Source organism: Arachis stenosperma, chromosome 8 (genome assembly GCF_014773155.1).
Source record: "Arachis stenosperma cultivar V10309 chromosome 8, arast.V10309.gnm1.PFL2, whole genome shotgun sequence".
NCBI lineage: Eukaryota > Viridiplantae > Streptophyta > Magnoliopsida > Fabales > Fabaceae > Arachis > Arachis stenosperma.
This window is the reverse complement of record NC_080384.1, coordinates 4,610,431-4,682,519: the sequence shown is the minus strand read 5'-3', so window position 1 is coordinate 4,682,519 and position 72,089 is coordinate 4,610,431. Positions and strand designations below refer to the sequence as shown.

The 72,089-nt window shown below is 34.7% G+C and overlaps 5 protein-coding genes and 1 non-coding gene across 6 annotated transcripts; 2 read left to right on the top strand and 4 right to left on the bottom strand.

Moving 5' to 3' along the window:
* Nucleotides 1-18,843: 18,843 nt before the first annotated feature.
* LOC130945266 (peroxiredoxin-2E, chloroplastic-like) lies at nucleotides 18,844-19,325 on the bottom strand. Its single transcript, XM_057873997.1, has 2 exons — nucleotides 19,313-19,325; nucleotides 18,844-19,199 (listed from the first exon to the last, which is right to left on the bottom strand). Exons 1-2 carry the CDS (start codon nucleotides 19,323-19,325, stop codon nucleotides 18,844-18,846), a joined length of 369 nt encoding a protein of 122 aa, XP_057729980.1.
* Nucleotides 19,326-21,303: 1,978 nt separating this feature from the next.
* On the top strand, nucleotides 21,304-22,108 carry LOC130946938 (plastocyanin-like). Its single transcript, XM_057875842.1, has one exon. It carries the CDS (start codon nucleotides 21,412-21,414, stop codon nucleotides 21,922-21,924), a length of 513 nt encoding a protein of 170 aa, XP_057731825.1. The 5' UTR covers nucleotides 21,304-21,411; the 3' UTR covers nucleotides 21,925-22,108.
* A 12,619-nt stretch (nucleotides 22,109-34,727) lies between these two features.
* LOC130945265 (uncharacterized) lies at nucleotides 34,728-35,542 on the bottom strand. Its single transcript, XM_057873996.1, has 2 exons — nucleotides 35,210-35,542; nucleotides 34,728-35,024 (listed from the first exon to the last, which is right to left on the bottom strand). Exons 1-2 carry the CDS (start codon nucleotides 35,540-35,542, stop codon nucleotides 34,728-34,730), a joined length of 630 nt encoding a protein of 209 aa, XP_057729979.1.
* Nucleotides 35,543-46,161: 10,619 nt separating this feature from the next.
* On the bottom strand, nucleotides 46,162-50,429 carry LOC130945263 (phospholipase D delta-like). Its single transcript, XM_057873995.1, has 9 exons — nucleotides 49,506-50,429; nucleotides 49,121-49,237; nucleotides 48,497-48,691; nucleotides 48,041-48,322; nucleotides 47,872-47,940; nucleotides 47,610-47,757; nucleotides 47,218-47,366; nucleotides 46,932-47,102; nucleotides 46,162-46,819 (listed from the first exon to the last, which is right to left on the bottom strand). The coding sequence occupies exons 1-9, from the start codon at nucleotides 50,427-50,429 to the stop codon at nucleotides 46,328-46,330; spliced, it is 2,547 nt and encodes an 848-aa protein (XP_057729978.1). The 3' UTR covers nucleotides 46,162-46,327.
* A 2,542-nt stretch (nucleotides 50,430-52,971) lies between these two features.
* On the bottom strand, nucleotides 52,972-60,778 carry LOC130943865 (uncharacterized). The gene is made up of 14 exons (XM_057871925.1): nucleotides 60,435-60,778; nucleotides 56,715-56,826; nucleotides 56,220-56,332; nucleotides 55,789-55,911; nucleotides 55,487-55,692; nucleotides 55,319-55,394; nucleotides 55,026-55,112; nucleotides 54,847-54,927; nucleotides 54,701-54,733; nucleotides 54,439-54,492; nucleotides 54,271-54,312; nucleotides 54,007-54,085; nucleotides 53,851-53,921; nucleotides 52,972-53,372 (listed from the first exon to the last, which is right to left on the bottom strand). The coding sequence occupies exons 1-14, from the start codon at nucleotides 60,603-60,605 to the stop codon at nucleotides 53,316-53,318; spliced, it is 1,305 nt and encodes a 434-aa protein (XP_057727908.1). The 5' UTR covers nucleotides 60,606-60,778; the 3' UTR covers nucleotides 52,972-53,315.
* A 10,921-nt stretch (nucleotides 60,779-71,699) lies between these two features.
* Nucleotides 71,700-71,807, top strand: LOC130947003 (small nucleolar RNA R71). The gene has a single exon (XR_009072418.1). It is a non-coding gene; the product is annotated as a small nucleolar RNA R71 (small nucleolar RNA).
* The last annotated feature ends 282 nt before the right edge of the window (nucleotides 71,808-72,089 follow it).

Sequence of the window (72,089 nt, the reverse complement as noted above, 5' to 3'; positions counted from 1 at the left end):
AATTAGAGTACACATATATTTATACACAAATAAATTAATAACTGATTTTAATGGCTGATTTTAGTTACAATTCACTCAAATAAAATTTTTAAAGACACTTTTTATCGGAATATAACATTGTAAAATTGAAGACGCAATTATAACTTTTACTACTCTATAAAAACCGTACTGACAACAACGGACGAATACACGTAAACTATTTACAGTAAGCTGCGGTTTACGTTGTTTAGCGTACAAGCAGAACCGCTAGAAACAATAACAATTTTTTAAAAAAAGGAGATAATACAAAAATTGCCTTTCTAAATGAAGAGAATAATGTAAAAACGACTATACGTAACAGCAATTTTTGAAAGAGGGAATAATAGTAATTTTTGTGAAATTTATACAAAGCTTTTATTAAATATCTATCATTTATCTAAAACCTATATCCATATGTTATGTTTTTTATATAATATGATATTTTTTATATATAGTCTTGACTTAAATTTTTTTGAATTTTTATATATATCTTGTCTTTTACTTTATCTTTTATATGAGACAAAATTAGCAATACTTGTAATGAGGTTGAATCAAATATATTATATAATTAGAATATTGAACAATTACATTGATAATGAATTTTGTGTTTTATATTTATTGTGATATTTTTTGTTTAAGACAAAAAAAATATTTTACTTCATTCAAAATAAAATATAAAACTTGGAATTTAAAATATAAAAAATAAAAAATTCTCAAATTTCACAATACAAGGGTACAAAAAATACGTATTTTTTTGGGATGCGAAAAAAATCTAAATAAAAATAAAATAAAAACTGATATTAGAAAATAAAAATAGTAAGTAAAGTAAGAATGTCCTGTTTTTTACTAATGTGAACTATTTTATTAAAAGCAAATTCATTGGACGTTTTGTAAAAAAAATTGTGGGTAGTATTTTTGGCAAAAACGTCTATAAATTCTTTTTTTAATCTTTAGTTGAGTTATTCAATCACAAACGTAGAATAAAATTAAAAAAAAAACTCAACAAAACAAAATAAATTGAGCTAACAAAATAATAACATCTAAACATATAAGAGATTTTTCAAAATCACATCCCGATACACACTAAACTAAATCAAAGTCATTCCCTCTAACCAAACAAAATAAAGCCAAAGCTCCAATTCACAGACAAAAAATAAAAAAAAATACCATATAAGATTATTACCAAAATACCATATAAGATTATTACCAAAATTCGATCTTACTAAGTAAGCTTACAGAAAAGATATGTTCTACATGTTCACATAAAATTCCTATTAAAGTCATTAGGCCAAAATAACCATAATAATCTAAACAATATGAAAATACCATAATAAAAGTGGAAAACTATACATCAAATGGTACAGTAACAAGCAAATAATATATTTTTTTTGAGAGAAAGGACCGTTAATTTTTGCCTGCATGAAAACAAGTATTAGCAACAATTGTAAATTTTCACGTTGATTAGATTATATACCAAATAAAGGAAGATGATCGAGATAGAGATTAGCATATCAGGCATATACAATGAAAAAAAAAGGAATATAACCACACATAACTGCTATCCAAGCCCAATCCTATAGAAACCACTGCTGCCTATAGTGGTTTCTGTTGCACACTGCTCCACGTAAACTGCGATTGCCAGTAGCAATTTATGTATTTTTCTAATCTGCTACTGCTTGTAGCGGTTTTTATAGATTTGTGAAAAGTTGTATTTGCTTCTTGCGGTTTAAAAAGTTATATTCTGGTAAAATTGATCTCTAAATATTTTATTTAAGTGAATTATCCTGATTTTAGTGTACAAATAATATTTTTGTTAATTTTTATGGGAATAAAATCTGAATAAAAAAAACCAATATACCCTTGCTAATCTAATTCTAACCTTCTCTTTTAGATCTTCTCTTTCTCATTTCACCTTAAAATCAAAACTCTAGTAGAGCCTTTTTTTTTCATATTCATGTAGGCTACACGGGCATCGGCGCCGTCTAACCATCAGTTTACGCGACTGAAAGGATTCTTGCTATAGTAGCTTTGATAGCAGAAAAGTAAAAAGAAAAAAGGGAAATAGAAAACTAAAGAATAGCAATATTGAATTGAGTTCAGAAAAACAATGAGTCACTAAAGAAACCTAAATATAATTTTACTTCTCTACTTATATAGCACACTTAAACCAAGACTAGTTCTCTACAATTGTCATAACTAATTGACTCTTTATAACTAAAGAGTTATACTTCTCGACACCCCCTCCTCAAATTCAAGCTTGGCCTTAGGACAATTCGCATTTTGAACCGCAATCTCTTAAATGTGGAGGCTATCAAAGGTTTAGTAAGAAGATCAGCAACTTGATCTGTTCTTGAAATATGCATAACATGTAACTGTTTCTGTTTATCTTGTCCCGATTGATTGTACTTCAAGCTAAAAATGTTTAGTCTTGTCATGTAACACAAGATTTGTCATTAACAAAACAGTACTTAAGTTGTCACAATATATAGTTAGAGCAATTTGAAGCTTGGCATCCAGTTCTATTAACAAATGCTTGAGCCATTGTACCTCAGTTCCACAAGCTGCTACACTCCTAAATTCTACTTCTGCAGAGGAATGACTTATAGTTGTTTATTTCCTACACATCCAAGAAATTAAGTTAGCTCCGAAATACACATAATACCCTGACACAGACTTTCTATCTTCTAGATCTGCAGCCCAATTCGAGTCTGCAAATCCATATAATCTAATATCATCGCTTTTGTGCAGGACTAAACCATGATGCTGTGTGCCACTCAAATATTTCAACACCCGCTTTACTGCCTTCCAATGAGCTAAGAGGAGAGAGTGCATAAACTGACTAATTTTTGCCACAACAAAAGAGATATCTGATCTTGTGATGCATAAATATTGTAGAAATCCTACAATAGTTTGATAAAGCTTTGGATCTTTAAAACTCTCTAAACCTGTAGAGAAAAATTGTAACGAAGAAATCATAGGGGTTGGCATAGAGCTAGCTTGAGCCATCCCCAATTTTGATAATAAATCTGTAATATATTTGGTTTGTAAGAGATGCAGTTTTCTATTTTCAGTTTTGTCAATCTCAATCTCCAAAAATAGCTTAAGTTACCAAAATCTTTTAGTGAAAAAACAGTGTCCAATTTCTTAATCATGTTGCCACACAATGTGAATTATTGCCAGTAATTATAATATTATCCATATAGCAAAGAATATAAATAATAGAACTGATATATTTCTTGATAAATAAAGAATTATTAGACTTGGCATTATTGAAAGTTTAAAATAGAAAGAATGCAAAGTAGTGCTTAACTTAATGAACTACTCTCTAGGAGCTTGTTTCAAGCTGTAAAGAAATTTGTTCAACTTACAAACATGTGTGTTAGACTTTTCTTCAAAGCCATTTGGCTATGACATATAGATTATTTGATGTAAATCCCATTCAAAAAGGCATTATTGAAATCAAATTGCTTTATCACCAAATTTCGAGAAAGAGCTAAGCTTAAGATTAGCCTAATTATTGTAGGTCTAATTACTAGACTAAAAACTTGTTCACAGTTAAAACCTTCTTCTTGGTAAAAATATTGAGCTACTAACCTAGCTTTATATTTGTGAATAGATCCATTAGAGTGTCTTTTAATGGTAAAAACCCATTTGCAACCTATAACTTTTGTTTTTTCTGGCTTAGGCACTACAAACTAAGTATTGGTTCTTTGTTGAGCTTTAAACTCTTCTATCATTGCCTCTTTCCAACAAGAAATACTGAGGGCAACATGAGCTGTTTTAGGAGGTTGTTCATCACTAGCTTTAGACAAGACAGAAGAAAAAAATACTTTTGGTTTACACGAACCTGTTTTAGACCTTGTCATCATAGCATGAGTATTGTGATGAGTAATGTGTTGTGAATGGTGTGATGTTGTAGAGGGTTGAGTGTTAGGAGATTCTATAGGTGGAAGAACCATGTCTATGCCAAAAGTGGATTGCATAGGGCCTTAGTGCTGTGTTGGAGTAGGATTGTGGCTAGGATCAGAAGCATCCTCTAATTGATGGCTTGGACAGTCATTTGTTGTGACAGAAGAAACACTCTTAATTATGTGTGAACTAACTAGAGTGTCTTGTTCATTTAAGGTGCATGAATTTTGATGAAGGCTGAAGTGACTTTTGGAACAAAAGTAGGAATAGGATACTTTGAAAAATAAAAAGAACTATCTGCATCCATCTTAGTTAAGTCAAGCTTGTTAGTAACAGATTTAGAGAGAAATAAATCAGAATGAGAAAACTGAGATTCATCAAATTTAACATTTCTAGTAATATATATTCGTCCATTAGGTGATAGACATTTATAGTCTTTGTAATTAGGGACATATCCAAGAAACACACACTTATGTGATCTATAATCTAATTTATTCTGATTATAAGGAGTAAGAAGAGGAAAATATGCACTGCCAAAGACTTTAAGAGATTGATAATCAGGTTTCTATTTAAATAAGACCTCAAAAGGTGATTTTTATGACAAAATAAGAGTTGGTAACCTATTTAATATTTATCAAATAAGTAGTTGTAATAACATCTTCATTCCAAAAAATCTTTGGCATTTGAGCAGTGGATAACATGGCTAAGCTCATTTCTATCAAGTGCATATGTTTCATTTTTGCTCTTCTGTTTTGTTGGGGGATATATGGACATAAAAAATGATGTTGAATACCTTCTTGTGCAAGATATATAAAGAAAGCTTTGGAAGTATACTGATTGCCATTATATGACTGTAAAGCCTTTAATTTGCAATCAGTTAGGTTCTCTATAAAATTTTTATATTGAATGAAATCTATAAAAACTTGAAATTTGTGAGAAAGTAAAAAAAAAATACATGTATGTCTTGAGAATGCATCAATAAATGTGACATAATACTTGTAATCAAGATGAGAAATAATGGGAGAGGGTCCCCAAACATCCGTAGAAAATAATTGCAATGGTGAATTGTAAACGGTTAAAGAATCACTATATGGAATAGAATGCATTTTGGCCTGAACACAATTTTCACAAAGACTAGACTTCTTATTATCAATACTATTATCAAAAGGAATGTTACATTGTGATAGAACAAGATGTATAGTTTTGATGGCAGTGTGTCTTAATCTCTTATGCCACAAATCAGAAGAAGGAAGAGAGATAGAGAAAGCTTTAAGACATGAATTTGTTTGTGAATGATAAAGGACAACAATGTTAAAACTGATATAAGCCTCCTTGCCTAAAACCTTGCAGTAGAACCTTCTTGGTGAACTAGCATTTAACAAGGCATGAAATTCAAAATAAACAAAGTTATCCTCAGCAAATTTAGATACCGAGATCAGATTCTTGGTTATATTAGGACAGTGAATTAACTTTAGTAGAGAGAATCATCTTTTAGAAGATAAAGAATACAAAAGAAGTGTCCAATATTAGATATAGAAATACATGTTCCATTACCAATCTGCACTTGTTCTAGCCCTATGTATTTAGATGATGCAATCAAGTTAGATTGAGAAGAGTTTACATAATGAGATGTACCTGTATCTGGATACCAAGTTGGGTCAGGGTCAGTAGATGGTGCAACAAGAAATGCAGCAGGATTGTGAAAGGTATTTGTAGGTAGAGGAGGAGTAGATGCAATAAAATTCACTTGTGATGAAGTGGAAGCAATCGATGAAAGAGAGTTGTAGTTGTTCATTCGAGTGTCTTGATTTTGTGATGGTGGAGAAATCTGTTGGTCAAATCTATGAAAATAGTGCCAAGCAATATGTCCAAATCAACCACAAACTTGGCATTGAGGTCTTAGTTGTTGATAAAAAGACCTGTCACCTCTAAAAGGCCGACCTCCACCTCTCCTCCTTCCTCTCATCGGACTGCCTCTCATAGTATTTGGCATAGAAGAAAAAGAACTTTGAGTAAAATTAGCTTGTATAAGAATATTATTTGGCTTTCTGAACTTATTCATCATGTCATCATGAGTCAATACCAGAGTTTGCACTTCACACAGACTATACATTTTAGGTTTCGCATTGATTGTGATTAAAAGACTTTGATAGTCTTCATTTAAACACTCAAGAATAGCTTCTACATGTTTGACCCTATACTTGATGGATTTCTTGAAATATTCTTCAATCTTTCCCCAAATTTTATAAGTAAACATGCACCAAACCATTTTACTCTTGAAATCAGAATCCATAGAGGCGAGCATCCATGAGCCGAGATTATAGTTGTCCTGCCTCCATTTTTTGAATTGTTGAGATTCAATCCCAGCTTGCTGATTTGCCGTGGAATCAAATTGAGGAGGAATTCATGTTGGATGGAGATGATCTTCAAGATATTGTCCTCGAATTGCAAAGAGAGCTTGTTGTTGCCAAGTCTTATGATTATTCTCACCAAGTTTGTCACTGATTAGGTGTAAGAGTTTCTGATTAAAGAAATTTGGGGGAAAATTGTTGATAACAGAAGAGGAGGGAGGAGTGTTGATGGAATTGGAATTGGCAGAATCTTCATTGGAGGAAGCCATGGATCAAACACCTGAATCTCGTGATAGCATGAAAGGATTCTTGCAGCAGTAACTTTGATAGTAGAAAAGTAAAAGGAAGAATGGGAAATAAAAACTAAATAGCAATATTGAATTGAGTTCAGAAAAATAATGAGTCACTAAAAAAACCTAAATAGAATTCTACTTCTCTACTTATATAGCACACTTAAACCAAGACTACTCCTCTACAATTGTCATAACTAATCACCCTGATTCTTGATTATCTTGACTCTTTATAACCAAAGAGTTACACTCCTTGAAAGCGACCACTGCACGCCTCATTCTAGAATGACGATTCACTTTAATTTCCTTTTTGTTCGCGTTTGTGTTCCATCATCTCTATTCTCATCACCACTTCACTACACCTCCGCAGCATCCATCACAACTCACCTCGATTCTCCGCCATTGCATGCTCATCACTGTTGCCGCGCCTCTGGCTGCCTCCTCCGTGTCATGTGCTCGCATCTGAGCTCGTGTCTCTCGCTTAAGTGTTTGCTCGAGCTGTGATTTCTACTCGTGTCGTCGCGGCCTTCCCCCTCTTTGCGTCTCAACAATAACCACTAAAGAGAGTTTAAATTGTCTTCTGTAACTTTGTTCATCTTTTTCGAACACAATATTTTTTTTTCAGGTAAGGATTTGGGTTTAGGATACCTCAGTATTTTAATGAAGTGTTTATACATCTATGATTGTTTGACATCTCCATTATAGAAATCTAGGTATTTGGGTTTATTTGGGTGAGTTTCTAAAAAGAATCTTTTTTCGAGTTTTTTTTAAAAGATCTTATAGAAAAATAAAAGTAATTTTATGTTTGGATATCTTATACAAAAAGATATTTTTCAATTATGTTTTGACATAACAATAAAAAATACTTATTTATTTATTTATTATGTATTTTTTTAATAAAAATAATCTTTTAAAAAAAATATAAATTATAGTTTCTCAAAAAAGATTTTTTTATGTTTTTAGTGCTTACTTTTATTACTAGAAATTTACTAAATATGCTAAAAAATAGAAAAATATTTTTTTATTGAAAAAGATATTTTTTATCAACTTAATGACATTCAAACAAATATTTTATGTATATTTTTTATATACTTTTTTTCCTTTTAAACTGTTAATGTTGTAATTGACTTTTTACTAGAATTTATGGTTTGTCAATGTTTACGTTTGAATTTTTATTTTTTATTTGTTATTTAATTTTTATTTTTGCCGAATTCTGGCTCTGTTGTGAGTTATTGGCATGAGGATTTGTGCTAAATTTAAAAAATTTTGTCAAATAGTTATGACATGAATTTTGTTGTTAGTGTGTTATTTGAATTGGATAGTTCCATATAAATCTCATGTGAAGAACAATGTAAGAATGTTGTGAGTGGCTAATTAATGTTTAGTGTTTGATTATTTTTTTCAACAAAGACTAAAGAGATTAAGCTTAAGTTTCAGATTTTTTATTTATTTATTGTTACTTTATTAATATTTTGGTCTAATGCATACATCTCATTCTTGTTTTCCATTTCTATTTCATTCGAAAAGTGATTCCTCTTTATCTTATTTTGTTTTTTCATCCTTTTTCGTTTGCAGCATTTTCTTTTTACCCGTGTTAAATCATTAGGCATTATATGAAAAACACACTCACACTATAAACTCACATACCTAACACTAAAATTTTTTTATTATTTAGTCTATACCAAATTTCGAATCCAAATGTAAGGTATCAAGAGGCACAAAGTTTTGTCACTCGAACAAACCCTCAGCAGCTATACATAATTGTATTTTGAAGTTTTTTTTTTTTTTGGACGTGAATTGTATTTTGATGTTATACTTTTTAAATTTGCATAATGGGTCAAAGAGAGAGTGTCAAGATGACAGTATTCGTTTCTTTTGTTTTTTTTTTTATATTTTTTATTATATAGTATTCAGCTCTTTGTTTTAATGGATACGGGCTTCGCTTATTTCATGTTATGGAGATTCCAAATGGGCCAGCTTGTTAAAAAAATGAACAAGATTAATTGATTCTCTTTATTTTCTTGTCCATATTTATATTCTTATGCTGCTAGACTTTAGTATTTTAGAAACATTATTTTTATATTGACTTTGGGTATTAATTTAGTTTGATCAATTGTTTTATTGCAGAAGTTTTTGAATTGTGAGGTTGAGCATAAATACTATATAATATTGGTCTATCTGTAATTCTGTATTGCTGCTTTAATTTGGTGGGTGTTTTTTTTCAATAATTGTTTGAAAGGATCTTATGCAGTCATATACATACTTGATTGATTGTTTTTCAGTATAACTAGTTAAAAAGTACTTCATTGAATTGGACAATGTTCCCTATTGCTTTTTGTTCAATGTTTCGCTTCTTAATCTGCCTGCTTGTGTGTTAATTACAGTTCTAATTCATTTTATTTCGGATGTTAATTATTGTTCTCACTGTTCACTCCTCTTTGTAACTTTATAATATGCTTTACCTTGTGGCAGACTAGAGAATACTTTAGTATCAACATTTTTATTTTGTGAGCTTTGAATGCAATAGTGCTTAGCATCATGGATCAAGTTTAGAAATGTTGATAAGATTTTCTGATTTAGCTATAATTATTGAAATTGTTTGAGAAATATTTCTGATTTGAATATTGAAGATAGAATAAAAGTTGTTCTTAGTATTGTGAGAGACAATAATTAATTGACATAGTGCCTTTCCTGCCTGAATATGGGCGAACTATGTCTCGTCTTCTTGAGGTCGCTGGCCGATCTCCTTGACGTGTCACAATGAACCTCGGCCACCAAATGAAAACGACGGGGAGAGCACCTGCAAAAAGCACTCCGACGCTCAAGTTAGTTAAGGACAATTATCTGAGGAAGATCTTTTGTTTTTGAACGAACTTACCTCTGCATACTCTGATTATTCCCTTTTATAACTTGGAGATGATGATGACCGTTTGGGTCTGAATTGATCGTTTTTATGTAACCGATCAAAGGGGTTTAATGCCATAAAGTCGGCAGAGTTAATGCACGGAGTTAATGTGCCGATTTAAAAGGAGGTCCGCCGAGCTATAACTCATAACCGATGTATAACGGTTATATCACAGCCCCCAAGCTTAGCCTGGACTTAAATGAGGCAGGTTGAGCTTTCGAATCCATATAGCCGAGTTATAGCTCGGAATAAGGATGTAGCCCCCAGTTCAACTTGACTCATTGTAGATAATGATGAAAAATTTATTATTTATTTAGAATAGTAACAGCCATGATGGTTCAAATTAATGATTGTCACTGCTTTTCAATGCAGGGTTCAAGTTCCTAAGTGAGTTTGGAACCGTTGTAAGTGGGGTTTGGATTAATGGTCATGATCGTAGCCTGGAACTGAAAGGGTTTCATTAAATGAAAGGCCAAAAAGAATTTGATTTTCAAGTTACACTTTCGTGGAGACAGAGCTGCTGGTTTAACTTCATTGTTCTTCAAAAATAATGAGTAAAAGAGGTTAGTAACCGTATTTTCCTACCTCTTATCTTCTTAACTTCTGGTGTGAGAGAAAGAAAAATGAGTGACAAAAAGGCAAAAGATTTACCTAAGATAGAAGACGATGGTTCGTATGAATGGGTTGATGGCGATGTAAAAATAAGGGCTTCTCAATTCTTTGACAAAGAGAGTGTTGGGGGGTTGAATCTGTCAAAAATTATCAGACCGGGCTTTCATGTTGAGTTGTTGCTATGCAATCGCATGGATCGTGTTTTTCACAGAAAAAAAGATTTTGAAAACTTTTATATGTATAGTTATGTTCTTGAGGAATTGTTTGTGAAGCTGCCCTTTACAAATTTTGAATGTGATTTGTTAACCCAAATGAACTATGCATCTTCCCAGGTCCACCCTAATGGGTGGGCATTTGTCAAATGTTTTCAAGTTTTAATAGAATTTCTAGGGATTAAGCCCGATTTAGAACTGTTTTTTCCTTGTTTCAAGCAAAGGGTGTCTGGAAAGGACTTTGGATCAACTGAATAGTACTCCTGGTTTTTCTATTTTCAAACTATACAAATCTTCTTTCAAAGATTTTAAGAAAATGTTTTTCAAGGTAAAGTCGGTGGATGAAGAATTTCCGTTCTATTTGGATGAGAATCTTGGGGAGAAGTTTCCCCTTTACTGGTGCTGTCAACCTAATCACATCTTAGGTCCTGAGCTGATAACGCCTCGAAACGAGTGTATAATAAATTTTTTGATAGAAATGGTTGACCGGGGGGGTTTAGTATCTGTGTCGGACTTGCTTCCATGGGAAGAAGATAGGGCCTCTGTTGTACAATATTTTGGTGAGGCATTGTTGTGCTACTTAAGTCAGGCTGTATTTGATTTTTAATTATACTCAGTGGGTTTTTGTTTGTTTGTTTATTAGGTGGAAAGTATCCGGGAGTTTCAGCCTCGAGTATGAGGGCTTGGTTTAAAATGAAAAATTTTGAAGGGTCCTCATCGAACGCTGAAAAGATTGAAGGTTAGGCTAAAGTAAATCAACCAGCACAGAAGAAAAAGGGAATTATTTTCAAAAAGAGGAAGTCTGAGGTGATTAATCTCAAGGAAGGGGAGAAGGTGGTTCAATTAAGTGAATTATCGAGCTTTACTGTTAAACAAGAGAAGCTGCATTCTTTTGAGGAAGAGGGTGATGGTTCCTCTGTATGGGATAAAAAATTCCCTTTCAACGTCTTGGCAGATGAAGTTGTTCAGTCTGCTTCCGATGTTGCCCGTATTGAGGAAGTCGGGGATGTTGGTGTAGATCAATTCATGCAGGTCAATTAGGCTTTAATACATATGTATATGTATATATATATATATATATATATATATATATATATATATATATATATATATATATATATATATATATATATATATACATATGTATATATATATGTATATTCTTTTGTTGAAAAGATCTAGCTAATTTGTTTGCTATTGTGCAGGTTTTGGGCTTTCGGTTGGTCAGTATTGGGCGAAGCCAAGAAAAAAGGCATAGGAGGATGCTACAAAGTACTTCGGAAATTGCTTATCTAAAAGAGCAACTGAAATCAAAAGAGACTATTCTAGCCAAACTAAAGGAAGAGTTCTCAGTTGTTAAAGAAAAATTGAAACTTGAAAAAGAGGAACATGAAAGGGTGGTAGAGTGTCTAGGGAAAAAAGGGAACGAACTGTCCACAATGAGTAACCAGATTATTGAGATAACTGTAAAGTTGAAACATGTGGAGTCTAGCCGAGAAGCTGAGATCCTCGACGCTTTTGCCGAGGGCTTTGAACGCGCCGTTATTCAAGCGAAGTTCTTGTATCCTGGGTAGGATTTTGCTGCTCTGGATCCGAGCAAGATAGTTCGGGACAGTCAGTTAGTTGATGACGAAGAAGTTGTGGAAGAGGAGGGGGATAATAATCTTGGCTGACTAAGAAGTGTTTAAAGTATTAGCTATATATTTAACTTTTGCAACCTTATGATAGTTGAGAGATATGAATACTCTCATTAAAAGTGTTTATTTTGAGTAGGGTATGTATAATTCCTCTGATGACTGCTGTTTTGTTTGCTGGTAATATATTTGTATGCATTTGTTCCAAATTTTTGGCATATATCCCCATTTAGGGTCTGATCACTGCAGGGTGCTGAAAAATTATCAGCTTTTGGATATGCGCATGTGAAACCAATGCGACTTTTTCTTTGATTAATTGTCTTTGTGAGTTGATTAACAAAAGCATGTAATGGAGAATCATTTTGAACAAAAGAAGTCGCAGTAAAAATAAGTATTGTTTTGATGCAGTACCTTTACAACTTGAATTAGGTAAGCTAGCCTCGTTAAAACCTCCTTGAGCAAAACCCAAATTTGGGAAAAATCTCGAGGTAGGAAAAAGAGTACTAGCCTTATGCAATTAACTATAGTATTGCTTTAAGGAATTAACATTCCAACTGCTAGGTAGCCTTGTTCCGTCTGATTGCTCCAAAAGGTATGCTCCTCTACCAAGTAATTGATGGATTCTGTAGGGCCCTTCCCATGTCGCGGCAAGTTTGCCATGCGAAGGTGGTCTCCGTGCTTCTTCAGTTCTTCTTAATACCAGGTCGCCGGTCTAAAAGAATCTCGGCCTCACGTTTTTATTGTGGCGCTGACTAATTCGTTGTTGCAATGCCTTCTGACGCATTGCCGCTGTGTTGCGTACTTCCTCAATCAGATCTAGCTCGGCTCTCTGAGCATCATCATGGTCCTCTACCTGTGTTCTTAATGAGCCTTGTGATATTTCAATTGGAATCATTGCTTCTGATCCATACACCAAACGAAATGGTATTTCTTTTGTTGATGAGTGTACCGAAGTGTTGTAACCCCATAAAATTTCTGGAATAAGTTCGGCCCATAGACCTTTTGAATCGTCGAGCTTCTTCTTTAGAGCTTGAAGGAGGACCTTATTTGCAGCTTCTGCTAAACCGTTGGATTGAGAATGCTCTACGGAGGAGAAGTGCTGTCTAATTTTCAAATTCTGCAAAAAAGTCTTGAAATTATGGTCGGTAAACTGGCAACCATTGTCAGTTATAATATGACGAGGTATACCGAATCTGCAGATTATATTTTGCCAAACAAAGGATATCATTTGTGCCGATGTTATTCTAGCTAGCGGTTGAGCTTCAATCCACTTAGAGAAATAATCGATTGCCACCACTAAGTATTTTACCTGTCTTAGAGCTGTGGGGAAAGGTCCGATAATATCAATTCCTCAATGATTAAATGGCCAGCTTACCACTGAGTGGTGCAGATCCTCGGCTGGGATGTGAATGATCGAACCATGCTTTTGACAATGGTCGCAGGTCCTAACCTTTTTCCTACTGTCGTCCCATATTGTCGGCCAATAGAATACAGCACGGAGAATTTTATGTGCCAGGCTTCTTGCCCCTGAGTGTGTCCCACAGATGCCCTCATGAGCTTCGGCTAGGGCTAAGTCTGCTTCTGACCTGTCCAAACATTTCAACCGTGGTCGAGAATAACCTCGCCGGTACAATTTATCATTTAGCAATGTAAAGAAAGAGGCTTGTCGTTTAAACCTTTTCAGGTCCTGGACCTCTAATGGAAACTCTCCATTCTTGAGGTATCGTATATATGGCTGTTTCCAGCTATCATTATTATCTATATGAAAGGTGCTGATGATGTTTATGCTCGGCTCATGAAGGGTTGATTGCAAAAGTGAGGCAGTGTGTGACTGAGTAGTGGCTAGTTTAGACAATATATCCGCCCTATGATTTTGATCCCTATGTTTGTGAGTAATTTCAATTTTTGGAAAACTATTCATGAGGTTTTTTACCATATCTAGGTATTTTAACAGGATAGGTTCTTTAGTTTGGAAACACTTATTTACTTGTTGAACAACTAATAAGGAATCACAATAAACTTGTAAATTAAGAACCTGCAATTCGATGGCTAACCTGAGCCCTGCTATTAGGGCTTCATATTCGGCCTGATTATTGCTGGCCTTGAAGGAAAACCGAAGAGAATGCTCAACAACAACTCCTTCAGAATTTTCCAGCAGTATTCCTGCTCCAGACCCTAAGGGGTTTGAGGCTCCATCAACAAATAGTTTCCAGCTTGCGGCTGCTGCAACTGAGCTTGGTCTCGTGAACTCGGCAACGAAATCGGCTAGGTATTGTGACTTAATAGATCCTCTCGATTGATAGTGAATGTCAAACTCTAAGAGTTCAATGGACCATTTGATCAACCTTCCTGCCAGCTCAGGCTTGGCAAGTATTTGTCGCAGCGGCTGAGAAGTTCTAACATTGATCGTGTGGCTCTGAAAATAGGGACGTAGGCACATTGCCGAGAAAACTAGTGCATAGGCGACCTTTTCTAATCTCGGATAGCGAAGCTCGGCATTCTACAGTAACTTGCTCACGAAATAAACTGGTCACTGTGCTTTTTCATTTTCTGCAACAAGGACAGAACTGATTGCCATATCAGTAATTGACAAATACAAATATAATGGTTCGCCGACCTTAGGTTTTTGTAAAACAGGGGGTTCATAAAGAATTTGCTTTAGACTTTTAAAAGCGGCTTCACAATTTTTATCCCATTGAAAAGTTGTATTTTTTCATAAACATTGAAAAAAGGTTAGGGATTTAGACGCTAAACACAGTAGAAATATGGATAATGCTGTCAAACGCCCTGTTAATCGTTGGACTTCTTCAATGTTTGTGGGACTGATCATATCGAGAATTGCCTGACATTTTTTGGAATTCGCCTCAATTCCTCGGCTAGTAAGGATGAAGCCGAGGAATTTTCCTCCTCGCACACCGAAAGCACACTTCTCTGGGTTAAGCCTCATATTGTAAGCTCGGGTCTGACTAAATATCTCGACGAGGTCATCAACATGGGAATGGCCGACCTTAGTTTTGGCGGCCATATCGTCGACGTATACTTCAATATTCCGCCCTATTTGCCGGTCAAAGACCTTGTTCATCAGCCTCTGGTAAGTTGCACCTACATTCTTTAAGCCAAAAGGCATGACATTATAGCAATAATTGCCATACTCAGTGATAAAAGTTGTTTTTTATGGGTCTGATGGATGCATAAAAATCTGGTTATAGCCAGAATATGCGTCCATGAAACTCAAGGTACCATAACCACAAGAGTTATCTACTAAAGTATCAATAGAAGGCAGAGGATATGCATCTTTGGGACAAGCTTTATTTAAATCAGTAAAGTCAACGCACGTCCGCCATTTACCATTGTTTTTCTTTACCATGACGACGTTGGCTAACCAAGTCGTGAATCTGATTTCTCGGATAAAGTTCGCATCAATGAGCTTCTTGGCTTCGGTCATGGATGCCAGCCTTTTTTCGGTTCCGAGATTCTATTTTTTCTGAGATACTGGTCGGGCCGCCGGACTTATGGCCAATTTATGAGTGATAACGGATGGATCTATGCCTGGCATATCTCCTGATGTCCAAGTGAATAGATCGGCGTTTTGCCGTAGAAAACAGATGAGCTTATCCTTTTCTTCACTTACGAGGGAGGCTCCCACAAAGGTAAATTTCATAGGGTCGTCAGTCAATGGAAGTTTCGTTAGCTCTTCATTTGGGGTAGGACGATCTTGAAAATCGGCTCTGTAGTCTAGCTCGGCTAGTTTCGATTGTTCAACACCTATGGAGTTTACTCGCTGCTCATTGCTTCGTTTGATAGGCTTGAGGCTCGTATTGTAACAATACCGAGCTTCCTGTAAGTCATCATGAATTGTAGCCACAACATTATCCTGCACAGGAAACTTTACACAAAGATGGACTGTAGAGACAATTGCAGCAAATCTATTTAAAAAAGGTCTTCCTAAAATAAGATTATAAGGACTAAAACAGTCTACCACAAGATATTAAATATCCTGAGTTCTAGATAGTGGTTGCTCACCGAGTGTAGTTTGTAACCACACTGAACCCATGACTGGCACTCGTTCTCCTGAAAATCCGACCAAGTCCCCTACAGATGGTTGCAAAATGTTAGTACTTAATTTCATCTTTTCAAATGTAGCAAAAAATAACACATCAGCACTGCTGCCTAGGCCCAGCAGTACTTTCCGAACTATTAAGTCTCCAAATTGTATAGAGATAACAATAGGGTCATCTAAGTTACTGTCAGTGCAGCTAAAATCGCCTGGGAAGAAAGTCATCTCTGGCATCTCGTGTGTGGGTTGAGGATTATTGGTAGTATCTCCAAGGGCCAACATGGCCCTGTACGTACGCTTACTAGCCGAGCTTGTTTGTCTACCCCCAGCATAGCCTCCAGAGATGCAATTGATTATGCCCCTGGGCTGAGCAGGGGCTTTTTCTTTGTCCCTAGATGATGATCCCACGTGGGATGCATCTGTGCTAGTAACGTTCCTCTTCTGCATATGCCCTGCGATATATCTATTAAGATGTCCCTGTCGGGCTAGGCGTTCAAGAAGATCTTTTGCGATCACGCATTCATCGATTGTATGGCCATACTTCTGATGAAATGTGCAGTACTTGGAATTGTCAACGTTCTTGGGCTCGGGATAGCTGCCGGCCTTACGAGGAGGCTTAATCAGCTTGGAATTCAGTATCTCCTTAATAATGTCGTCTCTCTTCGTGTTAAACTGCGTATATGACTCATATCTGGGTGTGGGCTTAAAACTCTTCTTGTTATCCCGAGGTTTGTCATCGTCCTTGGTGTTTGCTGACTTTTCCGCCTTCCGAGCTTGGCGAAGCTCTTCAATGTCTATTTGCCCTTTGGCCTTCTCGCAAAACTCGGCTAACGTCCTCAGCTTGGCTACGGCAATGGTCTCCTGGAATTTTCCCGGACGTAGGCCGCTTTTGATGGCGTGCAAGTGGACCTCAGGATGAAGGTCAGGGATTTTCATAGCTATCTTCGTGAAGCGGGTGATGTAGTCTTTCAGGCTTTCCTGAAGACCTTGCTTAACTGTTGTTAAATAGTCGGAATCGTGCAAATATATCACCGATGTTGCAAAATGATCTTCAAATTGCTTTGACAACTCTTGGAAACGTGATATAGAATCTGCAGGCAAAGAGAAAAACCAGTCAAGTGTAGGACCATCTAGAAAGGACGGAAAACAACGACATAAAATAGGGTCAGATGCACCGTTGACGATCATAATAGATCGGAATTTCTTGACATGTTGCTTCGGATCCCCTAAACCATCATAAGGGGTTAGTGTCGTAGGCAAGGTAAATTGTCGGGGAAGCTGAAAATTTATAATATCTGCTGTGAATGGTCCTGCCGAATTGTCATGCTCATTATCCTCGTCATCGGGTGAAGCTCCATCATTCCGAGGGCCACCACCTTCATTGTCTTGAGGTGTCTCAGAAACATGGGTCGGCCCGGATTGATGCTCATCATTGTCTTGTCGCTCATGATGATCGTTATTATTCTCAATGCGAGCGTTGACTAGCTGTTCAATTTGTTGTTGCATCCTTTGGTGCTCCTCCGCCATACGCTGATTTGCCTCAGCCATCCGCTGGTTTGCTTGCTGAAGCTCAGTTACCATCCAGAGGAGCCCAGATGGGGTGGGAGGGGGTACATCAGCCATTGGGGCCTTTTAATTTCTCGGGCCCACGGTGGGCGCCAAATGTTCCTGCTTGAATATGGCCGAACTATGTCTCGTCTTCTTGAGGTCGCTGGCCGATCTCCTTGACGTGTCACAATGAACCTCGGCCACCAAATGAAAACGACGGGGGAGTACCTGCAAAAAGCACTCCGACGCTCAAGTTAGTTAAGGACAATTATCTGAGGAAGATCTTTTGTTTTTGAACGAACTTACCTCTACAAACTCTGATTATTCCCTTTTATAACTTGGAGATGATGATGACCATTTGGGTCTGAATTGATCGGTTTTATGTAACCGATCAAAGGGGTTTAATGCCATAAAGTCGGCAGAGTTAATGCATGGAGTTAATGTGCCGATTTAAAAGGAGGTCCGCCGAGCTATAACTCGTAACCGATGTATAACGGTTATATTAGTGCCCATATAACTTTTTGAAAAAGTAGAAATATATGACTTTTACTTACCAAAAAAAGAAATATATGACTTTTCTCCTTCTCAATAAATCATTCTATTATTTCGGTGAAAAAAATTGACTTCAAACTAAAAAAGATCTACTTTCATTCTTGGCTCTGTGAAAAATATTTTCTGTTTCTGCTGAAAATACAGACTCTCCACCACTATTTTTATGCAAGTTTCATCTGCTAGAAGCACTGTTCTTCCACCATTATTTTCATGCAGTGTTCCATCTGCTGGAAGTACTGGTCCTCTACCACCATTTTTACCTAATGATTCATCTGCTGGAAGTATTTTCAGACAATATTCTATCTGAACCACCTACTGCATATATTTCTTCCAGATATTTTTTTATCATTTTATAACTCTATTTTTATTATTAAATAATATTTAACATTGTGTGTGGTATGAAATCTCAATTGAAAAAGTATTAGGAGACAATGATTTTATCATACAATGTGTACAATAGAGATAAAATAGGAAAATTAAATTATAATTAATAACTAGATTTTTTATTAGTTTCAAATTTTAAATTTTAAAAAAAATTAGGATTTAGCAATTAAACGTTTAAATACGTACCGTTACTCAACATCTCATCAAAATTTCACACCCATTGGTGTCTGACGTTGACGCCGCAACAACCCCGGCTGACCGTTCTGCTGCCGCCGCATGGTTTTGGCCGACCAAAACCGCATGTGGTCTCTCCGTTGGCGTATCGGATCCCTCGTCCTTCCTTTCTTCCTTGTCGCCGCGACCACTTCCGATTACCGCGTAACTAGCAACCGTTCAACGCTACACCCCTGGATCCTGGCAGCCGCGCTCACATTCAACTCGCACTCAATGGCTTTCGTGAACGTTCCGTTACCATCAGAAGGTAACAGAACTTCGTCGTTGACTTTCAGGAGGTCTTTTTTCCATACCTTCATCACGAATGCGTCGCACGTGATTCTGTCCATGCCTTTTGCCTTCAGCTTCGCTGACTGTTGGGCGTGCTTCTGCAAGCAGGTTGGTGTGAAGGCTCCCGGGATGGCAAAAATGATGGTTTTTTTGCCCTTTGTTAGGTCGGAGATGATGGTGGTTTGAACCTCGCCGGTGTCATCTAGGTAGGAGAAGGTCGCTTCTGGAAAATTTGAGATAGATATAAACCCAACAAACAATCATCTAGATACCTATTAAAATAAATATTCGACTACCTAATGAAATAAACATCTAGCATTTGTTAATTATATATACTTAAACTAACCATTTTCGTAAGAATTACAATAACCATCTGCCAACCTATTGAACTAAACATCCATCAATGAGCACGTGAGGGGAAAGCATGGGTGAGGAAGACATGGGTGTGGCTGTGGGGTTGCGGGGTTAAGATTTGAAATTTGAAATCGGAGGATTTGAAATTTGAATTTGAAATTTAATGGTTATTTTGTCATATATTTTAGAAAATTTGGAAGTAGGTAGAAAATAGTTAAAATTTGAAAATGAGAGTAAAAGTTTTTTGTTATTAGAATTTAGGAGGTTTTTTTATTTTTTAATCCACCGTGGGCCAATAAATTAGCCCATTGTATACATTGTCAAGATTCTTCACTGTCTCCCTAGTGGAGTTCATCTCAATTTCAATTTTATTTTTTTTCACATGTGATTTTATTTTTATTAGCTTGTTATTATTTTTATAGTTAGTTATAGCAAGTTCTTGACCCCAATAAAGAAGGAGAGAGTTCTGATAGGAATAAATAAAAAATAAAAAACAGCAACAAAATATACATTAACATTTTACATTTATTTTTTATTTTCACCTACCATATCATACACAATAAAACAGCAAACACTAACTGTACAATAATGTTTTTGGCATTGCCATCAAAATTACTGTGAATTAGAATTTTATTACTATTCACCACATACAAGAACATCGTTATTCACTTGTAACAATTATAGAGTCATTCTCTTATTTTGTAATATCTCTCCACTTTTTATGTATTTCTTCAAGTAATTTTTATCATCGTTATTTTAATATCTATTTTTTTGTGTAAAAAAAATTGTATTTTTTGAATTATTTATCCAAATATTACAACTTTAACATAAGTACTTTTATAACTAAAAATATAAAATAACTTATTTATAAACTGTTATTAATAAAAATTCTTATACTTTAAACTCTTTTTTCAAAAAAATTTATTTAAGTTATTTACTTAAATTGGTCATAATATTCTAACTTCAACTGAGAGAACTATTGTCATTTTTGAGTTTTTGCTATTTTTAAATTTTTATGAATTATTAGATTGTCAATTTTTAATACATATAACATATAATTTTAGAATTACTGAGATTTGTTATATATAAATTTAACTATGAAGTATAAGAGGCAATATGGATTATAGGATTTTTAAAAATTTAGATAAGTATTTTGTGCTAATTTCAATCGTAATATTTATTATTAGGATTATTTTAATAAATTTAATTGCGACCATATTAACTTTAATTAAAAATATTTGATATTAGAGATATTTTAATAAATTTAAAAAATTTAGAATCAATAATAATTTTAATTGAAGATATTTGTTATTAAAAATATTTTAATAAATTAAAAAATAATATTTGATTAGGTTTATATTTAATTTTTTAAAAAAATTAAAAAATATTTAATATTAGAGATATTTTTATAAATAAAATAAATATTTTTATTTAAAAATAATTATATTAAATTTATATTAAAATATATTTATATCTAAATTTTTTTATGTTTATTAAATTTAGTCATTAATTTTTTAATTCAAATAATTAAAAATAATTTTAACATATCACGTAATATGTTTAAAATATTTAAATTCAACTAAACAAAAAATTATTTGTTCTCAAAAATATTATAAAATATTTAAAGTATTAAATTTTATAAATCAAATATAAAAATAATAATCTCATTTTTAAATATTATATTTTTAAAAATAATATTTTTAAAAATAATATTTTTAAAAATAAAAATTAATATTTAAATTACACCCATATAAATATCTGAACTATTCTAATAAGAATGTGGTTAAACATCACCATAAAATATGATTAGAATCTGATCCACGTCATAGGATAACATTTCATCTGACCAATAGCAGCAATCCTCATAAGATAACACAAGATACTAGAGTTCAGAATGCTTATGATCACGCCTACTCTCCATGTATATCACTCATTTTCCAACGCATCTCAACCACACAAACACCAATCTACACTTCCACCCAATCCTTAATGCTATAAAGTATAAAGAATCACCTACCTTCAGTGCCTCTCATTTTAATCACTTATAATCTACCACAGACAGATAAGTTCAATCTTCAAACATGGCGACCGTCACTACCTCTGCAGCTGTTACCATTCCATCATTTACTGGCCTAAAGGCAGCTACAACAAACGCAACCGCTAAAGTTAGTATCGGAGCTAAGGTGTCAGGACCCCAGTTTCCAAGGCTCGGCGTGAAGGCATCGTTCAAGGACGTTGGAGTAGCTGTTGTGGCGACCGCTGCCAGCGCAGTGCTAGCCAGCAATGCCATGGCCATTGAGGTCTTGCTCGGTGGTGATGATGGGTCTCTGGCTTTTATCCCAAAGGATTTCTCAGTTGCTGCTGGAGAGAAGATCGTGTTCAAGAACAATGCTGGTTTCCCACACAACATTGTGTTCGACGAGGATGAGATTCCCAGCGGAGTAGACGCATCGAAAATCTCAATGTCTGAAGAAGACTTACTCAATGGGCCTGGTGAGGTTTACAGCGTTACTTTGAGTGAGAAAGGAACCTATTCTTTCTACTGTGCCCCTCACCAAGGAGCTGGTATGGTTGGAAAAGTCACCGTTAACTAGGTGCCTTCTTTAAGAGCCTTTTCGTCTTTTTATCTTGTGATTCTGTTAATTTTGTCTGTGTAGAAGAGCTTAATGAATGGATATTGCTATGAGATTCTATTGTATGAGATGAAACATTATTAAGATACTATGTAATACTCTGTTTACTTCTCATTTGCCGTTTAAAAAATTGTTTCTTTTTCAAGTCAACCAAACTTTAAAGTTTAAACTAGTGGAATAGCTGGTCCTAGCACAGTGATGATTAAGTGGATCAATAGTAGAATACATGAAGTGTAAGTATAATACGCATATATGAAATTTATTGAGAATGGATAACAATCACTCACATACACACACATATATATATATATATATATATATATATATATATATATATATATATATATATATATATATATATATATATGAATGCAAATAACATATTATTAACCATAAGAGCTGAAAATTTTCATTATAAACAACATTTAAAAGTGTCATTTTCGGACAAATAATTTGTTTCTTCGAGTATCACCTTAATACAAGGATTATACGTTATCCTTAATAAAAGTAACATATAATTGTCTATGAGTAAATTCAGTCATATATCATATTTTATATTTTAATGTTTTTATATTATTTTTTAAGATAATTTAAATCAAAATTAAATTTTTATAATGATCATTTAAATAATAAACTTGAACCACAATCCAATTATAGTTGAAAGATTGTTGGAAAAAGTCTTAACTGACTTATGAGTACGGGAGAGAATATTCAAATCTTTGAAGATTCTTGATTGCCCCTCCGTATCCGACATGCCAAATACACGGGCTATTTCTGGGTTGGCTCTAAGAGTGACCTAATTACCGAAAACAGAAATTGAAATTAGAATTTCATTTAAGAATTATTTTTTCAAGACGTTGCAGACAAGATTTTTTCAGTTAAAATTCAGCAGAGTAGGGACAAATTGCAATGAAATTTAATCAAATCCAAGCAATATCAGAATTGGCTATTTATTTCACTATCCGCCTCTGAAACTTTGTCCTAATTATATGCAGCAGAAAAAGTCGTGGATTGGTCTATGAAAGTTGAACCTCTCCATGGTTGGCTTCCAGTGCTTGCTCAGATTCACCACCGCATCCCATCTATATCACCAATATGCCCCTACTGTCATGAAGCAACAGAAACAATAACTCATTATTTGATCGATTGCTCTAGAATCAAAGAAGTATGGTCTCAAAGTTATCTTCGTGACTGTCTTCTCCCTTACAGCCCTAGCGACTTTTAGACATGGTGGACTGCATGAACAGAGATGCTTAAACCGTTGAAGAATACTGACCGTAATCCTCAATTGCTTGCTATCATTTGTTGGAATTGCTAGAAAGCTCGCAACTAGTTAATTTTTGAAGGTTCTACTTCAATCCCGTCTGCCATTCTAGCAAGCTCTTTCAAGTTGCTCTGTGAAATACAAAGAACTCCGAGTTTAGATCCTCATCTCTATGAGGCAAACTCTTAGTTTCATTCAATTTGATTTATCATTCTTTCTTCTTTAAGATTTTTATTGATTTTTAGACCATGCACCGTTGGATGAATACCTTCAGTATATTATTTTAAAAAATCTCTATTTTTTATTATGCTATCCTACTTTTGAACATCTTTGTATTTCATTATTCAATAATTAATGAAATATAACATACTCTCTTTAAAAAAAATCACAATCCAATTATAGTTACCACTTATTTTTAAGATATGATATTTTTAAACCAAATCATAGGTACTACAATAATTGCTATTGTTAACCAAAATTTTATTATTCAAAGGTTCAAAAGAGTTTTCATATTGTATAATCTATCTACTTAATATATTAAAATTGAGTTTTCCCCCAATTAATGGAAGTGAGGAGTTAATTCCTCATGAATCTATTTTTTTGCCAAAATGAATGCACTATTTTCTCTTCTAAATTTATTTTAGAAAAATATATTTATTATAGTTATATTATAATTAGCATTTAAGTAATAATGCATAATTATACTAATTTAGGAAAATATCTTTATTATAGTTATATAAAATTAATATTTAATATATTATTAAACTACTTATCAATTATCAATCGAAAATATTTTATGTATAATAATAATAATAATAATAATAATAATAATAATAATAATAATAATAATATGATATGATAATTATATGATAATGGCACCGGTTATTAATAACCAATTTATATTTCTCTAAATAAATTTATTTTAGAAAAATATCTTTATTATAATTATATTACAATATTACAATTAGTATTTAATGAATAATGCATAATTATACTAATTTAAGAAAATATCTTTATTATAATTATATAAAATTAATATTTAATGCATATATCTATTCTATCTATTCTATTATATAAAAATTAAATTTTTGCACTTAATGATAGAGATGACGTTACATGCTTCTGAGAGTGTTTTTCAATTTATTTCTTTTAACTCATTAAATACAAGTTATTACGATAAACTAACTATATTAACTAATTGATTTGATTAGATATTTAAATATCACATAATTTATTATAATTTATATCAATCAATTAATTGTAATTTATTATATCAATTATTTTAATTCATTAATTTATAAGGTACATAATAATATAGATGATTTGTTTCTTATTTTGATTAAATACAACAAATACAGATTAATTTAGTTAAGTAAATTAGTGTCTCTTATGTTTTTCTATTTATTTTTTTAATTCATTAAATCCAATCAATTATAATAAAATAATTATATCAACTAATTAATTCAATCAACTATTTCCTAGTTTATTTTTTTGAATTCAATAAATCAAATAAAATCAATTATACTAATTATTTATATCAATTAATTAATTTGATTAATTCTTAAAAGTATTTTTATTTAATTTATTTTATTTATTTAAATACATGAATTATAACTAATTAATTATTTAATTTTATTAGGATAAATATATCAAATTATATTCCTAATATAAAAATACAAATTTTTATTCCTTCTATTTTTATTTTACCACTATAAAAGACCATATATAGTAGAAGAAAATATCATTTGTTTACCAATTACTCAGTAGTTTTTACAATAATTCTTTTTCTTCTACGAGGTTTCATCATAAGAAGGCAACAATTGTGAACACAAACCACCACACCCTCCAACTCCCATTAACAAGTGCTCATAATTCAGGACTTTATATGATATGTTAGTCATGAAGCATTCATGGACCATGGTGTTATCATGTATGTATAAATAAAAAAAGTTTTGTATTTGAACTTACTCAAGTCATTTATCTATTTGTGTGGTATATTGTAATGTAAAATTACTTTCAATTTGTATTGTACAATGATATTATGGTCTAATTTAAACTTTTACTTTAGAATTGTGTTATGATTTTATCTCATTATTATTTTTTAGATATCAAGTTGATGTATTTTTATTTCTTATTATTGAAAAATGAATGTGATATGAAATTTATATAAAAAAACTCTCACACTCAATTTATTTTATTGTAGTCTTCTATCTCTTCTATTTTTTTATTTTCTTCTTATTCATTTTATTTTTTTTAAATATCACATAATTTATTATCATTTATATTAATTAGTTATAATTCATTATATCAATTAGTTTAATTTATTAATTTATAATATGCATAAGAAAATAGATAATTTGTTACTTATAACGTTAATTCTTCTAAATCTAAATCTAGATATAATATATTTTTACTTTTTATTATGATCAAAACATTATTAATAATGAATAATAATTAACCACTCATACTTTTAATCAAAGTGTTTGGATGATTTTTTTTATTAATATTCATTGTTGATTTTTTTTGGTAAATAAATTGTATTATAATTTTATGTTAGTTCATAATTGATTAACGATTAATGTTCATGAAGATATGTTACTCTAAATTTTATATTTTATAAATATTTTATTTAAATGTAATCTTTTAAACATAAAAATTTATTATTTTTAATTTTTTAAACATAAAAATTTATTATTTTTAATAATATCATACTTTTACTTTTTTTAATTCTAAATGAATATTTTATCGAATACTAATTAAAGTCATCCTTTCATTTGCTTTTACTAACTATTATCTAACTATTATATAAAATTAAAATCGTATTAATGTATTTAATATTAAAGTTGGTTTGGCTTTTTATTTAGAGATTTTCGATTTTTTTAATCTAATCTACCAAAACTATTCAACAATTAATAGTCACTTCTATCTTATTTTATATTATTAACTAATTAAAATTATTAAAATTTAATAATATACAATTCTATTTTATATTTTTATATTTAGTCCAATTCATCTAAGCTATATAATAATTACTTCAATTTTTATATTTTATGATGTAATTAGGGTTGTACATAGTTTGATTAATCTAAAAACTAAACTTATTTTTGGGTTATCCAAAAATATAATTTGGTTAATTAACCAAATTGATTTTATATGATAAAACTGGTTATTAATCGGTTAAAAAATTTAAAAACCGATTATAAAAATAAAAATAATTTTAAAAAATAACCGTTTTTAAAATAAAAAAAAAACAATTTTTACATAGAAAAATTAGATTTTTTAAAAACCAAAATAAAAAATTGGTTAACCAATTTGATCACAAGAGTTGCATAAAATTTGGTTTTGGTTTTGGTTAATCGATTAAAAACCAATTTTTAAAATTTGGTTTTGGTTAACCACTTTTTAATAATATGGATATGGTTTTTAAAATTGTTTTATTAAATTGGTTAACTAAAATATGGTTATGATTTTTTAACCAATTAACCACAATTTGGTTATTTTATGTACACCCCTAAATGTAATACTAAATATATCAATAGTAAAATAACATAGTAAATTGTCATGTTTTATGTACAAAAATTTTTAAGCTTTTAAATCCATATGGATTATTGTAAGCAACAACAATGCTTATTTATGGCATAAAAAAAGGAATACAAAATCTTACGTTTTGAATATAAAAATTAAAAAACATGTTATATGTACAAAATGTAATTATATAATGTTAATTTCTTTTAATTATATAGACTAACACCTCTAATTATATTTCATGATTAAATTAAAAAGAAAGTTGTTATTTTAAAGGTAGTCAGAAAAAAAAATTGATGAAAAAAATAATTAACTTATATTATTCTATTAATTTATTTAATATATTAAATTATTTTTATTTATATTAAGATTAATTTTGAATATTTTAAAATAAAAAATATAATTAATCATAATTTACATATTAAGTTATGTTAAGTACATGATATTTTATTGTGCTACAAAAAGTAAAAATGAGATAATGTAATACCCTATCACACAGAGTCATATGCTGAAGTCATAAAATAGAGGTGGCGAGGTATTACGACCTCTAGAAATAAAATTTAGTATATAGTAGTGTGAAAAATGTTTATAACTAGGAGCCTTTGAAGAAAAAAGGGTAAATCAAAACCCTTAAATCAAAATGCGCAACACTCCGATCGATAACGTAAATGAAACAGATAAGGGATGAGCTAACTTGATAAGATATACAAAATAGTGCCAAAAGTGAAAACAGTCAAAAACAGTAAAAAACCTTAGAAAATATTAGAAATGAAAAACCGGGCATTAATTTTAAAGGTTTAGCTCAAAGTTGGGCCAAACGGGCTAAAAACGCTAACGAGTTGGACCGGGCCCAAGACCAACATATATATAAACTTAAATGAACCCAAATGAGTTTATTTACTCCTCCATTACACAAACACACAGCTGCATGAGAAGAGAGAAAGGAGAAGAGAGAAACACTATTCACCTCATCAATCAATTGATCATAACTCGAGCTACAGTGCTCCAATTCGCGTGCCATCAGCGGCTACGCGAAGCTCTTGCTGAGCCCGTCACATTTATCTAAGCCTTGTGGTAAGTTTCTTGAAATCTTTCCTTCCTTCTTGCTGTCCTAAAAAATTCTATTTTGATGAGTAATGATCTTGAGAAAACCTTGTGTTTTGGTTGTTTAGGTGCTACTCCTTAGTGAGGAAATGTTGGGTTCTAGCCTAAATTTCAGTGGATGAGGTAAGATTCTCAAGAACCCTAGTAAAAATGATTAATTTTGAGTATTAGATTTTGATGTATGTGAAACATGTGATATTAGCTTGAATATCAGAGTTTGTTGGTGATTGTTGATGCTTGTTGGAGTAATTGGTGGCTTGGATTATGGTTGAAAGATTGCTTGTGCTTAATTAGGGTTTCAGTGCATATTGGGAATCGACCAAGGTATGGTTTCGGTTTTCTCTATGTAGTATATAATATTCATGGACACTTAGGCTAGTGACCTATAGGATAGGTTTTGGATTGGTATGGTTGTTGATGATGGTTGGTTGATGATGTATGATGAATTGAATTTGTTAATGTTGATAAGTAATGATGTGGAGGTATGATGTTTGATGAGTTTGAATGAATATATATTGTTGATTATTGATATAAAGCCTGAATGAGGTTGATAATGAGAATTTATAGTGATGGAATGATGATTGGTGAATGCGTTGATGGAGAATTAATTTTAATGTTATATATATTTGATGTTGATGAATGAGAATAGTGAAATGTGATGGCAAAATTGTATAAATGGTGAATTATGACCCAAGAGGGTAGATTGTGATGTAAATTGGAGTTTGGAATAGTTTGGTATTGTTTTGATTGGATGTGGTTTAAGAATTTGAAAATTTTGAGTACATGTGAAAATTTGGTAAAAAGGGAATTTTAGTGAACTTTGTCTGATCATAACTTACGCCTCAGTTTTTAAAATTCGTTGAAGCTTATTTAGAATTAAATTTTATTGAAAAATCTTCAAATTGATATAAAGATTGTAAGATTTGGTTTTTTGTAGAGAAAGTTATGATCATTCAAAGTTTGGTGTCAAAAATCAGAAATTCTGCAGAGTTGCAGAATTTTGTGATTTCTGGTATGTGCGCACGCACAACCTTGTGTGAACGCACACCCCTGTAAAATTTTAAACCTGTGCGCACGCACAGCCATATGTGTACACACACACACGGGGGAATGGCTTCTGTTTATAGCGCCAGCACAGGCTGTACGCGCACATAACCAATGAATATTTACAACCTGTGCGCATGCACACGTTGGGAAGGGCAATCTGTTGAGGGCACTAGCACGCTTTGTGCGAGCGAACAGTATTACAAATTTTGGTACCTGTGCATATGCACACCTCTATACGTACGCACCCGTTTTAAAAATATCTTTGGGTGTGCGCACGCACACCCTTGTGCGTACGCACATGCCCTGTCTCTCAAACATAAATTTTGTTTTCAACTATTCCACCTTGCCAACAAGATTGTAAGCTTCTGTGACACCATTTTAATACTTGGGGTTTAATTTTGGGTTTGAAAACATGGGAAAGAACCTAAGGGATTTAGTGGATATTATTATGAAAAATTAGAAAACGGAGCCGTAGGTTTCTGGTGCACTGAGGATGGTTTGATGGCGTGTAAAGAATGATTGATATATGAGATGAGAACTGATGAACTGCTGAGTTCAGAATGAAAATGTTGATTTGACAGTGGTTGAGATGAGTCAAGGACTTGAATGTGTAATCATGAACCATGGATGTATTGAAAATGTTTTCAGAAAAATCACTGAACTACTGTTTTATACTGAGAAATGATGAGACGTTATGCGACCGGCAGGGACGGTGGTTAATCCCGCCTGTCGAGGTAGCAGCGGCGACATAAGGACGGTGGTTAATCCCGCTTACATTGAGATGTGAGGTCTGAGGCAAGAGTATCCTGCTCGCATCCCTTCGGATCAATAGAGTGTGCAGGCACAAAATCCTGGACGGTGATCTGAGCACCATATCTCGGGGGTTCCCAATGATGATTTCGAAGGGCGACATCTCCATGGAGGTGTGTCGGGTTGGGAGTTGAACTGATAATGTGATATCACAGCCAATAGGACAGGCATTCATCATGTGCATCTTCTACCTGTTTGTTTGCTTTGCCGACTTATAATTGTATGCCTAATTGAATAACATGCCTAATTGCTTACTTGAATTACTTTTCTTATATGCTTCTACTTGTGTTTTACTTGCATTGAAATTAATTATGCTTTCTACTGGGATTGAAAAGTCTCGGAAGGCGGTGGCGACGGGATCGCATGTAGGATAGGTTGGTGAAGGCTGTGAGACAGCGGAGAACTGCTAGACTAGAAAATCCCTTAAGTTAGATTGCCCCTTAAGTTAGGTTAAGGTTTTAAGTTATGTTATGGTTTTAATTGATGCTTTACTATTTTAGTATGCTTTAAGATGAATCTGTTGTTGTTTTTCAGATACAGGTCGCAACCTACCTCAGTGAGTTGCCTAGATGGTGACAGAAGCGGAGAATCATTGATACATTTTGGAGTCCTTTTTGATTATTTTGTTTACATATCTCTCACTTTTGTATTTGTTTTTGCCTAGAGGCTTGTATTGAGAGAGAAAGACTTGTATAAGCTGTTTCAAACTATCTGGTTTCTGTATATCTGTATATAGCTAGTCGGCTTAAACTCCGTGAGCCGTGGCTAGATTCTCATAATATTATACTATTATCTTTTGTTATATCTTATTTATATCTTGTGCTTTAAGTTAGAAGTTTCGTTAGTACGTTTTGCGCTTTGTAAATCCAGTTTTGAGCTATATCCTTCATCGGGCTTCTAGATTATAATATCTCTTCTATATATTTATGTCTGAGCTTAGAACTGTCGTAACCTTTGCTTTACGACGCGAGGTAGAGCTTAGGCTAATTAGGGTGTTACACAAAATGCATAAATTGAAGTAAAATCCCGAGAGCTAAGGATCTTCACCAAAATAGAAGTCTCCAACATGCCTCAGCGAGGAGCCTCATGTCCTGCATCTGAAAATCACAAAATCCACATGGGTGAGAACCGGAGGTTCTCAGCATGGTAACAGTGTCCAAATATCTAACATGTAATGTCCTGGGAAAGCTAAAGGCAATCCTAGAATTCCCAAGTTTATAAGAAAAGCATATATAAATATAACTAAACCATGAGAAGGAAAGTAGGCGACTAACTTAAGGGTCTTCGGGCTAACTAAATATCCCCTTTCCAAATCCTACAAACCTCCCAACCGTCAACAGTAATTGAGATGCAACCAGAAGTATATCAAACAAAAAAATGCACAAGTAAGAAGCAGATAGGACAGTTAGGCAATTAGCAAGTAATGATGCAATCAACTAGACATTCCAAATAAATCACATATAAAGCATATGATGCATGCCTGTCCTAGTGGCTGATGAGTCTTATCTGTCGGTTATAAAGCAAACCCGACAAGTCCTGGTAGCTAACCATTGGACTATCCCTCTATTATACATCCCCAACTCGAGTTATCCACAACATAATATATATATATATATATATATATATATATATATATATATATATATATATATATATATATATATATATATCCAACACCCTCACTGGTATATATTTATAGGGGCGAGCTCATCCAAAACTTTCACAGTGTCTGGCCACACTTACGACATAGGGTCAGTAGAGTATCGAGTCTTCACCTGGAGCACGTGGTAGCTAGCCACTGCTTTCACCCAGAGAAACTCGTATCTCAGATAGGTGGAGTAAAATAATCACAATAATCAACAATTCAGCATATATGCATTCAATCACAGCTATACATTAACATTCATTTCAACTATCCGGCTTTCAAATCATAATTCATAATCAACCAAAACCTTCATCGCACACAGCCATTTGGCTCATATCACACTCAACCACTCGGCTCATATCATATACAACACTCCACCATCCTTTTCAACAACTCATATCATCATCGTTAATCATAACTCATCATAACATCCCCTTTCTTCCTCCACAAGTTACCCTCTTCCCTAGCTTCCTCTCATTCACTAGGAATTTTACCTTGATTTAAGACTTAAGGGATGAAATTGGGGGTTTATAAGCGTGAAACAACATCTCGAAAGGTTACAAACCTGTTGGGAATGTGAAAGACTTGAAATCAAAAGCTTTAGAAAAGAACAGGGTCGCGTGCGTACGCACAGGGGTGTGCGTGCGCACGCCCATAAATGTTTTAAGAAAGTGGGCACGCCCACATGATTGTGTGTGTGCACAGAAAGTAAAATTTCCATTGTTGAGTGCGCGCACAAGGTGTGCTAGTGCCATCAACAGAATGGCATTCCCAATGTGTGCGTGCGCATAGGGCTGTGCGTACGCACAGCTTGCAAACCTTTGTTGGTGGAGTGTGCGCACAAGGCGTGCTAGCGCTCCCATCAGTAGCCTTGTCCCCGTGTGTGCATACGCACTAGTCTGTGCATACGCACAGGTTCAAAATTCTACGGGGTGTGCGTGCGCACACAAACCAGAAATCACAAATTCTACAGAATTTGCAGAATTTAGATTTTTGGCCCAAACTTCCAACGATCATATCTCCTTTCATAAAAATCAGATTTCCACCAAATTTAAACCATTTTAAATCTTATGAAATTATCTTTCGTTTGATATAAAAATCATCAAATTCCAAAAATAATAGCTCAAGATATGATCCGTTGAAGTTTATTAAAATTCTATTTTTACCAAAACTCGTAAACTCCCAATTTTTTAAAATACACACTTCCGAATTCATTCAAAATCAACCAAAAACTCAACCATTCCAACATCATTCATTTCCAAACCTCATTCAATCATCAACCCACCAATTCTTCCATATTTATCAAATCTCAATTCAACAATTCAATTCATAATCATCCTTCCCTATCTCAATTTCCAAACAAACATTCAATTTCATCAATCACCATATATATACACATATCAATATCACACTCCAAAACATGCTCATCAATAAAAGCTTCAACCTTATCATCAATTAATCATATCAATCCAGATCACATACAACTCCACATGCTTTGCCAACAATCATCACCACTCATAATCATTCAACCGATATTTATATATTCAATTCAATCCAATTCATTCAACAACTACATCAATATTCCAAAATCCTATCCTAGGGTCAGTAGCCTACGTTTTCACAACCACATTACATTTTAGATACAGAAAACTGAAACCATACCTTGGTCGATTCCCGTTCCACCCGGAACACTTCAATTTTCACTTTTTCCTCAACTTCCAATGTCTTAAAGCTCCCAAAATCATATTTCCAAATACAAAAGCTCCTTTCCAAACTTAGTGCTCCATTCCAAAGCTTTCCAAAATCATCAATTAAGCTCCAATACACTTATATACAATACCTAAGCCACAATATCATACCCAAACACAATAACTGAATACCCAAATGCTTTAATTTAGAATTTTCACTAGGGTTTGAGATCTCTTACCTTACCCAAGGACCAAGGAGGCAAGAACAAGACATCCCTTCAATTTAATTAGATCCTATAACACAAAGGAGCTCAAAATTTCAACATCTTTGCCCAATAAATTCAAAAAGCAAGGCTGGAAGAACAGAAGTGAAACGTAGCTTACCTCTTGCACGACCTTATGGGCTTTGTAAAGCTTGACGCTGCGGTTGCGTGGCCGTAAATGGTGCGTCGATCAAAACTTCGGATCAAAAGTTATGATCAATGGAAGATTGAGTTGCTTTGGAGCAAGGGTTTCATGTCTTCCCCCTTCTCCCTTCTAATTTCAGCGTGTGTGTGTGTGTTGTGAGGGAAGAATGTGTGCTGAACTCTTTAATGAATGAGGGCTTGGCTAGACCCTTGGGCCCAATATGGGTCCGGTTGGCCCGATTTGGCCCGTTCGGCCCAATCTTGGGCCAATTTCTTTAAATTTGGTATCGAAATTCTCGTTTTAAATTTCTCTATCACATTAAACCATAAAAACCTCATTTCTCACTTTCTAGAATATATTTTAATTTATAGGTTAATTAGTCATTAATTAATCGGGTTTTACATTCTACCCACCTAACTGGGAATTTTGCCCACAAAATTCGATTTTAGTTACCTGAGAATGGGTGTAGGTTGTCTGCTCGCATTTCCGACTTAAGTTCCCAAGTGTGCTCCTCAACACCGGCTCGACTCCATGCCACTTTCACTAATGCAACCTCTTTTCCGTGTAACTTCTTAATGCTCGTGTCATCAATCTTGACCGGAGTCACCGGCAGAGTCAAATCTTCCTTTAACTGAACCAATTTTGGTTCTAACACATGACTAGCATTAGGAGTATACTTCCGAAGCTACGACACGTGAAATACGTCGTGCAGGTTCAAAAAGTGAGGCGGTAGAGCCATTTGATACGCCACCGGCCCAACCCTCTCAAGAATTTGAAACGGATCGATGTATCGAGGATTCAGCTTCTTCGTCTTAATCGCTCTACCTACTCTTATTGTTAGAGTAACCTTAAGGAAAGCATGGTCTCCTTCCTCAAACTCTAAGGGTTTCCGCCTCTGATCGACGTAACTTTTTTGACGGCTCTGAGTAGTGAGCATCCTATCTCTGATTTTCTTAACTTGTTTAGTGGTTTCAGCTATCATCTCAGGCCCCAATTAACTTTTCTCCCCAGCTTCATACCAGCATAGTGGAGATTGGCATTTTCTCCCATATAGAGCCTTATACGGAGCCATTCCAATGCTCGCATGGTAGCTATTATTGTACGCAAACTCCACTAGCGGCATATAGCGATCCTAGCTCGCCGGCTGATCCAAAACATAAGCCCTCATCATAGCTTCTAGGGTTTGGATTGTCCTCTCAGATTGGCCATCTGTTTAAGGATGGTAAACTATACTTAAGCTCAAACGGTTTCCAAAAGCTCTCTGAAATGTACCCTAGAACCTCGAAGTGAAGCGGGGATCTCTGTCTGAAATTATAGTAGTTGGCACACCATGAAGTCTCACAATCCCCTTTATATACAAGCGTGCTAACTCTTCAAGAGTATAGTTCATTCGAATGGGTAGAAAGTGAGCCAACTTCGTCAACCTGTCCACAATTACCCAGATAGCATCAAAACCGGTTCTAGTCCTCGGCAATCCCGACACAAAATCCATCGCAGTGCTCTCCCACTTCCATTGCGGAATCTCCATGGGTTGCAATGTCCCGGAGTGTCTCTGATGTTCAATCTTCACCTTTTGACAAGTTAAGCACTTTGAGACATATTCCGCCACATCATTCTTCATACCAGGTCACCAGAACATAGCCTTTAGATCATTGTACATCTTAGTACTCCCAGAGTGAATAGAAAATCCGCTTTTGTGTGCTTTCTTCAAGATATCTTGTCGTAAAGTCCCAACATCCGGCACAATGATCCTACCCTTGAACCTCCATAGTCCATCTTGATCTCATGACACTCTCCACTGCTTCTCTTGCTCGATAGCTGGCAACACCTTCGTAATGCGTCATCGTTCTGATGAGCCTTTAGAAGTTCGGATTTAAAATCACTCGAGATTCGTAACCGACTCAGACATAGAGTTCCAGCCACTTCTTGAACACCGATCTTCATACTCTCAAATGCTTTGAGCCACTCCTCTTCGCGAAGCATCACCCAAGCAACATATAACAACTTTTGACTTAGTGCATCCGCCACAACGTTTGCTTTCCCCGGATGGTAATTCAACTCAAAATCGTATTCCTTCAGTAACTCCATTCAACTCCTCTACCGCATATTAAGCTCTTTCTGATCAAAGAGGTATTTCAAGCTCTTGTGATTAGAGAAAAATCAGAACTTAACTCCATAGAGGTAATGCCTCCACACCTTTAGCGCAAACACAACCGCAGCGAGTTCCAAGTCGTGCGTTGGGTAATTAACTTCGTGAGGTCTCAACTGTCGTGAGGCATAAGCCACCACATTCTGATGCTGCATCAGCACGCACCCCAGACCCTTCAGTGAGGCATCACAATACACCTCAAATGGTTCATTCGGCTCGGGTAACACTAATACAGGCGCGGTAGTCAGCTTTTGCTTCAACGCTTGAAACTCTCCTCACAATCAAAAGTCCACACAAATGGCGCGTCCTTGCGAGTTAACTTTGTCAATGGTAACGCTATTTGTGAAAAGCCTTTAATGAATCTTCGATAGTAGCCAGCTAAGCCCAGAAAACACTTTATCTCAGTAATTGAAGTTGGTCGTCCCCAATCCATTACTGCTTCCACCTTATAAGGATCTACTATTATCCCCTGTTTACTCACCACATGGCCAAGAAATTTCACCTCGTCTTTCCAGAATTCACATTTAGATAACTTGGCGTACAATTTCCTCTCCTTCAGAATTTGTAACACAGTTCGCAAGTGCTCGGCATGCTCTTCTTTGGTCTTGGAATAAATTAGTATGCAATCAATGAAGACGACAACAAACTTATCCAAGAATTGGCGGAAGATTTTGTTCATATAGTCCATAAACACTGCAGGAGCGTTTGTCACTCCAAAAGACATTACAGTGTACTCGTAATGACCATAATGAGTCCTGAAAGCGGTCTTAGGGATGTCCTCATGTCTCACCCTTATCTGGTGATAACCGGATCACAAATCAATCTTGGAAAAAACCCCGGTTCCTTGTAACTGATCCATAAGATTATCAATCCTCGGCAGTGGGTACTTATTCTTTATTATGACCTTGTTCAGTTGACTATAATCCACATAAAGCCACATACTCCCGTCTTTCTTTTTCACCAATAACACCGGCGCTCCCCACAGAGAAACACTAGGGCGGATAAAGCACTTGCTCATTAAGTCTTCCAATTGAGTCTTGAGCTCAGCCATTTCCAAATTTGTAAGGGGCAATCGAAATTGGCCCTGTTCCCGGCACCAACTCAATTGAAAATTCAACCTCTCGGCTAGGAGGAAATTCCTCAATGTCATCCCGAAACACTTGAGGAAATTCACAAACAACTGGGATTTGCTCTAAATTTTGTTCCTCACCCGATACACTCGCAGCTAACAACATAACACCTTGACATTCCTGCCCCCGAACAATTTACTATCATATAGTTCAAGTAACAACCATTCACCATAACCGGTCCTTCAGATCCTTCTGGCATGAAGTGCAATGATTTTTGAAACCAGTTCAACAAAACATGATTCTTAGACAACCAGTCCAACCCCAAGATAAGATCAAGACCGGTCATCAGCAAACAAATCAAATCATGTACAAAATCACGCTGCTTGACCTTAAACAAAACTTGCGGACATCCTAGCCTAGTTACCATGGCTTCATGGGTGGTATTATACACCTTCAGATCATAGCCCAAAACCACAATCTTCAGTCCTATCTCACTAACCTTTCAAATGCAATGAATGAATGTGATGCTCCAGAATCAAATAAGGCATTTAAAATTTGACCAGCCATTTCATATTTACCTCGGATAAGTGTCTCGGACCCCTCGGCACCCACAGCTGAAGTAGTAAACACTCGACCAGACTGTTGTGCTCTCCCGACACCCTGTCTCTGATTCTCTAGATAGTTGGAGGCTTTATCCCTTGGCTTACCATATGAGTAACATAATCCCCATCCAGCCTTACACGGAACACCAAGATAGTAACTCCCACATCTAGCACAAGCCTGCTCATTCAGAGGCTGCTTCCCAAATCTTCTTCCCGGGATATTGTTGTTGTTGGGCCTTCTGAAGGCCTTTTGACCCTGAGTCCTCTGTGGTATGAAGCCTTGCCGCATGAAAGGCGGACCTCTAGGAGTAAAACTCTTCCCTTGGTTCTGTGGGAATGGTCCCCTATGGCTTCTTCTCTCTGCAGCTGCCTTTTTCACATATTCCTCGGCAACTCTGCTCTTGTTTACCAACTCAGAGAAAGTCCTGATCTCCATAGGCCCTACGGAATTGTAGATGTCGCTTCGGAGCCCTCCTTCATATTTGATACACTTCCACTCCTCGAAGTCTTCTGGAGCTCCTTGACACATGCGGGAGAACCTGAATAGCTCCTCAAACTTATCTGTATACTCAGATACAGACATAGCACTCTGGTTTAGCTACAGTAACTCCAGTTTCTTGGCCGTTTTGGCAGAATTTGGAAAGTACTTTTTGTAGAATTTCACCTAGAAGGCATCCCAGGTGATAGGATCATCACCCTGGTATAGGAGACGTTGGGTTCCCTGCCACCAATGCGACGTTTCTCGGTGAGCAGATAAGTAGCAAACTTGACGCACTGTTCTTCAGGTACCAACTGTGCTTGCAGTGCTCACTCCATTGCCTAAAACCAAGTATCGGCTTCAATCGAATTGGTGGTTCCCTTGAACTTTGGCGGATTAACCTTTAAGAAGGTTGCCAACGTCATTAGACCTTGAGTCCCGTTTCCACTATTTCCCTCATTATTATGGTTGTTCATCTGCTGTCCGAGTGCCTCAGCAGTGGCCTACATAGTAGCATCCATGTTCTACAATGCAGCCATGAAGTTCACGGGGTCATTCGGGTTAGTTTCCGGCCCATGAGTACCGGCACGTCCTCTCCCACGGCCTCGACCGCGTCTACGAGGCACCATCTGGTTCTTATACACACCAAATAATCGATATCAAGTTGATCAGTCTCAATATCGGAAGTCTAGTGCTTCCAAGTCCCAAATACATGCTCATGAACATTTATTCCAGTTATATCAATCAGATATGCTAATAGCACATAAATACCAACACAGAGAATGCACAGAAGCATAGTCAGTCTGTCCCTCAGGCTCTACAGGAACGAACTGCTCTGATACCATAATGTAACACCCTACCACACAGAGTCTTATGCTTAAGTCATAAAATAGAGGTGGCGAGAAATTACGACCTCTAGAAATAAAATTTAGTATATATAGTAGTGTGAAAAATGTTTATAACTAGGAGCATTTGAAGAAAAAAAAGGGTAAATCAAAACCCTTAAATCAAAACGCGCAACACTCCGATCGATAACGTAAATGAAACAGATAAGGGATGAGCTAACTCGATAAGATATACAAAAGAGTGCCAAAATATAGATATCAAGACTCAGGACTCGGTTTGCGAAGATAACCGGTAAAAGCGTATAAGTATACATACATATATAAAGGAACTACCCAAAATGAAGTCCAAAACACAGAATACGAAACCTGTTTCTCCAAAATAACCTCTAAGAGGAGATAATACAAAATATATATACAGTGGAGAATATAAGTATCTAAGCAAAATACATAAATCGAAGTAAAATCCCGAGAGCTAAGGATCTTTGCCAAAATAGAAGTCTCCAGCATGCCTCAGCGAGGAGCCTCCCATCCTGCATCTGAAAATCACAAAATCCGCATGGGTTAGAACCGGAGGTTCTCAGCATGGTAACAGTGCCCAAATATCTAACATGTAATGTCCTGGAAAAGCCGAATGCAATCCTAGATCTCCTAAGTTTATAACCAAAGCATATATAAATATAACTAAACCATGAGAAGGAAAGTAGGAGACTAACTTAAGGGTCTTCGGGCTAACTAAATATCCCTTTTTCAAATCCCGCAAACCTCTCAACCGCCAATAGTAATTGAGATGCAACCACAAGTATATCAAACAAAGAAATGCACAAGTAGGAAGTAGATATGACATTTAGGCAATTAGCAAGTAATGATGCAATCAATTGGACATTCCAAACAAATCACATATAATGCATATGATGCATGCCTGTCCTAGTGGCTGATGAGTCTCATCTGTCGGTTATAAAGCCAACCCGACAAGTCCTGAGAGCTAACCATTGGACTGTCCCTCTGTCGTGCATCCCCAACTCGAGTTATCCACAACATAAACATAATATATATATATATATATATCAAACACCCTCACTGGTGTATATTTATAGGGGCGAGCTCATCTAGAACTTTCACAGTGTCCGGCTACACTTACGACATAGGGTCAGCAGAGTATCGAGTCTCCACTTGGAGCACGTGGTGGCTAGCCATGACTTTGACCCAGGGAAACTCGTATCTCAGATAGGTGGAATGTAACAATCACAATAATCAACAATTTAGCATATATGCATTCAATCACAACCATACATTAACATTCATCTCAACCATCCGGCTTGCAAATTATAATTCATAATCAACCATAACCATCATCGCACACAGCCATTCGGCTCATATCACACTCAGCCACTCGACTCATATCATATACAGCACTCCACCATCCTCTTCAACAACTCATATCATCATTGTTAATCATAACTCATCATAAAATCCCCTTTCTTCCTCCACAAGTTACCCTCTTCCCTAGCTTCCTCTCATTCACTAGGCATTTTACCTTGATTTAAGACTTAAGGAATGAAATTGGGGGTTTATAAGTGTGTAACACATCTCAGAAGGTTACAAGCCTGTTGGGAATGTGAAAGATTTGAAAACTAAAGCTTTAGAAAAGAATAGGGTCGCGTGCGTACGCACGCCCAGAAATGTTTTAAGAAAGTGTGCATGCACACAGGGTTGTGTGTGCGCACAGATAGTAAAATTCCCATTGTTGAGTACGCGCACAAGGTGTGCTAGCACCATCAACAGAATGGCATTCCCAACGTGTGCGTGAGCACAGGGCTGTGCGTACACACAGCTTGCAAACCTTCGTTGGTGGAGTGTGCGCACAGGGCGTGCTAGCGCTCCCATCAGTAGCCCTATTCCCGTGTGTGCATACGCATAAGTCTGTGTGTTCGCACAGGTTCAAAATTTCACGGGATGTGCGTGCGCACACAAACCAAAAATCACAAATTCTGCAAAATTCTAATTTTTGGCACAAACTTCCAACGATCATATTTCCTTCCACAAAAATCAGATTTCCACCAAATTTAAACCATTTTAAAGCTTATGAAATTATCTTTCTTTTGATATAAAAATCATCAAATTTTGAAAACAATAGCTCAAGATATGATCCGTTGAAGTTCATCAAAATTCCATTTTTACTAAAACTCATAAACTCCTAATTTTTAAAACACACACTTCCAACTTTATTCAAAATCAACCAAAAACTCAATCATTCCAACATCAATCATTTCCAAACCTCATTCAATCATAGACCCAACAATTTTTCCATATTTATCAAATCTCAATTCAATAATTCAATTTGTAATCATCCTTCCCTATCTCAATTTCCAAACAAACATTCAATTTCATCAATCACCATATATATACACATATCAATATCACACCCCAAAACATGCTCATCAGCAAGAGCTTCAACCTTATCATCAATTAAATATATCAATCCATATCACATACAACTCCACATGCTTTGCCAATAATCATCACCACTCATAATCATTCAACCAATATTTATATATTCAATTCAATCCAATTCATTCAACAACTACATCAATATTCCAAAATCCTATCCTAGGGTCAATAACATACATTTTCACAACCACAATACATTTTAGATACAGGAAACCGAAACCATACTGATAAACCGCTATTTTACGGTTTGTCTTGTGCTTAATTTAGTGGATTTCTATCCATTATTCTCACACTTATTCATAGAAATCGCATGTTTTATATTTTCCTTCCTGATTTTGTGCTATGATTAAAAAAATGTTTCTTTGGTCTTAATTTAGCTAATTTTAATCCTCTCTTGTTACCATTCGATGCCATGATATGTGTGTTAAGTGTTTTCAGAGATTACAGGGCAGGAATGGCTTAGAGAATGGAGAGGAAGCTTACAAAAATGGAAGGAACACAAGAAATGAAGGAGATAGCCAGTGAGAATCAACGCGCAGGCATGGCTTATGCGTGCGCATGACTTGAAGATTGTCGCAGCGACACGTGCGCGTACATGACGCGTACGCGTGACTTGGAGACTTGCACATCGACGCGTACGCGTGACTGACGTGTACGTTGGGGGCAATTTTTGGGCTCCATTTTGGCCCTGTTCTAACCCCGAAAACACAGAATAGAAGCTGCAGAGTGGAGGAATCATGAGGATTTGAATCATTCATTCACAATTTAGGTTTTAGATGTAGTTTCTAGAGAGAGATGCTCTCTTCTCTCTCTAGGTTTTAGGATTCTTAGGTTTAACTATTTTTAATTTTAGATTTCTATTCTATTTCAATTTAGTTTCTCTTATACTCTTATTTGTTCTAGCATTCTAGTTTATCTATTTCTTTTGTTGATTACTTTATGTTGCCAATTTGGTTTATGAACTCCATGTTAGATTCAAATTTCTATTTAATGCAATTTGAGGTATTTCATATTTATGATTGTATTCTTCAATTTATGTTATTGATGCTTTCAATTGGTTGTTTGGATTTTATTATCTCTTGTTGCTTTTCTATGCTTTTGTATTGTGCCTTCCAAGTGTTTGATAAAATGCTTGGTTGGATTCTAGAGTAGATTTTTATCCTTTTTGGCCTTGGTTGAGTAATTGGTGACACTTGAGTTATCAAACTCTTTGGTTGATTGATAATTGAAAGTTGCTGATTGAGTTGGATTCCACTAAAGCTAGTCTTTCCTTAGGAGTTGACTAGGACTTGGGGAATCAAATTGATTTGTCCACTTGACCTTCCTTCATAGTTAGAGGTTAACTAAGTGGGAGCAATGAATAATTCTCATCATAATTGATAAAGTAGATAACTAGGATAGGACGTCTAATTCTCATACCTTGCCAAGAGCTTTTCTAGTTGTTAATTTACTTTCTTGCCATTTTATTTCCTTGTTCCTTATTTCAAAAACCCAAAAATATACCATCTCATAACCAATAATAAGTACACCACCCTGCAATTCCTTGAGAGACGACCCGAGGTTTAAATACTTCGGTTTATTTTTATTGGGTTTGCTTAAGTGACAAACAAGTTTTTGTATGAAAGGAGTCTTTGTTGGTTAAGAAACTATACTTGCAATGAGGTTTTAATTGTGAAATTCTTTACTAGCAAAAATCCGTTCATCAAAAATGGCATCGTTGCCAGAGAATTGCAAACGTGTGCCTTATTATTGGTTATTGTAAATATTTGCTTTTTGCTTGTTTGTTGTTTTTGTTAGTTTAGGAATTAGTTGCTTATTTTTGCTAGTTTTTGTTTTTATTATCTTCTCTGAATTCTCACAACTTTAGCTATGAGTTTAGTTCAAATTATGTTGTAGGGAATGATCTCCACACTGGTTGGCGCGGATTTTATTCAGCACATCATTAACATTCTGATTACGTCGAACAACATAAGGCATATATTATTCCTCACCAAGGTTATCATGTAAATTTCCTCGATTATTGCCTAAGTTCTCTAGAGATACTCTAAAATTTTGGTGATGAGGTTGTCTTTCATCATAATCAACAATTCGGGTAATTTGTTCGACTTGCGTAGCCAAAGGCTCATACTTTATTTCATGATCATCCATTATAGGATTTAGAATAGTAGTCATTTGTTGAGTCAACAAATTGACTAAACATGATGGCTTTCGTCAATATGCTTTCGAAAAGCAGTAAAAGACTCTACGCTATTCGACGTCGAACCAATTTAGTAATCTCGACTCATATCGGAGTGAGAAAAACTTGGCTGATTATTTGCCGCACCTTGCGTGTCTCCAAATCTAACTAGAGGCGCATAACTACCCATAGGTGGGGTATAACCTGAAAGAAGACAAAAAGAAAGCCAACTTGCAGTTACCGGTGGTTGAATTTGTGCTTGAGAAATTTGAGAACGTGGGTTTGGTCCACTGTTCACAGCGATTGCATTATTATTTGCAGCATTCTCTCCAGGGCCACTCCAAGAATTTTGATTGTTTTTCTCTACTTGAGATGTTAAACTTGCAGCAGTTTATGCTATAACCACAGGGACATTATTGTTTGATGAAGACTCTATGTTACTATTTGAAGTTTCTTCAATCATATTGATAATCCTCCCACTCCATAGTTGCATGCACTAACTCAATACCATATCAAAAAAGAAAAAATATTTGATACAATGTCACAAAAACTGTTCCATTTGGAGTGCCAATTTGTTATGCAAATTTTAGTAAATTTCAGTTGGTTCGATATCTATGATCTGGAAGTGAAATCTACTCTTCTTTTGCGAGTACTAATTTTCTTTTTTATGCACCAAAACTTTACTCTAAAAGAATGAAAGGAAAGAAGGAACATAATGCAAACTAAAATAAAGATCTTTAAATTCAGAAAAAAAAGAAATTGAAGCAAAGTAAATGCTTCGAATTAAGAAAAGTATACAATTGCCTTCAAGGAACTCGAAGGACTTTGAAATTAAAAATCACAATGCAAGACTTAAAGAAAAAAGAAAATGACTTTTGCGAAAGGAAAATAAATTACATGAAAGTAAATTATAAGAACTTGAAAAGAAATGTAAAGACATGGGAAGAATCCTATCGAAAATAAACTCGTGACAGACTCAAAAAGTTGTTGGAATGTGAGTGTGTGAGAGTGTTTTCTGAAAACGAATTCTAATCACTTGCTTTCTCTGACCCTTATCAATATATAAACCAATCCAACCAATCTTGTCCTGTGAAGTGCCATCTTTAAAAAATTCGAAAAAAAATAATTGTTTCCGCCAAAATACAAAGTCAAATAACTGTCCTTGTGCATCGTTGAACTTGACAGGTCAACCGTCAGCTTCATTCATCAATGTGTTATACCAAATCGAGACTCCTTCTATCAACAACCACTTTTCGAATCGACATTCTCAAAAACTCGACTAGCAACTCTTCAACTAAGTTACTCTTTGACTAACACTATCAAAACAAGGAATTCAAAACCAATAATCAAAATAAGGCCCTTGATAAGGTAATAATGTGTAAATTTATTTAAAAACAAAAAATCTAAATCTAAAGCGTTAGATAAAGTGTATTTTCTATTCAAGCTTATGCCATACGAACAAAAATGAAAAAGTTATAAAAGGTGACACAACATGAGCAGTATAATACAGTACTCTATATTCATCATACACATAATCAGTCAAAGCATAGCACTCCCAACAAATAATCAGCTGCATGATCAAATTTGCAAATTAAAAAAAAAAAAGGGTAAGAAAGTCAAAACAATTTAAACGGTCAGCTACCAGAAAAAGAAGCAACAACTTGCTTAACAAAGCTGATATACACTCTCAAACTGCGACAAATAGTGGAGCAATTGATGCATATGAAGAAGCTATGCATATCTAACGCTCATATTTGATTTTTCGCATTTCAATCGAAACACATCTAGAGCGAAAAAATAAAAAACAAATTTAAAAATCACAAAAATTCGAAAGATAGTAGATCTAAAAAAAAACTTAGAAAACATCACACAAAAAATCCTGAAATTTAAAATCTGGACATCAACGTGATCAGACCTCGTTTTCAAAGGGCTTATTGGAAAGTCCCTTGCAAGATGCCTAGAATCCCCATAGTTGTAGCAGATCCGCTGTTACCACCGTCGTCGTGCATGCTTCCACATCTGCTTCCTCCTTGGTTGCAACCCCTGTCCATATGGCTCATCCCCACCACAGCTGTAGCAAGCAAGCGCCACAACTTCCTCCTTTGTTACAGTTCCAGGCCATGTGACCCATCCCCACCACATCTGAGCGACCGCCACAGCTACCAAGTCCTTCACTGCCACCATCGCGACCACAATGATGGATTGAAAAAATAAAACGGAGGAGAAGCAACTAGAAGAATACATTGAACAATGAAAACAGGAGGTTATAAATATACTTTTTTTTTTTCAATTCAAAACTGAAATTTAAAATTTTATGTTCTTTTTACTTGTTTGAAAAGGTGGAAACTAAATGTAAATGAGAATGAATAAGAAACAGTTGGTATTGAAAGAGAAATTGAAGTACATTAAAATCAAAGAGTAAAATTCACTCGAACATAAATGAATGACTAAATAGGAGAGAGGCAAAATACAGATGAACCAACACTGCATATAAAACACCTTAAAGAATCCAACTCTCATGCCCTCTCCTTTAAGATAAGTCAGCATTTCACTCACCGACAATCTTCTTCTAAAGGTTTAGTATTAGATTACTCACCTCGAATGTACACAAACTCATATCGACCGTGCGCGTATAAATCAAATTAATCTTTTCATGATTTTTAATCATTTTTGGAAATATACTGCAATCTATTTGTAATAATCCTTTAAAACATTGCTGTTACTTATTTAGGACTACTTTTAACTTATTCAAATTTCCACATTTTGAAATTGAAAGACCCTTTACTGTCTACAGATAGTCACCAAATAAAAAGACTGACTTAAGCCAAAGATTATTTACATAATTTTCATATTAATGTTACAAAATTATACTGGAGTTTCGCTTTTTCTCCAACGGATATGCAAAATTAGCACTAGTAAAGTTATATTGAACGCCGTCATTGGTATGTATAGCCTACAGGACTGGTGGTTTGATTTTTGATTAAGTGGCTGATTGTACAAACAATGAGGCAGCGAAAACTGCTTAGTAATCACAAAGCGCAGCCTATTTACGTAGACTATACAAGGTATATGGTACAAAATTCCATTGATAGTGGTTGGTCATGGCTATGTTGTTAGAGCAGAGGGAAGGGTTGAGCGTGAGCCAAGTACTTTGCCACCAACATCTGGGAAAGTCTCAAAACCGGGTAAGCAGCTGACCTTGCCATTTGCATCTACTCTTACAGGATATTTCATTAGGTGCCCTTGCATTGGTGCAAAAGAATCAGCTGTATACTTATTCCAGTTCTCTTCAGCAATCTTGTTCACAATTTGGACGCATTTCAAAGTTTCAGGCTCCTTGAAGCATTCATCGATGTAACCCATGTGTTCCGCCCATAAAGACATTCTGTACCCATATACATGACCATGTGGATGCCTCTGTTTCTTAGCCCATGTATGATGGGGTTGATATGCACCCATTGCGATCTCTGTATCTCTCGATCCAGCCATTGATCGTTGATTAATGTTGGCCGATCCGAGTATAACATATTCATCATCCACAACCATTCCTTTTGCATGTACATAAACCATAAAACGGTTGTACTTGGAAGATGCAACCTGATGACCATTCGTTAGAGAGTCAAGTTATATGTAATGCCCCCAACAGAAAATAGCAGTTCTAATTACATTATGCACAATAAGTCAGTCAAATTTGGTTTTGAATGATTACCGTTTCGCTACTATTTGAAATCACAGAAGCATTTGAGTTTGGAACTTCAGTTAAATTCTCCCTGTTTCCGAGACAGTAAAAGTTTAGGTAGTCTTGTGGATGGCTGTTTTCAAGGTTTGCAGCTTTTAACTCCCGAGCTATGATGTCATACATCATCTGCATAGTTTGTCCCTGAAAATACGAATTCCATTATAATGAATCTATAAGAAATCATCAAATTATTATTTAAACAAAATATCTATATATGCTTGTTGACAGCTGAGTATTGTATTCAAACATACATTACCTGCCAAAACAGAATCTCTTGCATTGCCACCGAAGAAGGGACACCTTCAGGAAACATTGGGATGACAATATAAACTGTAAACCTCTCCTTGGATCTAATCTTACTAACTATCTTCAGTGCTAACTCCATAGGAATTAGGTTATCAGCACCTGGTCATTGAACAGAATACTCGATAGTTTGAAAATGTCTTCACTAAAATAACTAATGAAAAAGATCATCAACAAACTGACTAGGTAGGATTTAATTAGGGAAAGCATTATAAAAATGTGAGATAAGAATGGTATTGCAGGCACAACACAAGAGCTAAGTATCAAACATAAATAACATGTGTACTGTTAATCAAATAATCATATAGAAACTTTAGCAATCAAAGTTGTACGAGTAAACAATACCTGCTTCTTTGTAGGATGGCCATGCAAAGGATGATCCGATGAAATATTGATTCTCGATATAAATAAAATGTTGTGCAGATCTTATCGCATGTATGTATGCTGTCTGAATACTCTTGTCAATCACCAAATTTTTTGCACAAACGAGGTTCTGCAGTAAATGGCAATAAAATGAAGTTAACAACAAAGAAAACCTGACGGTTATGTATTTATGTATACCGACAAGTTCATCTTAATCGTATATCAAAGGTTTATAGTAAGTAACCTGATTCTCAGCTTCGAGTATATCCTTAGGAAACCCTTTCACTGAGCCAGAGTCAATAGATCGAAAAACCTGTTAAAATGGCAAATGAAAATATAAGCAAACAAATTGATAGTTGAAACAAAAGAGAAGAAAATGGAAGCTAATAGTTTAGAGGCAACCAATTAGCAACCTGAACGTTCCAATTTTGGGGGTCATCTTCCTTGGAAACCCACAAGTCAGGATGATCATTTGGAACTGACTCAGAAGGACTGAGAATCCAAGAAATGCGTTCCAACTTGATGAGAGAATCATCTTGCCAATACGATACTCTCTTGATTTTTTTACCCAACTCAGACCATCTAGCGGCTTTTCTCCAGCGCTGCTCAAAATTAGTGAGTATATCATACACAGCAGGACCCTCAATTTTGCAATGTAAGTCATGCCATGCTTGCCTTGGACACTTGACTCCTGCCTATTTTTAAAAATGGGAAGTATAAGAACAGTTACTTGATAAGAGCTCATTAGTGATCTTCATCTCCCTACCAACAAAGACCTTAAAACAAAAGTTTATTCCTAACGAGCACTATGTTGATTGGTGGAAGGATCACATGGAAGTTTTCTATCCAGTAGAGGATGATAAACTTACAGAAAATGTAGGATTATGATGATCATTCTGAAAAACAGTGTCAAGATCTCGGACAATCCTGTGCTCAGGTGTATCATAACGCCCATCACAAAGATCCAGACCACCTATAAATGCGGTTATCTTTCTATGGTTTCCCTGTCCTTGAGTATCAACTATTACACATTTTTGATGATGCGTGAAGAGTGTTCCAACAACCTGAAATATGGTTCGCATGATGGTCAACAAAGTTTTCTAACTTCTGAAAGTACTTGAAATAAATAAATCAGTTCCCGCCCCCCCCCCCCCCCCCCCCCCTTCCCTTCTCCCCACAACAGAAAAATCAAGTTCAGAAGGAGAAATTCTTAGATGTTTCTAAAGCAGAACTAATTGGATGCAAATAAAAACATTATTTAAAACGAAAATTGAAGTTATTGATGGTCATTCTCTCCATGAAAGCAAAACATGGAGTATTAAAATAAATATTTTATATAAGAATGGAAGAGTGAAAAATGTGGACCAAGTAAATGGAAGAGTGCAAAATGGATCAAGTGTAACATATACATATATCAATCAATGCTGAAAGCAATTTTCAGCTAAAAGATAACAAAATATGTGAAAGCTATAAAACCATAGCATAAAGCATGCCTGCTGCCTGAAAATGCTAAGCTTACTGCTGGCATATCGAGGTGACAGCACACATGTTACTGAAGAATGCTTGAAGAACCTTCGAGTTTCTTCGTCATGAGTTTGCATTACTCCATCCTGAAACCAAATAATCATTAGTAACTAGCTTGTGTTAATAAATGCCACAAAAAGGTACAGAAGTCATAAATAAATACATTAGTTTATTACCATTATGCTAAATATACATTAAAGTCAGCCACAATATAAAATATATTATTAAAATATAAATACACATTAAAAATATATTAAACATATATATATTTATGCACAAATATGTTAATAACTGATTTTAGTAGTTAATTTTAGTGTAAAAAAATATTTTTTTTTTTTATGAAAAATGTGTTACCGTGTGAATGAAGAATTTATTGTGCGAAGTCTTGTCATCCCAGACCAACATTAAGACCCTAACGCCTTCTTGAGACTTGTACTTGAGCAACTCACCGAGGCTCAAATCTCCACCGCTGGGTAAAGGCCTAGTGGGCTCTCTAACGAGCTTCACCTTATCGTAAATGGACCAACCCACAATGTATACCAAATGATGGGCCTCCAAGATCGAATGGCAGATATCTTCCCAGCACTTACCTTGCTGAAACACAACTCCATCATCCAATCCAATGTCTGGCAGCATCGAATCCGGCACGTGCGCGTCCTGGTACAGAGTCACCGAACCTCCATGCCGAATCGGAAAATACGTATCCGGAACGGCGAACCGATTAGGTTCTGGTGCAATGTTGGATCTGTACAGAGGAGAATCCTCGCATTTCGTGAATTTCATCTCGAGCTTAACCGCGCAATTAGGCTTCGGAGGCCTACCGGAGGTGCCGATAATCGGGAACCAGCTGCTGACGGTTTCGCCGGATAAGATCTTATCCGCGGAGACGAATGCGACTCCGATCAAGTCTGCGCCGAACATGTCGTTATCTTTGATGTAAAATTCCAGCTCCGTGGCCTGGTGAGCCAGAGGGATCTTGAAATGCTCGTTCCAGGTAGGGTTCTGAGAGTTAGCAATGACGCGGGTTCGAGCCACGGTGGCGCCGGCGATGCAGACGGTGACGTAAGGGTCGCTGGTGATGATCTTTCCGTGGCGGTGTCTCTTCTCGGTCTTCTTCCTGCCGGTGATGGAGGCGGTGCATGTGTTTAGAGCAGAGAAGAATCTGCGGAAGCGCTCCGAGAGCATGTCCATGTTGGGGAGGTAACGAGCCTCAATGATCCGAAGATCGAGGTCTCCATGGAGGTACACCACGGTGTCGGATTTCGACTCCGTCACCATTGGGTTGAAAACTTGAAATCGAAAACCTTCAACTATTATATATATATTATAGATATTTATTTATTTTTTAAAACGTGGGGAAACTTTGGTGATAGAGAGCGTTTGAAAGCGCAAACGCCCGCTATCACACCACAGTACCACACAACAAACCGGGGCTCCGTCGGCGTTACCGCATCGTTTTGTTTATATATATATAGTTCAGTTATGCCGCGGTGAAACCGAATACCAGAAAATGAGGAAACGGAATATATACGCGGTAGGGAAAAGAATAAATATAGAAAGAAATAAGTTAGCGGGAAAACAAGGGAATGGGCACGTACGAGTTAGTTTGCCCTTAGCGTCTATATTTGAAATTGTGAAATACGGGTTAGTTGTTCTGTAATTACAGATTTACAGCCACGTTACTACTTCCAGCTTGCTCTGATAGGCCTAGATTGCTAGGGGATCTATCATACATAGATTTTTAAATGGAGAATTTTAACATAATTATGTCTATATTACGATAATTATGATAATTATAAAGTTGTTAAAATTAAAATTATATTTTTAATATTATTTTAGTAATATTTTTTTAAAAATATTATTAAATATTAAAAAATTATTTTAAGTTTAATAATATTTTTAAGAGTAAAGTATCGTTTTTGTCCCCAATGTTTGAGGTAAGTCTCAAAATTGTCCCTAACATTTCAATCGTCCAATTTAAATTCCTAACGTTTCAAATTTGACTCAATGTTATCCTTTAGTTAGGAATCTGTTAACAGAATTGACGGTGGGACAAAATTGAAACGATTTTAAAACATTAAGGACTTAAATAGGATGAAAACGTTAGGGACAAAAACGATACATAAAAATAAATTTAAATTTAATTTTATCTTTTAATAATATTAATTTTTTACTGTACGTAGTATTCAATTATTTTTTAATTACATCTAACTAAATTGTACTTAATCACATTGCTTTAATTTTAAATAAATTTATTTTTTTATAATTTTAAAGAATTTTAATACATTAGAGACAAAAAGGCATAATTTATATTTTATTGTATATATATTATTTTTTTCTTTTTCGCAAATTTATATACTAGTCATTTTACAAATATTTCATGATAACTAAAAATCTTTAAGAGTAAAATTATAAAAAAAATTTAATTTATTTAGAATGAAAGTGATATAATTAAGTGTAATTTACTCAGATATGATTAAAAAATAATTGAATACTATGTATAGTAAAAAATTGATATTATTGAAGGATAAAATTAAAATTTATTTCTATGTATCGTTTTTGTCCCCAAAGATTTTGTCCTATTTAAGTCCCTAACGTTTCAAAATTATCTCAATTCTGTTAACGGATTCCTAACGGCAGGACAACATTGAGTCAATTTTGAAACGTTAGGGACTTAAATACGATGATTAAAACGTTAGGGACAACTTTAAAACTTACCTCAAACGTTGGGGACAAAAACAATACTTTACTCTATTTTTAAAAACATTATAATTATCATAAGCACTATAATATACATATTAAAATATTATGTTAAATATTAAGCATAACAAAAAATATCGAACACTAAATTAATTATTATGTATATTATTTTATTTTTTATATAAATTTTCTATTTTAATATATATTTTATATAAATAATTAACTTTTTTATTAATACATTTTTTATTATTTATTTATATTTGTTGAAATTTTTTATTTTTAACAGAGCAAGAAGTAAAAAAAAAAAAAATTATTAGTTGTTTATTTGGTAGATCCTTTGACTCGTTTTGGTTAGTCAATCAAGTTATATAGTTGAGCTGGAGGTTTAATAAAAGACATTATGGATCATTATTCTAAATGTCTAACTAATATTCTTTTGATATATTTTTTTTTCTCAGGCGGCTCTTATAAGAAGGTCAAATACTGTGCTGGCAATGGCGTTAAGGCAACCTCCCCGTAAAGCTCCCCTAGAGCGGATCTTTCGCGCCGTTATTTGAAATGAAAAACAGTCAACAGTTTGACGCCCTTGTTAGTTCGAAAATTTCTTAGTAAATTTCGTGTTTACACAGCATTTTTTTTTCTTTATGAGTTCAACCTGACTCTCTGTGTGATTATTTGGTTGAGTTAATCTCTACAATTTTTATTACACTCTTTAAAAGAGGAGAAAGTTAAATTTTCTATTATTTAATATAACAAATATATATATATATATATATATATATATATATATTTATAGATTTAAGCTTTAAAGTTTTTTTATCACTCTATAGGCAATATTGATTAAAAATATATTCTACACTTTTATTTTGACATAAATATGTAAAATATGGATAAAAGTGTACCTAAAACACAGTTTAAATTTATACTTTTTATCTGTAAAAATGAGATGTGAACATCTAAACAGGATTCGAATAACATTGTTATTAATTAAAACATTTTCATAGCTAGATTTCATAAACTCTTTTTCCACAGAGCATACATCTCCATTTGGTACCTTTTGAATCTACCTCTTAGCGAATGTCATCGTTGGAAAGAACCATACCAATAAATCAAGATCAAGAGGGAAGATTTACACCAGTAGACATATATATTTCACATTTTCACTTTCACATATTTTGATTAGTATTTCCAAATTGTGTAACAAGATATCAAAATGTCAATAACTGTAAAAATCAAAATTTACCTTGGTATCTTTTGATCTAAAAAAGGCCATATAGACGAACCAAAGCAATACAATGGTGCTAAACTAGAAAAGCCTATAAAATATTGCTATAATTCCAGTTCTAGGAACAGACTTCAACATCTTGCTTCCTCGTCAAATGCATAGCCGGAGGAAATGTGTCGTTCCATGTTGAGTAAATATTTACGATCATTAATATTAGGGCCCCAATTAATATTTGTCCTTCAACTCAAAATGGGAGGAACCACTTTCACCATCAGACTTTGAGCAAAAGATATCATCTGCAAGAGAAAATTCGATTCAAAGTAAAAACTAAAAATAAATGCAAATGAAACCATGTACAAAACACGTGAAAATATAGTAAAAACACAAACTGGTCAAAATATGCTTCAAAAATTATATGTGTGTTCCCCTCAGAAGAATATTGTAGTGTTGCCTTTTACCCTTAAAACAAAATAATATAGGTGCCGCCTAGCCTGAAAAGCAAGGCAGAAACCCTTTGGAAGAGTTATATCTGAGGATTCTATATGTACAGCCATAGCCCATAATCACTAATTCAATTTACTCAATTTAGTAATGATATCTAGGGTCCAATCGTGGCCTCTGTTTAATATTAGAAAGGTCATTCATTCTGTTGATATACTTTGTGATTGGATCATCATAGTTTAGTTATATCACCATCTGACTAGACTAATTACTATCTACATGCATTCAAATATAATACATATATATGTACAGCATTTCCGTTGAAGTTCTTACCGAAGCAAATCCAATGCACATTATGCTGAAGCCAGGAAAATTAAAAGGTGCCTTTTCAGATAGGAAAAGAGCTGAAAATTGAGGAGAAAGTGCTTATTAATAGAACTCAATAGTAAATGGAACAAAGCAGGAAATAATTAATAACATTTCACTCACCCGTCAATGGAGAGAAAACCAAGGGAGAAGCAATATGTGCAACTGAACATATGCCCGAAATGCAACCCTGAGCCCTTCCCTGAAAAGAAAAGGCACGTGAGAAGAAATGCACTGAAATAATTCCAGGATATCTAGTATCTACTTAAATAAAAAAAAGAAGAAGGACAAAACAAATAGACTAAGCACATAGCATTTTTATCAAGCAAAACTAAGCTCTTTTCTTCTCCTTTATGGAAATATAACAAATACTCTGAAAAACAGTACCTGCTCATGAGAACCAGCTTGTTTAGAGACTATGCTCCGTATCTGCATTAAGACAAAATAAACATAACTCAAGACTATGTTTTAATCATACATTTCCTTGGAAGTCAAGGGAAAAAATTTATCTGTTCAAAGGATAGTAAAGAAAGATTAAATCAAAAAGAAACTTACACAGGGCTGTGCAAAAACGTATACTATTGAGAACATGGCTGAAGCATAAGGAACCTGTCAGCATTTAGACATAAGCTATTACCATTATTAATATCAATACCACATAAAGGTGGGGAAGATAGGGATACCGGAGACGTATACATGTAAAATTAATCAAAGAACTATTATTGATTTCACTTACTCTTATACTAAAAAATTACATAATTAAAAACTTATTTAACAGAAACCAAGTTGTAATTAGCAATAGAGTTGGAATATATACCCACGAGGACCATGCTATGCTGTAAAGGAACATCTGCATTTCATTCCACATTGCTAGTTCAGAACATTATAAACAAGTGAAATTTTCTTTTTATAATTTCACCAAAAACAATAGGGGAAAAAAAAGGAAAGAAAAAAGAATCTTACATGAATACAGCCGAAAAACAGTCCAATTGAAAGAAGTCTTGCCTCTCCCAGAATTGGGGCCAAAATGGGCATAAGAACAAGCTGGGACAATTAATCAAGAAACTCAAGAACTATTTATATCAAGAGAATACGAAAACTCAATATAGATAAAGGACTGAAATATTGCAAAGCAAAATTACCTGTGACACAGTCCCTGTAACCCCAGAAATGACCATCAAGTCAGCAAACTGATTCTTGTCAAAATGAAACTGAGCCTTTAAGTAATACTGCACAGGAAATGGGGAAAAAATGTTATCATCTCAGACTATACTTCGGTACCTTGTTCTAATTAATGAAACTTTTTTCCTTTTTTATCATAAACTTGCCAAATTACGAATGAAATGAAATAATACTACATTTTATAGGGGTTCACATGCATACTCCACAAGAGAAAAAAAAAAAAAGATAATAAGAAAATTAATTAGAAAAATACCAGCATTGAACCATGAAGACCAGCATCTGCAAGGTTGCTGAAGAACGCAACAATTGCTGCTTGAGTAATAGTCAAGCTGCAAATCATGATGAGAAAAACAGAGATAATATAATTGATGTTCCACAAAGATATCACATGCGAAGAGGAATGAGAAACGGCAAATTGAACCTGCCAGTGAGGAAGGAAGCTAGGTCTTGTAGAGATCGCAAAGCTTGAAACAGTTGCACATTGCTTTTCGGTTTTGCTTCAATTTTAGTGGCGGCGGGCTTTTCTGCCGTAAGGATTGGGGTAGAAAGATTATTCTCATCGATAATCGAATCCCGAAGGAAAACTAACATGTACACTGCTGCAATCACCGCCACAAGAGTGGAAACCTAATCGAACCAGATTAAAATAAATAATTCAGAATTTGACGCAATTGAAAACAGAGAGAGAGATAAAAAAAAAAATTCTGAAGCAAGATGAAGCACCTGGAAAGTTTGGGCAGCAGAGAGGAAGCGAGTTGAAAGAGTGCCGCAGACGAAGGCGGCGGAGCCTATTCCCGAAAGAATCCCAAACGCGGTGGCGCGTCGACCTTCTGTTACGTTATCTGCCTGAAAATCAAAATGGCGGGAAAGTAATAAACAGCAAAATTGATGTATAATTTTAAAATTAAAATTATTTTAGTAGTTTTTATTTTTTAAAGAGAGATATTTACATGTGAATTTGTGATCTTAAAAAAAATATTAGAGTACAATCAAAATTTATTATTTTTTGTCTGTCACTTTTAATTATTAATTTATTTCTTCTAGTTTAATAATCTAATAAAATACTTTAACCTATAATTTTAAACATTATGGCTAATTCTACCATTCCTCTAAATGAATCTAAGCATGTGCACGGAAAATAGCAAGAAAAGTACCACATAAGCCAGGGCGAGGCAAGGAACGCTTCCGTCGCAAACCATGGAAATGAGAATCTTAAAGACATAGTATATGTAGAAGAATTCTTTCGTCCTGCTATAAGATAATATACCTGTGAAATTGTCAACACCGAATTATTATAAATGAAATCATTAAGGCCACATGTTTATGCTTTTTATTTTGCCTTTATTTACCAAGCAATTCTCATATGGCAAAAAAATTAGAATAGATTCTCTCAGTTTTTTGTTGTTAAAAATGTAATTTTTAATATATATTCTTTTAAATATAATAAAAAATATGTGGCAAAAGATGTATAATAAAAGATTAGACTAGAGAAAAAAAAATTTAAAAAGTTCATTTATCAAAAAAGATAATACACGTCGTTTAAAAGTTATAAATGCTCTTATAATTTTAAAATATTGGAGCTTACTTTTTAAAAAAAATGTTGACTAATTTAATCAAATGCAAACGGAATGAATTTGTGAGAAAGGTACCTATTGGAATAATTGTGAGGATCATGGGGAGTGTGATAATGGTCTTCCTCCCATATTTATCTGAGAGATTACCCAGGAGTGGCATCATCACAAGCGTTCCAAGTCCTACCATCTGCACACATCACATATTTTTGTTTCCACACAGAAGGATATAAAGTACTGCACATTCATGTAAATGTAAACTACCATACTTTATTTCAAACAATCGGAGTATATTTTAATACTATATTCTTCAACAAAAGATAGTATTCTAAAACCATTTAGTGGTATTGCATTTATTTAAAAACTTTTGTTATTGTTATCCTTTCGTAAAAGCAATGCAATGATGCTTTTTTATTTTTTTGGTCAGACAATGCAATGCTGTTTGAGACACAAAAGGGTACACTGTGTTTCACAATTCACTTAGGTAGTGTTTGGTGGAGAGACAGAGACAGAAAGACTGAGACTGAGAGACAAAGACTAAGAGACAGGGATTGAAATAAATCTCAGTATTCTGTTTGGTGCAAAATGAGAGACAGGAATTGAAACAAGAATGAAACGCTAATTTAATTTGCACAAAGGGTAAAATTAGAATTAATTAATTGAAATGAAAGTATTTTAGGTATAAAATGTTATTAAAATTTCAGTCTTCATCTCTAAAAATTTCAGTCCCCTGTGTCCCTACTTTTTGGAGGTACTGAAATACTGAAATTTTAGAGACAGAGACAGAAATTTTAGTATCAGTCTCTGAACGTCACGATACTGAGTCTCAGTCTCTCAGTCTCTGTCTCAGTACCTCAAAACAAACGTACCTTAATTTTTCAGTTATTTTTTTTGTTGTCCTCTTTTTCGTTAGATCCATTATGTGTTTAAGTTAAAGTTTCATTGGGCCCAATGAGAATTATTGGCAACTTCCGGCTATTGATTGATCCACTAATTTGCCCGATTCATACCGGCCACAGAAAGTGACAAAAATCACAAAGCCTGTGTCGTACGGTGTTTACAGTGGATGATATATATATATATATATACAGTTATTTTCAATTTTTTATATGAATTTGATAATTAAGAGATGTTAGATAATAGTTTAATTAAATATATTAAATTATTTAATAATTATTAACTAACAATTCATATAAAGACTATATAATAATTTTTATCATATATTATAAAAAAATTAAATATTTTCAAAATATCAGTATTTTGATCTCAATTATTTTATACCATATATAATTTTTATCATTGAGATCAATGGCTATAACTAATGAAATACCAGTATTCTAAAAACAATTTCTTATATTGTAATATTATAAATGTACCAAAAATAGAGAAGCTTCCCCTTGAAAAAAACAAGGCTCACAATTCACGTATAACTTGTAAGACAAGAAAATCGAATAATTGAAAAGGCCAAAGAAACTGGAGGCATTAGGAATATAAGTCACAACGTATCTCACTGAAAAATAGGCCAACAAAAACAAAAGAAAAAAGAAAGAGCTATTGACCAAATAAATAAGAGAAAGTATAGAAAATTAATTTTCAGTTAGTTAATATTAATTAATTTTAAAATTTAATTTTATATTTTAGAATTAAAAATTAAAAATTTATGATTTATACTCTAAATTTAAAATAAATAAAAAGTTTAAAAAATTAATTAATATTGATTGAAAAAAATTAATGTTTAATTATTCTGTTGATCTTTATAGTTTTGTAAAATTTTTAATTAGGTCCCTATAATTTTTTTTCTTTTAATTGAGTCCTTACACCAAAATTATTTTTTAATTGAGTTCCTACATTTTTTTATTTAAGTTCCTGTACCAATTTTTTTTAGTTGAGTCTCTATAAAATTAAGCCAATTACTACTAAAAAGAACTTAATTGAAAAAAAAATTGGTACAGGGATCCAATTAAAAAAAAATATAAGAACCTATTTAAAAATTTTACGAAACTATAGGACCAATAAAATAATTAAACCAAAAATTAATTACCTAAAATTACTCTATAAAAAAAAAGAATAAACTGAGAAAAGAACGAGGGGCAACTGAATACTCCTAAACATGGATGGGAAGGAAGTTTCTTTGGCGGAGTAACTAGGACATGTTGTTTAAGATTGAGCTCCTAATGAACACTCCAAGACATGCGATGACGAGAAGGAAGTTTCTTTAGTTGAGTAAGGACAAACAGATGAAGGCACCCCATCACGTTAACTCTTTCTAAACAAATGTGATCGTCTCATTGAGGTGCAAAAGTCTATTAGAACAATTATTGGTGCCCACTGCCCAATACATTTGAAGTAAGCTACCCATCAATTCATCGACTCGGTTCACATTTAATTTAAAAAGTTGTACCAAACAATCTGACATATTCTCTATAATGAATGTTATTAAACAATAACATTTGTTGAATTATTTGTATCAAGTGCTTATATAATTTTCACTAGCAAATAATCTTTTAATCAAATAATACTTTACATGTTTAATTAATCCTGCATAAAATAAATGTATCATTTTAAAGTAGATAATGAAAATAATAAATAATATGAACAATAAAATATTAAAATTAAAAAATATTAAAATTTATTTTATTTAGTATTTATTAATTATTATTAAAATTAATAAATTTTAAATAAAATAAATTCTAACTATTTTTTGTTAATTTTTTTGTTACCAAACATATTTTGTCTGTCGATTAACAAATTTACATAGTATCTTTTATTATTAATATAACGTTCAACTGAACTATATTGATTTATTGACTCTGTTCTTTTTTTTTCTTAACATTGTTATACAGAGTTTCTCAAAATTGAAACAAGAACACACAAAAATCTGATTTTATTTTTAATTTAAGCTACATTCATAGTAAATATTACATACGTAAAGGGTTCTGCAAGTGGTGTGTACTGCATGCAAATTAAATTTCACCTACCAGTCTATCATTACACCTATAAATTTTTCTACATAACAAAACCTCCACGCAGAAAGATGATGCTCTTGTAGCATTTGAAAATAATTAAGGCCGGTATGACAAGTATATTCACTCAGGTAAAAAAAAAAAAAAAAAAGAAGAAAAGAAAAATTCTAAAGAACTACCAGAATTTATTATTTTGGTTAATCGTTAGTTAACAATGTTTAAAGTGTGGGATAAAATTATATTATTAAATTATTAGACTAAAGAAAATAGATTAATAGTTAAAAGTGCTATACAAAAACAATTATATTAGTCTTTCAGCATTTCTCGAAAAGAAATTAAAGAAAACTAAGTAATTTTGAATTTCTATATACAACACTTTCCTAATTTGTTGTGAGATGTGATGATAAACGGGGTTTATTTGTTGCTTAGCAGTTCCTATTGGTTTCCTCGCTTTTGACGTTAACGTTTTTCATTGCCAGTTTTAATTAAAAACTGTTATTACATAAGTAATCAGATTCAATTCTCCTCCAAAAAAGGGAAGAGATTTAAGATTGAATTGAAGGCTTTAAATATCTAAGAATTAGCAGCTTTGCTTACAACAATAATATTTGCCAGTGGCATAGTTAAGAAGAAGAAAATTGGCTAGTGTTTATTTAAATGTAAGACAAAAACAAAGAAAAAATGTTAGTCACTTGACATTTCTTGTTCTGAATATGTATACGCCTAAAGCAGAGATAATAAGTTAATAACTACCAAGTGCATATGCATTATTGATGAATACTGGTGATGAGGGTGAAGAAAGGAAGAGAGGGAATTATGGTGGTTGGTAACTAACCGCTTGTTGAAAACCAGTGAGGTAGATGGCAAGGGAGCATTCATCTTCTCCGGGACAGAGCGCCGCCATGGTTACATCCGTGATGGCTGGTATCACCATATGAGTGGAGAAATTATGAAGAAAAACCGTCATAAAGAGGTGGCTCAACCCATACAAATACAATTTATCCATAATTATATTATTGTTCTCTCCCACTCACTAACACTATAGCAGAGCCCTTTCTTTATTGATCTCTCAGCTTCAATTCCTTTGATTTAACAAAGCTTCCTATCTGTCTGTCTTACTGGGAAAGCCACCAGCTCTTTATATATCACATTTGTGCGTGTATATTTGTGATTGTGAGTAGGGTCACCTAGAGACTAGAGTAGAGTTAATCACTTCAATTATTAATAATAGGAGCAAGCTTAGTGTATACTTGCGATTGCTTTACGTGAAATATCGCGATTTGCATGTCAAACGGAAACAAATTAAATAAAAAATATTATTTATATAATAAAATTAACTACTAAAATTAATTACCATATATTTGTATAAATATATATATATTATTAAATTCATTTTTAATTTATATTTTATATTCTAACATATATTTTATATTAGTGATTGATTTTAATTTGTACGTAATATGATTGAATTAAATATACTAAAAAATCAGAAAGGACGACAATGATAGGTGTTCCTTCCTAATCCTTTTTCTCATGTGGTGCATCAAATCGTGGTGAACTGTCAACTAATATATAGATATAACTAGGTTCCAAAGGGTTTAATAATAATAATAAGTGTTAAAGGTACACTTTCTCATTAGTGATGAAATTGATTTTTGAACAATATCATCGCACTATTATTGTTCATTTTAAGCTTTTATTACTAATTGGGCTGTAACTCACGGGGGAGAAACTACATAGGCGACAAAAATGGGGGATGCGTAGCTTGAAAGATAGTATGAAATTTGTAGGATTAACTTACGCCTCGAAGCGTGCAAGTTTGATGTAGTGCATCCATTTTCCAACAGGCGTCCAAAATGGTCAAATTGGACCCCACGATACTTGCATGTATAAATGTATTAGGAGACGTTGGATTAGGAATACATCATGTATACTTGTTGCATGTTTATTTCTTTTGCCTTTTTCAATCTGTTGTATCAAAAGCATTAGATTAGATAGCGTAGGGAAAATAACATAGAATCATTAGATAGCATTCAGTATCTAATTATTATTTAGTTTCTTTATTTAAAAATTCTAACTTCGGCGAGAGAGGAGTTAGCCATGATGAAAAGCATAATAATAATAATTTAAGTGATTATCCATATAAAAAATATCTTTACATGTAAATGATAATTGAAAATTATAGATGATTTAATATATTTGATTAAATTATTTAATATAGTATTAATTATATTGGTATAAACAAAAAATTAACTATTAAATAAGTTAAAATAGTACATATATTTATTGAAAATATATTAATATATATATATATGTGTGTGTGTGTATAATATTTTTAATAGAATATACATGAATATCTTAACTATTATTTTAATATAAAAATATTTTTATGTAAGTAGCAATCGATAATTTAACGTGTGACTAACTAGTAAGCATTTAAAAGCAAAGATGATGTTACCAAATACGAGACCAATGATAATATACAAATAATCTTTTTGTTATTCCTTCATCAAAGCTTCCATATCTTATCCAGTTTTTTTAGAGCCCGCTGCTATCTTTTCATCCCAATTATGGGAAGCATAAGTACGATAGGACCTTTAATAATTTGGTGACCGGTATTGTATTACTTTTGCAAGTGACATATCGAGCATTGCTCACAGTAACGAAAACTTTGAATTGTAAATTAGAGTGAATTAATCAACTGATCAAGTACCTTATTCGATTAATTAATACATGACATTACTATATCCTATCACTACTTTTTCTCTCCTTTCAATAATCCTCTTGAGAAAAATATTTGTGGGTTGGAATCTCTTATAACTAGAGGACCATATTTTTTTTTTTGGCTTTTCACAGTATTTCCCAATCTAACAGATCAAAAACTAATCTATTGTAAAACTGAACTCCATTTAAGAATCTGAACTCTATATTTGAGTACAAGCGTTTGTCAATTGATAAATTGTTTTTCTTGATAAATTGATAGTTTTTGGGTCCTTTTTTTTTTGGTCAAAGATAGTTCTTGGGTCTGAAAATTGTTACTTCGTAATATCAAGCTGCATTAATGGTGACTTTTGTTTTTATAAACATGGTGGGTTTAGAAGTTGAAAAAGAAAATTCATACACCCAAATATGGCCCACTACCAAGCTTGGAAGAAGGCCCAATGTTCCAAGTATAACCTCGAGACCAAAAAATTGAAAGTCTGGTTAAGACTCGAGACAAACATGTAGTGGGATTTTACAAATAAAATAAATATTTTATTTATCAAAATATACAACATGGTCATATCATGTTTATACACGTAGCGTGTAATAGCCTTATCTCATTTACAGTATAAACGAGATACGTATAATTTTATTTCGTTTACACTATAAACGAGATAAGAGAGGATGTGTCCTATATATATAATACGTTTACAACGCCCTTTGGATAGATATTTGTCCCATTTTTTCAGTTTTTCTCCAACTTCTACCCTTTTTTAATCATATTATCGAATTATTCGGCTATTATGGTGCGCAGATGCTCGTAATTTGACATCAACCGACTAAACACAATATGGTACATTGCTGGGACAGCCGACTTCGAAGTTAGCCTTGTTTTTTTATGTTTATGTTAGAGCATGTATGTGTAGCTGTGTTTAGGGTACTTTTATAAAACTAATATACAATATATATTAGGTGGATGAATGCATTTTTAGTAAGAGTTAACTGGTAGGGCATGATTTTAAATTTTAATAAAATAAATTTGTTAGGTAAATATTAATTTAATTTTGTTTTTATTTAAATTAAGTTATTAAGTATATGTTTATGAATTTAGTTATTAATTATTTAAGTAAATATCTTTATTTAAATTAATATATTAACTCGATATTTATTAATTTAGTGAATAATTATTTAAGTAAATATTTTTATTTAAGTTAATTCATTAGATATATTTTTATTAATTTAGTTATTAATTATTTAAATAAATATCGTTATTTAGGTTAATATATTAACTTGATGTTTATTAATTTAGTGATTAACTATTTAATTAAATGATTTTATTTAAACTAATTTATTAAGTAGATATTTATTAATTTAGTTATTAATCATTTAAGTAAATATTTTTATTTAAACTAATATATTCATTTGGTGTTTATTAATTTAGTTAATAATTATTTAAGTAAATATTTTCATTTAAGTTAATTGATTAAGTAGATGTTCACTAATTTAGTTATTAATTATTTAAGTAAATATTTTTATTTAAATTAATTTATTAAGTAAATATTTCTAGTTATTTGTTAAATTAATTAATTTATTAGTTAAATTTATTATGTTAACGTTTATATGTTTATTAATTTTGTTAACTTTGATAGAATTAGAGCTTTATATATTTTTTATCCAGATTTATTTTTATCAGAGACCTCGCCTGTTTCTCTTGAGGCGAGTGAGTCATATATTTGCACCACCGGATGTCATTGTCCCCTACTTAAGGGAGGTTGGCTTCGACAACAAGGTGCCACTCAGAAATTTTGTGTTTGACAACTCCCTGATCATAACATTCATGGAGCGATGACGGCCTGAAACCCACATTTTTCACCTACCACGGAGTGAAATGCACCATCACCCTACAGGACGTCGCGTACCACTTTGGGTTACGTGCGCATGGAGAGCCAGTGGGTACGTGTTTACGGGATTTTCACACATGGTATGAGACAGAGGCCTGGGAGTTGGTAAAGCGGCTACTCGGTGCCAGGCCTCTTGTAGTTCAGCAGCAGGGTACGCAAAAGAAGGAGTCTTTCTCCCTCAAGTTGACATGGTTTCAGAAGCGACTCCGGCAGATGCTTGATACCCATGATCCAGACACCCTCTGACAGTACAGGAGATGCTACATACTTCTGATGATTGGGGGTGACTGACAAGTCAAACAACCAGGTACATCTCTGGTGGCTGCCACTACTTGAGGACTTTCAGAGGTGTCGTGCTCTATCTTGGGGTTCGGCGGGGCTTGCATGGGGTTCATGATTGTTTCTGTCTTGTGTTCATTTTTGTCTCATAAAAATTGTTGTCATTTACTTTTGAACTACTCTATGTTTTATTCTGGATGACTGTAATACTTTTAACTACTGTTGCATTTAGTTAATTACCTACTTGTTTTGGACTTTACACTAACACTTTCTTGCAGTTTTTAGTTCATTTTTGTTCAACCCTTGATGACAAAAGGGGGAATAGTTGCATAGTTATCTACTGTATAGTTGCATGTGAATTTGCTGCTGTTGAACTTGCATAGTTATCTACTGTATAGTTGCATGAAAATTTGTTATTGTTGAACTTGCTTTACACAATATTGCTTTACATGATTGTTGCTCGGCTTTGTCATTGTCAATATTAATGTTTTGCATTGTTCAGTTTTGAGCAGTTTTTGGGCTGGACAATTGTGATTAATGCTGATATGTTTTGTTCAGTCTTGGGATAGATATTTTGTTGTTTGCAAAATCCCTTGATTCAGGTTTATGAGAGGTTAAATTGTTTGAAAATCTTGTTGATTGCTTCATCCATGGTCAACATAATGTATGTAGTCTATTATTATGTTTCCTATGAGTACATGCAAATAGGAAAGAAGAAAAGAGCATAAATCTAGGGAAAACTACTCTTGAAAAAGAAAGGGAGAACAACACAAAAGCAAGTGACATCACTTAAAGGGAAGTTCCTTAACTTTACTCGAATTCAATTTTCTTTGGTTAATGTTACAATTATGTTTGTCATCAAGGAGGAGATTGTTGAGTTAAGAAATTAACTAACATGATTGATGATGACAAATATTATTTTATTGGGCTAACTACTGGTGCGCGAAATTGTGAACTATACTTTTTCACAATTCTCATAATCCCTGGTAATGGCTCCAAAAACTTGGTGCGCTCAATACCATGGCATTACACAACTTCGCACAACTAACCAGCAAGTGCACTGGGTCGTCCAAGTAATAAACCTTACGTGAGTAAGGGTCGATCCCACGGAGATTGTTAGTATTGAAGCAAGCTATGGTCATCTTGTAAATCTTAGTCAGGCAAACTCAGATATATATGGTGATGAACGAAAATAACATAAAAGATAAAGATAGTGATACTTATGTAATTCATTGGTAGGAACTTCAGATAAGCGCATGAAGATGCCTTCCCTTCCGTCTCTCTGCTTTCCTACTGTCTTCATCCAACCCTTCTTACTCCTTTCCATGGCAAGCTCGTATAGGGTCTCACTGTTGTCAGCAGCTACCTCCCATCCTCGCAGTGAAAGCTAATGCTCAATACTCTGTCACAGTACGGCCAATCACCGGTTCGGTTCCCTCCCCTACCGGAATAGAATAACTCTTTTGCGTCTGTCACTAACGCCCAGTAGGTTACAGGTTTGAAGCACGTCACAGTCATTCAATCATTGAATCCTACTCAGAATACCACAGACAAGGTTAGACCTTCCGGATTCTCTTGAATGCTGCCATCAGTTCTTGCCTATACCACGAAGACTCTGATCTCACGGAATGGTTGGCTCGTTTGTCAGGCGAGCACTCGGTTGTCAGGCGATCAACCATGCATCGTGCAATCAGGAATCCAAGAGATATTCACTAAGCCTCAGATGCTTGTAGAACAAGAATGGTTGTCAGTCACCTTGTTCATGGGTGAGAATGGTGATGGGCGTCAATCATCACCTTCATCATGTTGAAGAACAAGTGATATCTTGGATAAAGAACAAGCGGAATTTGAATGAAAGAACAATAGTAATTGCATTAATACTCGAGGTACAGCAGAGCTCCACACCTTAATCTATGGTGTGTAGAAACTCCACCGTTGAAAATACATAAGCATAAGGTCTAGGCATGGCCGAATGGCCAGCCTCCCAAAGAGGGTTCAATCATCAAAACATGATCAAAAGATCCTCAAATACAATAGTAAAAGGTCCTACTTATAGAAAACTAGTAGCCTAAGGTGTATAGAAATGAGTAAATGACATAAAAATCCACTTCCGGGCCCACTTGGTGTGTGCTTGGGCTGAGCAATGAAGGAATTTCGTGTAGAGACCTTTTCTGGAGTTAAATGCCAGCTCTCATGCCAGTTTGGGCGTTTAACTCCGAATTTTATGCCAGTTCCGGCGTTTAACGCTGGAATTTCTGTAGGAGACTTTGAGCGCCGGTTTGGGCCATCAAATCTTGGGCAAAGTATGGACTATTATATATTGCTGGAAAGCCCAGGATGTCTACTTTCCAACGCCGTTGAGAGCGCGCCAATTGGGCTTCTGTAGCTCCAAAAAATCCGCTTCGAATGTAGGGAGGTCAGAATCCAACAGCATCTGCAGTCCTTTTTGGTCTCAGAATCAGATTTTTGCTCAGGTCCCTCAATTTCAGCCAGAAAATACCTGAAATCACAGAAAAACACACAAACTCATAGTAAAGTCCAGAAAAGTGAATTTTAATTAAAAACTAATAAAAATATACTAAAAACTAACTATATCATATCAAAAACATACTAAAAACAATGCCAAAAAGTATACAAATTATCCGCTCATCACAACACCAAACTTAAATTGTTGCTTGTCCTCAAGCAACTGAAAATCAAATAAGATAAAAAGAAGAGAATATGCAATGAATTCCAAAAACATCTGTGAAGATCAGTATTAATCAGATGAGCGGGGCTTTTAACTTTTTGCCTCCGAACAGTTTTGGCATCTCACTCTATCCTTTGAAATCCAGAATGGTTGGCTTCTTTAGGAACTTAGAATCCAGATAGTGTTAATGATTCTCTTAGTAAAGTATGATGATTCTTGAACATAGCTATTTATTGAGTCTTGGCTGTGGCCCAAAGCACTCTGTCTTCCAGTATTACCACCGGATACATACATGCCACAGACACATAATTGGGTGAACCTTTTCAGATTGTGACTCAGCTTTGCTAAAGTCCCCAATTAGAGGTGTCCAGGGTTCTTAAGCACACTCTTATTGCCTTGGATCACAACTCTTATTCCTTTCTCTTTTTTTTTTCGTTTTTTTTTTTTTTTGAAATGCTTTTTCTTGCTTCAAGAATCATTTTATTGATTTTTCAGATCCTCAGTAACATGTCTCCTTTTTCATCATTCTTTCAAGAGCCAACATTCATGAACCACAAATTCAAAAGACATATGCACTGTTTAAGCATACATTCAGAGAACAAAAATATTGCCACCACATCAAAATAATTAAACTATTATAAAATTCAAAATTCATGCAATTCTTTCTTTTATCAATTAGGCACGTTTTTATTGAAGAAAGGTGATGGATTCATAGGACATTCATAACTTTAAGGCATAGACACTAAGACACTAATGATCATAAGACACAAACATGGATAAACATAAGCATTAAAATTCGAAAAACAGAAGAACAATAACAAGGAAATCAAAGAACGGGTCCACCTTAGTGATGGCGGCTCTTTCTTGCTCTTGAAGATCCTATGGAGTGCTTGAGCTCCTCAATGTCTCTTCCTTGTCTTTGTTGCTCCTCCCTCATGATTCTTTGATCTTCTCTAATTTCATGAAGGATGATGGAGTGTTCTTGATGCTCCACCCTTAGTTGTCCCATGTTGGAACTTAGTTCTCCTAGGGAGGTGTTTAGCTGCTCCCAATAGTTTTGTGGAGGAAAATTCATCCCTTAAGGAATCTCAGGGATCTCATGATGAGTGAGATCTCTTGTGTACTCCATCCTTTTCTTGGTGATGGGCTTGTCCTCATCAATGGGAATGTCTCCCTCTATGTCAACTCCAACTGAATAACAGAGGTGACAAATGAGATGAGGAAAGGCTAACCTTGCCAAGGTGGAGGTCTTGTCTGCCACCTTATAGAGTTCTTGGGCTATAACCTCATGAACCTCTATTTCTTCTCCAATCATGATACTATGGATCATGATGGCCCGGTCTATGGTAACTTCGGACCGGTTGCTAGTGGGGATGATTGAGCGTTGTATGAACTCTAACCATCCTCTAGCCACGGGTTTGAGGTCATGCCTTCTCAATTGGACCGGCTTTCCTCTTGAATCTTGCTTCCATTGTGCGCCCTCTTCACATATGACTGTGAGGACTTGGTCCAACCTTTGATCAAAGTTGACCCTTCTAGTGTAAGGATGCTCATCTCCTTGCATCATAGGCAAGTTGAACGCCACCCTCACACTCTCCGGACTAAAATTCAAGTATTTCCCCCGAACCATAGTGAGATAATTCTTTGGATTCGGGTTCACACGTTGGTCATGGTTCTTTGTGATCCATGCATTGGCATAGAACTCTTGAACCATCAAGATTCCGACTTGTTGAATGGGGTTGGTAAGCACTTCCCAACCTCTTCTTTGGATCTCATGGCGGATCTCCGGATATTCACCCTTTTTGAGTGAAAAGGGGACTTCGGGGATCACCTTCTTCAAGGCCACAACTTCATAGAAGTGGACTTGATGCACCCTTGAGAGGAATCTATCCATCTCCCATGACTCGGAGGTGGAAGCTTTTGCCTTCCCTTTCCTCTTTTTAGAGGTTTCTCCGGCCTTGGATGCCATAAATGGTTATGGAAAAACAAAAAGCAACGCTTTTACCACACCAAACTTAAAATGTTTGCTCGTCCTCGAGCAAAAAAAGAAAGAAGAGAGTAGAAGAAGAAGAAATGAGGAAGAAGGGAGATGGTAGTGTGTTCGGCCAAGAAGGGTAAGAAAGGGGGTTTAGGTTGTGTGAAAATGAAGAGTTGAAGAAGGGTATTTATAGGAGAGAGGGGGGTAAATGGTGCGGCCATTATGGGTGGGTTTGGGAGGGAAAGTGGTTTGAATTTGAAGGGTGAGGTTGGTGGGGTTTTATGAAGGATGGATGTGAGTGGTGAAGAGAAAGATGGGATTTGATAGGTGAGGGGTTTTTGGGGAAGAGGTGTTGAGGTGATTGGTGAATGGGGAAGAAGAGAGAGAGTGATGGTAGGGTCCTGTGGGGTCCACAGATCCTGTAGTGTCAAGGAAAAGTCATCCCTGCACCAAATGTTGCTCAAAATCACGTTTTGAGCCATTTCTGGCGTTAAACGCCGGGCTGATGCCCATTCCTGGCGTTTAACGCCAGGTTGTTGCCCTTTACTGGCGTTTAACGCCAGTCTGGTGCCCCTTTCTGGCGTTAAACGCCCAGAATGGTGCCAGACTAGGCGTTAAACGCCCAACAGCTAGCATTACTGGCGTTTGAACGCCAGCTTCTTCTCCTCCAGGGTGTGCTGTTTTTCTTCCTGTTTTTCATTCTGTTTTTGCTTTTTTCATTGTTTTTGTGACTTCTTATGATCATCAACCTACAAAAAAGATAAAATAACAAAAGAAAATAATTAATTATAAAACATTGGGTTGCCTCCCAACAAGCGCTTCTTTAATGTCATTAGCTTGACAGAGGGCTCTCATGGAGCCTCAGAAATGCTCAGAACTGTGTTGAAACCTCCCAACACCAAACTTAGAGTTTGAATGTGGGGTTTCAACACCAAACTTAGAGTTTGGTTGTGGCCTCCCAACACCAAACTTAGAGTTTGACTGTGGGGGCTCTGTTTGGCTCTGTTTTGAGAGAAACTCTTCATGCTTCCTCTCCATGATGATAGAGGGATATCCTTGGGCCTTGAACACCAAGGATTCTCCATTCACTTGAATGATCAACTCTCCTCTATCAACATCAATCACAGCCTTTGCTGTGGCTAGGAAGGGTCTGCCAAGGATGATGGATTCATCCATGCACTTCCCAGTCTCTAGGACTATGAAATCAGTAGGGATGTAATGGTTTTCAATCTTCACCAAAACATTCTCTACAAGTCCATGAGCTTGTTTTCTTGAGTTGTCTGCCATCTCTAATGAGATTCTTGCAGCTTGCACCTCAAAGATCCCTAATTTCTCCATTACAGAGAGGGGCATGAGGTTTACACTTGACCCTAAGTCACACAAGGCCTTCTTGAAGGTCATGGTGCCTATGGTACAAGGTATAGAAAACTTCCCAGGATCCTGCCTCTTTTGAGGCAGTTTCTGCCTAGACAAGTCATCCAGTTCTTTGGTGAGCAAGGGAGGTTCATCCTCCCAAGTCTCATTTCCAAATAACTTGTCATTTAGTTTCATGATTGCTCCAAGGTATTTAGCAACTTGCTCTTCAGTAACATACTCATCCTCTTCAGAGGAAGAATACTCATCAGAGCTCATGAATGGCAGAAGTAAGTCCAATGGGATCTCTATGGTCTCATTTTGAGCCTCAGATTCCCATTGTTCCTCATTGAGGAACTCAGAGGAGGTTGGTACACGCCCACTGAGGTCTTCCTCAGTGGCGTCCTCCTCCTCTCTTTCCTCTCCATATTCGGCCATGTCTATGGCTTTGCACTCTCCTTTTGGATTTTCTTCTGTATTACTTGGGAGAGTACTAGGAGGGAGTTCAGTAACTTTCTTGCTCAGCTGACCCACTTGTCCTTCCAAATTTCTGATGGAGGACCTTGTTTCATTCATGAAACTTTGAGTGGTCTTTATTAGATCAGAGACCATTGTTGCTAAGTTAGAAGTATTCTGCTTAGAACTCTCTGTCTGTTGCTGAGAAGATGATGGAAAAGGCTTGCCATTGCTAAACCTGTTTCTTCCACCATTATTGTTATTGAAACCTTGTTGAGGTCTCTCTTGATTCTTCCATGAGAGATTTGGGTGATTTCTCCATGAAGAATTGTAGGTATTTCCATAGGGTTCTCCTAGGTAATTCACCTCTTCCATGGAAGGGTTCTCAGGATCATAAGCTTCTTCCTCAGATGAAGCATCCTTAGTACTGTTTGGTGCATTTTGCATTCCAGACAGACTTTGAGAAATCAAATTGACTTGTTGAGTCAATATCTTGTTCTGAGCCAATATGGCATTCAGAGTGTCAATCTCAAGAACTCCTTTCTTCTGACTAGTCCCACTGTTCACAGGATTCCTTTCAGAAGTGTACATGAATTGGTTATTTGCAACCATTTCAATCAATTCTTGAGCTTCTGCAGGCGTCTTCTTCAGATGAAGAGATCCTCCAGCAGAGCTATCCAAGGACATCTTAGATAGTTCAGAGAGACCATCATAGAAAATACCTATGATGCTCCATTCAGAAAGCATGTTTGAAGGACATCTTCTGATTAATTGTTTGTATCTTTCCCAAGCTTCATAGAGGGATTCTCCATCCTTCTGTCTAAAGGTTTGGACTTCCACTCTAAGCTTACTCCATCTTTGTGGCGGAAAGAACTTTGCCAAGAAGGCATTGACTAGCTTTTCCCAAGAGTCCAGGCTTTCTTTAGGTTGAGAATCCAACCATATTCTAGCTCTGTCTCTTACAGCAAAAGGGAATAGCATCAGTCTATAGACCTCAGGGTCTACCCCATTAGTCTTGACTGTGTCACAGATTTGCAAGAATTCAGCTAAAAACTGATGAGGATCTTCCATTGGAAGTCCATGGAACTTGCAATTCTGTTGCATTAGAGAAACTAATTGAGGCTTAAGCTC

Excerpts from the sequence above, each read along its gene's own strand:
- LOC130946938 (XM_057875842.1), top strand. The coding sequence starts at position 21,412 with ATGGCGACCGTCACTACCTCTGCAGCTGTTACCATTCCATCATTTACT.
- LOC130945265 (XM_057873996.1), bottom strand. The coding sequence starts at position 35,542 with ATGGAGTTACTGAAGGAATACGATTTTGAGTTGAATTACCATCCGGGG. Across the intron at positions 35,025-35,209 it reads TGGACTATGGAGGTTCAAGG|GTGAAGATTGAACATCAGAG; the intron begins GTAGGATCATTG and ends ACTTGTCAAAAG.
- LOC130945263 (XM_057873995.1), bottom strand. The coding sequence starts at position 50,429 with ATGGTGACGGAGTCGAAATCCGACACCGTGGTGTACCTCCATGGAGAC. Across the intron at positions 48,692-49,120 it reads TTAGCATTTTCAGGCAGCAG|GTTGTTGGAACACTCTTCAC; the intron begins GCATGCTTTATG and ends ACCATATTTCAG. Across the intron at positions 47,758-47,871 it reads TACTCGAAGCTGAGAATCAG|AACCTCGTTTGTGCAAAAAA; the intron begins GTTACTTACTAT and ends CATTTACTGCAG.
- LOC130943865 (XM_057871925.1), bottom strand. The coding sequence starts at position 60,605 with ATGGATAAATTGTATTTGTATGGGTTGAGCCACCTCTTTATGACGGTT. Across the intron at positions 56,333-56,714 it reads CCTCACAATTATTCCAATAG|GTATATTATCTTATAGCAGG; the intron begins GTACCTTTCTCA and ends ACAATTTCACAG. Across the intron at positions 54,928-55,025 it reads TTACAGGGACTGTGTCACAG|CTTGTTCTTATGCCCATTTT; the intron begins GTAATTTTGCTT and ends TAATTGTCCCAG.